The sequence below is a fragment of the Drosophila nasuta genome, chromosome 2R, assembly GCF_023558535.2.
Source record: "Drosophila nasuta strain 15112-1781.00 chromosome 2R, ASM2355853v1, whole genome shotgun sequence".
Classification (NCBI taxonomy): Eukaryota; Metazoa; Arthropoda; class Insecta; order Diptera; family Drosophilidae; genus Drosophila; species Drosophila nasuta.
In genome coordinates, this window is record NC_083456.1 from 20,786,607 (window position 1) to 20,848,373 (window position 61,767).

Below are 61,767 nucleotides of genomic sequence, written 5' to 3' on the forward strand. Positions count from 1 at the left end.
TCACATTTGAGTTAACAATTCTCGCCGCAGAAGTCAACCTTCAATGCTAATAATTTGGCTACGTTTCAGTTCGCGTCGGTCGTTGCTGGAGATCGCACCTATATCGTCTATCCACCCCAAACTTTATTCGCAACAATAAACCTTGTCGGGAATTCATGGATCTAGTCTCTCTATACGTACTTCCCTTTAAGTGTATATCTGGCTGCAAGATTATCACTTATCCGGTTGCAAAGTGTTTGGCTTTAATTAAATATATTTGCAAACTGATCGAAAGCAGCAGCAGCGCGTCCGATAAATCCTCTCTATACACAGATATAGCTACGATTTTCGTATTCGCTTATCGATTACAATGCATTTAAGTGATTCTCTTTTGTTGAAATATATTTTCATAGTGATTTCCTGTGCTCAAGGTTGGTATAAAGACAAATAACATTTAGTTTGCACGATCGTTTAGGTTATTGACAGTGCAGCACTTCAGACGTAAAGGATTAAACCATTTGATAACGCCAATTAAAGTGTATCAAACTGATTTAATGCCTTCGAGTGCTGATTTTGTTGATTTCATCACGATCAACTTAAATTTAGATTTAACTTTCTTTTGATTTCAACACAAGCAGCAGAAAATTTGATTTGACGTTCTTGTTGATTTCAACACGATCGTTAAAAAGTCGGTTTTATATCTTTAGAGTTTTATCACAATTGAATCCTTCCACTGAATTCATACATTACTATCAGCATTTTATACGATCGCCAAACAAATTTATTTCAACTTGTTGATTTTAATACGATCACTCAATTTCTTTGGAGGTTTATCGTAATTGAATCCTTTCATTCAATTCATATGCCATTTACTATCACCATTTCATTCACAAAACTGATAAGCGAACTCATAAACTGCGTCACTTGCTTTTACTAATAACATTTTTATCAGATCTTGCGCTTTATCTAATTTAATTGAATACAAACTGAACTTTCTTGAAGTTGCCAACAACTTCCAGCTTCGTTTCAACTGCAAATTCAACTTCACCTCAGCGAAAAATTCACCTCACTTAAGAGCTGTAGATAAAATCTGATCTGCAAAGAGCAAAATGCGGGCATCACTTAAGAGAGAGAGATGGCAGCGATAAATATCGATTGCTCTCTTTTTCCGTTAAGGTAGTTCGAAGTGGTTCCGCTAGATCGGTTCAATTGAGATTGGTTCAATTCTTGGGTTTTTTGATAAGACGATCAGCGAGCCGCCTTGAAGGTTGTGCAAAATGAAATACAAATTGAGCACTTTAAGCATGTGAGCAGCATGCGCAGCTCGCTCGCAGACGCAAAAACGAACGTGTTGATTGGTGGATGAGGAAGGTGTGTTGTGGGGTGGGGGGAGGGGTAAGACCGGCTATTGTTGGATGACAATTCGCTTAAATGTGCTGGCGAATTCTCAAGACGAATTCAGTTAAAAAACGCGCGTTGTACGAGGCGGCAGCGTTATTTCATTTTTGCTGAGAGAGCACACTAAATACGCAAAAAGCAATACAAACTATTTTCAAATACAACTGAAAAGTGTAAATATAGCAGAAACAACAACAACAACAACGTGTACAGCACGTGCCAAATGATATTTTCTCAGAGGCGCGCGCCTTGAAATCGCGTACAATTTTTGTGATAAGACAATCAAAGTGTTTGTTTTTTATTATTATGCCTCGTTGTGATTCCTTATTTCTTTTTATCACCAAGCAGAAAACGCGTGCCGAAAATAATATATAGTAATTTTAATTAATTGATATGCGATAAAAAATAAATAAAATAAAAAAAATAGTGAGGAAAGGGAAATAGCTGCGCGATCGTTGAAGACTTTTATCGCGATTCTTTTTGACGACAAATTTGAATAATTGCTACGTCAACAGAAATTTGGTGCGTTTGTTTTTGTTTTCGTTTTCGTTTTCGTGTGTGTGTTTTCACCTTATTTCTTTCTCTCTGTTGTCTCCAATCTTTAACGGCGAGTTTAAAACATAGTTGTTGTTATTGTGTGCGTGGATCGTATGATTTTTAACCAGTTTGCGTTTATTTTTGTTGCATTTTTCGGCCATTCGACGCGTTTTATTTTTCAATCTATCTGTGCTTTGCTCTTCTCTCTCGCGCGCGATTTTTGTCGCTCGCCTTGCTGAGTGCGTGTGTTAGTGTGTGTGTGTGAGTGTGAGTGTGCTTATTTTGGCAACAATTTTCAATGTTGTCGTCGCGATTTTTCTAGCGGTGTCATTTATTTTTAAAACTGCGGCGAACAGCAGACTGTCTGACTGATTAGATAATGCAAGCAGATCCAATGCTTCCTGCTTGATTATTGATCGAATGACTTTCTATTCCATAGTTTAGCCTCTAACCCCAAATATAAATGCATATATAGACATTTTTATATGCATATGCAAAGTCACATAGTGCAGTGAAAAACGAACTAAAAACGAAGCTAAGAAAGAGTGAGAGAGACGAGTGAGAAACCACATAGTAAACTGCAAAAACTAAACAAAGTTCATACCATGGCCATAGAGTTACGCTCTACGAGCACTGTAAGTGATAGCACAACAACAAATAATACCAAAACAACAACAACAACAACAATTGTAACAAACTGCAACATCAACAACAACAACAACAACAACAACAACATCGACAACTGTCAACGACGCGCCCAACAGCTGTTTAGTTGCGTCTGCGTCAATGTAAATCTGCTGCTGCTCACATTGATGCTAACGCTGAGCAAATGCTGCACTGCCACGCCCACAACATCACCGCTAACCGCAACGAATAATGAGCAAATGCTGCCACACATAGATGGCGCCACACTGACCAAACAATTCGATGGCAAAGGCATTCTCAACATGGGCTTCAAGTTCCTCAATGTATCCGGCAAGATCGGCACGCCACTGGACATAGGTGAGAAACAGGCCATGAAAGAAGAAAGAGTGCAGGAGGTGGGGGGGGTGGGAATGCAGTTTGTTTTTAGCCAGACTGTGCTAATTTTAGACTGCAAACCAGATGCAAACGGCAACAGGTGTTGCAAACACACATTGAAAGTCTTAACCCCAGCTGAACCAGCAAACATTTCAGCTTTAGTTACATAATCTAAACTTATTTGAAAAAGTCTATGAATATGTTTAAAGTGTATTTGAACTTTATTTAAATTGTCAATTTGACCTTGGTTTTGCCCTTTTCATTTCATTTCATTTTGGCAAACTTTTTTTCGTTCATATCCGGAGTTTGCATTTCATTGGGTTTGCTTACGTCTTCTTCTAGTCGAGTGTCTTTTGTCTGTCTTGCGATTTGATAAGAACTTTACGTGGCTAACGTCTTTTGTCTATTACCTTTGGGGGTATTTCCGAGTCGTAAATTTCTTTAAATCAGTCCACCTGCTTGTGTTCGTTCAGGATTTACTGTATTTAGATTATCTTATCGTTGCGCACTTTTATGATTTGTTTTTATTACATTTTCACTGGGATTTAGCAATTGAATAATATCATTCAATCACTTTGATTTTTCTGAAGGTTGCGTGCTCTCTTTCCTCAAAGAAAATTTAAACTTGATTTAAACTTGACAACGCAATTTCAATTACACACACTTATCTAGTTCAAAGATTGCGAAATTAAACTCAACTTAATCAATATTTCTTTGAATTTACATCAGCTTAATGAGCTCATTAAAAACGCTTAGTGACTCTTGAGACATCTTTAATTAATCAAGATTGAACTTTCAGCTTTGCTTTCTAATTGCTTAATTACATTTTTAATTGTAACGTTTCCATTCTTCAATTTCTCACTTATTTATTCTGTCAATTGTATATTTGCAAAAACAAAAACAATTATTTTTGCACCTATTTGAAATATATTTTTAGCGTAGAAAATGCTAAAAAACAAGAGATCAATTTTTGTACTTTGCTCCTTGAATTTTGGACTTTAGTCGAGCATTTAAAAGATCGTAAATAAAATTCTTTAGCGCCAGAGAAAATACGTAGGAAGATCGCATTGACGTAGTCCGTAGGACATAGCTTATAGATCAGCGAAATGAACTGCAAAGTTGAGTGCAATAAGCCAAAAAGCAAAAATACTTGATCTATTACCAAACCCAAATAAAAGATACAAAAAGAAAAAAAACTTGTCAGAGCGACGAGCCCCTTTTTTGTAGTTATTTTCAAAGCAGATTTTTTGTACCTAAAAATCAAGTTTTCGAACGCATTTTCATTTTTCATATAATATTTTCATTGCACGCTTTACATGCTGATTTATTAGCTGTTCCTTTTCAGTTCACATACTTGTTCAAACACACACACACACATACATTTATGTTCTATAGTATAGTAGACAAATTGTTAGCACTCGGCTAGATTCCCGTCAGATAAATTAACATATGCTTTGTGTATAGCACGATGCAAGGTCGGCAAGCAAAAATGTATTCGCTCTCTTGATTACATATATTAGCTGGCGATACCCTGTACTTAAAGCGAGCTAGAAAGGGGTATGCCAGATAAATGTTATACTCTGTTTTTTTTTTGTCTGCATCGGTATCTTATCTGGCTTAATTGAGAGAACAACTAAAACACAAACTTAAATGGGAACAGGTCTTATAACTACCTAAAAATTGTCATAATGAGATAAGATAACAAATACACGGAAGCCAACTTTTATGATCTGTCTACTGGGTATCTCTAAGTTGGGCGCGCTCTCTCTGTGTTTATTTATTTAATTTGTTGGCTCATTTAATTTTTATGCCGTTTCATTTCGGTTTTAATTTGTTTGCGCTGCCAACAGATTTTTCTAGCATATCAACTAGTTTTGTGCCAACATCAACATCAACAACAACAACAATCATATGAACAAGCTTAAATGGTGGGCGTGTTGACTGCCCTCTTGACGTTTGCATTTTATATAAAAAAAATTAAAAAGAAAAATGAACCTGATGCTGTCTCCTTAAATTGATTTGTTTTTGTGCAAAAACTAGAAAATCAACAACAATTATTCAGAAGTTGCATTGATTGTTTACTCGCAAAAAGAGGCGTGTTCATCTCTGCTATATAACAAATGCATGAATACGTAGTACGTAGAGTATCTTTCCAATTGAGCGTTTGATTCATTGGAAGCGATCACCCCACGCGAATTTATAATCGAAAAAATCGCAATTATTTAATTGAAACTGACATTGAACTTGACTTTCGATGCGATAAGCAGAGCAAACTTAATAACAATATTAATATTTGTGATTCATATTAATTAGCGCCTCAGGTGATGGTCCAAATTTTCACATCATTTTGTGTGTGTTAATCGCTGCTAGCATAAGTTGTATCATACTATATGCATTATCAGTCCACAATTATTTGGTATGTTTCTCAGCCTTGGATTATTACTCAAAACATTTGCTTATCATGCTTCGTCTAAGCTTTGAGGGCTTCTTATCAGCTAAAGGGAATTTAAATGTCTGAGAATCGCAAAAGTTTCGTAAATGGGAATTTGTTTTATTGAAATGGCACACACGTAATTATAATCATAACATTGATAACACTAATCATGATGCAAGTTGGCTTTTGTGTCATCAGTTTGACGCAGCAAACCGAATACTCGCTTTAGGCCAACCAGTTGTTGACTGTGTTAAACACGTTTTAACTTAGGCATTTATTTTTTTTTGTCCATACCATTCGATATGTTAAACAGTTTTTTTGTTTTTTGGCTTGGCGCAGTTTGCTTTTATTAACCGCAGACAAAGTGGAGGCATCGAGTAACCTGATTTAGCTCATATTGTTTGAAATTTATAATATAATGCAGGAAGAGTTGCCAAACTCTGCAAATGTTGCAACTTTACTAGAAATTTGATATGCAGGAAACTACAAAAAATAATCAATTAAACTATTTTAATGGTGTTTCAATTGTAATTGAATTTAAGGTATAATAATTTTTTATTGAAATTTATAATATCAAATTAATGCAGGAGGTGTTAACAAAGTCTGTAAACTTTACTTGAAATATGATATGAAGGAAACTAAAACTAAAATCAATAAACAATTTTTATGTTATTTCAAAAAAGCAACTCAATGCTTTAATGTATTTGGAATTATATTAATTTGAAGTATATTAAAATTTATAATATCAAATTAATGCAGAAAGAATACCAAAGTTTTTAAACCTTACTAAAAATAAGATATATTGGAAATTCCAAATAAATTAAGCGAATTAAATAGTGTTCTTAAGAATTAAATGTCATTGAATATGAAGAAGAATATTCATCACAAAAACTTTAGCACATTTTACAACTATCATTCATAACATGTAAGTGAAGTAACGTAAACATGCTATTTAAAATGAATATTGATTAAATTCTGCCATCATTCATAATTGAAAACAATTCTCAGGCAGCGTGGCGACATGAACAAATTGATTTGACCTTATTGATTGACAGCATTTGGTAAAAATTCTTTCTCAACACTCGACAACATTTTTCTGTGCTGTGCTCTGCTGTGTTTCAATTTCAATTACAACAATTACAATATGCAAAAATGGTTCTGTGCAAATTATTTATGCCAAAGTTTTGATTAAACGAGTCGTTTTTTTTTTTTTTCATTTGCTGCGAATATATTTTTTTCTCATATTCGGAGTGAAGTGAACCTAGAACCAGCTGTCAAGTGCAGCGACAACAACGTCCGTCGTTGACCAGGAAACCCTTCTCAAAATTGATCCCCACTCACTCTGTGTGTGGGTGTGTGTGAGTGTATGCTTGTTTACGCAGGACATTGGCAATCCATAACTTTTTCACTTGTCACATTTTCTATTATGTATCAAGAGCTGTTGACATTTTTCGGGTCCCTGTTTTATTTCTATTATAATTTCCCATACATCTTTATGAGGGCGAATGATGCATGTGACAAGGCGGCGCCTAGAAGTAACCGCAACTTGAAACGGAAGTTCTACCGAAAAATTGTCGAGTTCTTCTTTTCGAAGGGGAGCTCAAGAAGGGAAGGGGACACCGTCAAAGTTTTTGCCGCATTCAACGCCATTTTGTTTGTGTGCGTGCGTCTTATTTCAAGGCATTTTTGTTGATTAAAACTCCATGACGATAAAAGGGAGACGTCTCGCATTATGTTTGTATTGTATGCAAATGATTTGAGCACGCACACATATGAGTACTCAGTGTGTGTGTGTGCGTCTGCATGTGTCTGCTCTTGATTGTTTTGAAGTTTTAAGCCCTAATCAATTTGGGCTTTTGTGCCACCTACAAATGGCACTTTGTCTGCCTGTTTTTTCGGTTCTGTTCGCTTTTCGGTTTTCCGTTTCGTTTTTCGCTTTTTTAATGAGAAAACTTTTACCAGCTTAAGATGAGCAGCAGCAGCAGTTACAGCAGCAGTTACAGCAACATCAACATCAACAAAAAATATAATTAGCTTTAATCATTTGTTTACTCTCTCTCTGTCTGTTTACAGCTCAAGCTCTGTACACGAAATGCGATGAGAAGCAATTCCAATGTCGAAATGGCGATTGTATTCCCATACGCTTCGTTTGCGATGGCGATGCTGACTGCAAGGATCACAGCGATGAACAGGTCACTAGCTGCAAATTTCTCGGTGAGTTTTTTTTCATTTTCCATTGCATACTTTTAGGCTGCGATGCTAAATGCATACGTTACAGTGACGTCCATCACATTGAGTGATGCTTCGTTTGCTGTCGTTTTTAGGCGAATCAATCAAAATGCGAAACTAGTTTGCCACATTTACCCCGTTGCATGGGGGCAGACGGAGGGGGGTGTTGTCAGACTCTGTGTGTGTGTGTGTGCATTTGGACTGACTGCTGACCAAAACTGTGCCATGGCAGTGCGCTCATTAAGTCGCTAAACATCGGCGCAAACTGTAAATGCAACGCAATTTCGCTGCTGACTGTGGCATGCAACGTTGTTGCATCAGCAATTTATCATCAAGCGTCCGCGCGCGAATTCGTCGCACACTTTTGCGTCGCTATTCGACATAAAAGGAAACTATGTGAGGTCGTCTGCGCTATATTATCACAATATTTGTGCCAGACACCAAAAAACAGCAACAAAAAAATAGCGCAGTGAAAGAAAAAATGACAATAAAAGAGATAAAAAACAGAAGAAGAAGAAGATGAGAAGCGCACTAGTTGCAAAGTTGCTACTGTTTACTGTTGTTGCTGCATGCATAACGAAATTGTTATATAATTTTGCTGAAGGGCAAATTACAAGCAGTGAAATTGATAATGAGCCCTCAGAGGACACAAGAAACCAGCAGTTGAACCGTGGCATAAAGAGTTGCAGGTGAAATTTCTGCTAAATAATGAGCGAAATGGGATATTATGTTTGAGGGCACGCCAAAAAGAGATGCAAAATGGAATTGAAATGCATCAGAAAGGGACGAAATGTCGATGGGGAATTGTTAAAGGAGCTGTAAAATTAACATAAAGTGAAAACACAAATGCATGACCTTTTACCTTGGTTAAATGAACAACACAAATGCAGAAATGTTCGTTTCCAAAATTTATGAAATGCAGCAACAAATTCTTTAAATGTTTTCAATAAAATAATAGAGCTTGCCTTGGAATAAATAAATGCTTCACTTTCTTCTATGAAATTCCTGACTTTGCTATTTAGTATTAAATTTTCAATTGCATATATTAGCTAATATTTTGATTACATTTTTGGTTTATATTTTATAAATATTCAATGTAATGAAGCTATACATAAAGAGTTTAATATCAAACAAGTTTATTAAATTTTCTTTAATGAAAATCTTTCGTAAGTGCAAATTCCTTTACTTTACTAATTAATATTAAATATATAAAATATATTAAATGTTATATTTCATTTATTAACTAAATTTTTCACATTTTGAAGGATTTTTATAATACTTTAAATCCACTTAAATGTTTAATTTATTGAAATAAACAACATAAAGTAATGTTGCTTCTATCAAATTTATTTTTGAAGGGTAAATTATTTTACCTTATTACTATAACATTTTACTTTATTACTTTTACGTATTTATTTCATATATCATCTTAATTTGCGGCACATTTTTTCTTTATATTTTTCAAAGCGTAATTTTCTTACCTAACTGTGCCTTATTTACTATTAAACATAATCTTTTCCCCTTTTAAATATTTTCTTAAATGTCTGTCTCATATTTCAAGCTTAAAACTTAAATGCTGATGAAATGTTTAAGAATATTTCATGTGATTTAACAAACATGTTGCTGCCCATAACTGAATTGGTGAATGCCTTAACTTAACTATGCTCAAACTCAAACGATTTCATTTTCACTAGAATGTTGTCAATGCTGCTCAACCACCCTCCATTCTCTCCCCCCTTACCCAAAGTTTGTGAGTATCCAGCATCAACACTCACAACAAAGCTCAGTTCTGCACTCACAACTCGAGATAAGATTCACTCAATGTTTGCACTCGACACGCAGCTGGTTTTGGGTTGGATTGAGCGAAAGCTTCGACTGAGATGCGAGAGATGCTGCAAAAGCAAGTTTTTGGGCAGATGTTTTTAAGGATTGGCGCTCTGCAGCTGTAAACTCAGTTGTCGGCGAACTTTTCAAGCAAACGGACGGGACGAATCCGCAGAAAATTGAAAACGCGTTGAGTGAAAAAACAAAAGGCAAAACATTAAATGAGAAGCAACTACATATAGAAAAATCGAAGAATAAAAACAGAGAAAAACAGTGTGCGAAATGTAAGCAACGAATGAAAAAGGACGATGAAATGTGTGCCAAGTGAAAGAGTTTTTTTTTGTTCCATGAGGAATTAAATACATTAATTTGTCCTCGAAATGCCAGACTGCCAAGAGAGTTTTCCTGTTCACGCTACACACGTTTTGCTACCGAGTCCTTTGATGTTATGCAAAGTGCTTTGACAAAATGCCAGCGTCAGGCCAAGGAACCCAAAAAGAAAAAAAATGAAAGAAAAGCTTGTGCCGTGTGCCTTAAAGATATGAGTTTGCCAATGGAAATTTGGTTTGCTCTTTTTGCTCTTTTTCACATTTTTCTTTTTCTTGTGGTCCTTTTCCACTTCCTTGTGGAGGAAAGTCGCCGCTGCCGTTGCCGTTGTTGTTGTTGTTGTTGTCAGGCTAATCGGCAATGTCCATCTGTGGCATTTTGTGGGCCTAGGCGAATGGAGACTACTTATTTCGAATTCAGATACGACTCTCGTCTGATTTTTGTCGTCGTTACACTTATCATTTATCATTTAGATTTCGAGGGGGGGGAACCGCATTAAATGTGTGTTTCCTCAATTTCCCACAAAATTGCTCAATGTTGTCGTCCAAACAGTCCAGCAGTCAGTTATAAACAACTCTGGGCCATACAGATATATTCATTTCGTTGACTTTTGACAGTTGTCCTTATTGCTGTTTGACCATTATGAACTTGAAAACGGAAATTATGCAATCAATTTGTGCAACTTGGCTGACTCAAATATGCCACAAAGGCAGGCGTCACAATTGAGCTAACAACAAGGCAATTGGCCCCCAGGCAATTTGATTAGTCACAGCATTTCGAGAGCATATCAAGTGACAGTGTTATGTGTTATGTGCATAAATCATTAAACCCAAAATATATATCTATATATTAATAGATTTTAATAGCGATCAAGTTACTTAAAGACATCAATAAATAAGACAATATATATTACGTGTGTGTAGATTCAAGATGGGGCACATTTGGTGTTTGCTGTTTGTGACGAGTTTGCTGCACACACAAAGCCACAGTTTGGGCGCAATTGTGCCGGATAAAGGTATGAAATGAATGCTAAAACTAAACTATTATTTATTTTTATACGCCTATCAATGGAGCAATGAATAGATTATTCATTATGTGTGTGTGTTTACCTATTTTCCAATTTCACATTCACAACAAATCCCCTAAATTATGCATTGCATACTTTTTGGCTCGTTAGCAAATTAAATTTATGATTCAAAAAGCGGGCCAAACACATTAAATACCGAAAATGTTGGATATTAGTGGCGCAAAGTTTTGTATTCACACACAATCAATACAACAATTCATACACAAGTACTTCAACTTTTTGCTTGCTCTTCTCCATTCAATCAACTCAACTATTCAGGAACTACAATTCGCAAAAGTATGCCGGAAAATACCTTTAAAGTTGAATTAAACATGACAAAATCGCAAACATGCATTCACTTGCCTCCGAGCCAAGTTACGACTGTCGACGCCATGTGGCACATGCAACAGAATATTTTGCACACGCCACTTGGCATTTGCATACAAATTGCCAGACGCTACTGTCAAGGGCCAAAGTTTTTTAATCAACTGAAAAGCCGTTTAAAGTTAGTTAAAAAAAAAAAAAGTAGTGTGGCATATAACAAATTATGCTGCAACGCAGTTGGCAATTTGCCGCACACAGTTTTATCAATTGCAACATGCATAAATGCAATCAATTGCAACGGGTTTTTGTTTCCTCCTTTTGCGGCAAATAATAAATTGAATTTGATTTTTAATTGGCGCCTGAAGTGACATCAAAGGTACAAGAATACCCCAAAAAAAAAAAAAATAAAACTGAAAATGAAAATGAAAATAAAAATAACATTAAAAATATGTAAAATATGTATGTAAATACTACATGTTAAATGCGCAGCAAATTGCCCGGGGGACAGAGTTTACACACTCATTTCACATGCATACACATCAGCGTACATATTAGCAATAATAAAATATGTACTTACAAAACTACATAAAAAGAAATCGAATCACATCACATCGAATCGAACTGCGGGCAATTGAAAGAAGAACAACACCGAAATGTGTCCCACAAAAAGCCGAGAGACATTAATGCTCTTAATGCTGCTGCTGTTTAAATACCCTACAATTGTTGCCTACTTTTAGGCGCGACATTTAATGTGAAGGAATGAAAATGTGTAGGCATGTAATGTTTGGAGTTGAGGTCACAAATGTTATGTTGGTTATATAGATAACCTTTGATTATTGCATATATTGATAATTGATAATACAAATGTGTATAAGTATAGATCAATTAACTTAAATAAACTTGCTGATTTCGTTACGACTTACGACTGCTGCAGTTTCTGTTCTACTTTTGACGACTAATCATCTGCTTCACACTACTGATGATCTACTTCTTATGACTGCTAGCTTTCGATAGCTTCGTGCCTATCGACTTGCTACTGCCAACCGATACCGATAGGGACTATCGACTAGCCTCCACCTCTGTTACATACATAGTCCGATTGGCATGCCATAAAATTAATATTCTCCCCAGAGACGCTGCGCAATTTGTGTGAAGCTCTCAAGAGTCCCGAGTGTGTAGAGTATAAAATGAAACATTTGAAAATTTGGTTTGTTTGTTGGCATGCACATGTGACCATTTTTTATTGTTCAATGTTTTCGGGAAACTGGTATTTATATTTGTTTTTATTTTCGTTTTTGTTGTATTTTCGCTTTTCTTTTTCACAAATATTGGTTGCTGTTTTGCCGTCGTTTTCGTTTTTCCTCGGAATAGAACACAAGTTTCTCCAGTTTTTGTGTGCTCCTGCTTTTCCCCGTTTTTCATGCTACATTTCATCTGACTGAAGCGACAAAATGGGCACACTGAGCATTCGACCGGCGAGTTGTGCCCCATAAAAAGTTTAGAAAAGTAATCATATTAAATGTTATTGATATGGCAACTTGTGCGTTTGCCGCATAACACAGCAGCCAACGAAAAAAAACCTTCAGTTTCAGTTCTTCTATGCCGCATTAAAATTGATTAAAATTAATGCTTGCTTCATCCTCATCCGGATCCTCATCTTCTTTATTTTTTATTTTTATTTTTATGAATGGGTCGCAGATTTGCATTAGCGTAAGCCAAAAAGTTGAGACGCAATCGTAGCTTGAGCTTAATGGAGATTATCGACCTTTGAGGTGAACAGGTGTCGGCACTTGATGTGAAATTTTGCGTGCAATTTTCGGGATTATTTCTTAAAGTATGCCAAACAACAGTTGCCATAAGAAATATGCATTAATTTCTTTGCTTTCAGTTCATAATTAAAGTTTGCAACACTTTTGCAAAGAAAGTTCAATTTTTTTTGTTTAAAAACTTCGTCAGCTGACATTGAAAATTTGTATTCAAAATTCAGCGTGCAACAATTTTATTTGTACGTATATTCAGCTTTTTATTTGTATTCATTTATATTTTCTCGTTGAATTTTTCCTGCAATTTTTGTGGAGTATTTTCTTTGCACAGCACGTGCTCAAGTGCCTGTAAATAAACACACAACACACAGACATACACAGTTATTTGAACATATGAGTATAAGTACAAGCTGGTTGGCAGCTTTTGTTGGCTTTTGTTTTTGATACGGGTCCAGGGCAGCAAAGTTCAAAGGCAGCCACACACATACAATCTGACAAAAGTAAAATACGAAAAATAAAAAATAAGGACACTCGATTTAACATGTTTGGTTTGCATTGTTTTGTTTTGCTCTTTGCAGAGGCCACTTGCTCATCAGACCATTTCCGCTGCTCAAATGGCAATTGCATACCGAACAAATGGCGATGCGATCAGGAGAACGATTGTGCCGATGCCTCCGATGAATCAAAGGAATTGTGCAGTAAGTGTGTGTGTGTGATATGAATTTGCCCATTGCTGATTACATACTATGTATAAATATGTACAATATTTGGAATACTATCTACATATGTTATATAAATTGTATTGTCGATATACACAGTGAATGCCTGTCCCAACAATGAGTTCAAATGCAAGACCGTTGACCAGTGCATACCCCGTAATTGGCTCTGCGATGGCAGCAATGACTGTCGCGATAAATCCGATGAGGCGCATTGTAGTAAGCAAAGAAAATAAATAGCTAAAGCATATATACGCATATATGTATGTATGTGTATAACAAGCTTGCGCTCTCGCTCTTTCTCGCTCTAGCTATATATCTATCTCTATCACTAGCTCATAGCTCTTTGTCCTGTCTGTGCTCATAACTCACAACTCACTTGCATTTAATAAAGTGTTGCGCATAATTTGAAAACTACGCTCATATGTGTCCCATATCCCCATACAGTTTAATCAAGTCGTTGAAGAGCAACGTTGCATTCAAGTGTATATAAAGCTAACCAGAAACACATGTGAGTCTCCCTCTTCTCCTCCTCCTCACACACACATACACACATACTAACACACACAATGGGGACACACAGTCGCGTGACATAACACGCATACGCAGCGTTAGCTGCCCGACAACGCCTGGCAACAGCGCATAAAGTGCTTAGCCCATAATGCTCACTCACACACACTCACACACACACACAAGCATATGAGTATTACATGCCCCCTCGAGCACATACTAACAACACACACACACAGACACACACACTCTCATACTCACAACAACCCTTGGCCTTGGCTGTTGGCTGGATATTCGATAGGATTATATAATGGCTTTCTCGCCACAAACAAAAAAATAAAGAAGAGAATTAAACTAGAGAAAGGGGCAGATGGTTCCTTCAGCGGAAAATAAATGTATTTAATATCCCCAATGAAATTTATTAGCTGCAGTTTACTTCTCACTCAACTGAACTCAACTCGACTTGCGTCTTATTTCTTCTTCCTCATCTTCTTCCATCCAAATCGCAGAGGCACGCACCTGTTCGCCGGAAGAGTACAGCTGCAAAAGCGGCGAAGGTGAATGCGTTCCTTTGGCCTGGATGTGCGATCAGAGCAAGGATTGCAGCGATGGCTCCGATGAGCATGCCTGCAGTAAGCACATCCTCCTTCAAATGATTTTCAAATATCTTTTGATTTGTAGTGACAATTAATTTGAAATTCCTCTTGATTTTAATTAAAATCCCCTTTCGTGTCCGAATAGATATTTATAGGCCACTTTCTTCTTCCTCCGTTACATTCGTTCACTGTTCACCTGGCATCCAAAAACTTAGCTGCAACTTTTTGACATCAAGCATTGAGCGTTTATTTACTAGCATTTAGCAAAGTCAATTATGTTGTTTACCAAACTTTATACGCCAAAACAAACATCATAAATATATTTTGCCTCGCAGCGACATTTTATTTGCGCTTCAATTGAAATGAAAAAGGCAAAAATATCCTGTTTGTTTGACAATAAAATATTTAAGACTATTTAATGCTAGATTCACACTGTAGAGCATAATAAAATTGCATTTCATTTTGTACAACGAGTTTCAGTTAGATTTTTAATAGAATTAAGCATAGTTTGAAATTTATTTATTTAACTAAAAAAGCAAGTAAATATTTTTGCTAAGTTAATTAAAAATTCACAACTGACAAGTATTGTATATAATTCATTTCAATTGAATTTATTTAGCTACCTTTTTTGAATGTTCAACATATTAATTTATTTATTGCTAAAATACGTCACTGTGAAAACAAGTGAAGTCAAATAATTTATTGTGTTTTGTTAAGGCAGCATTTAACAAAATTAGTTTACTTAAGCTTAACACTTCAGTTCATTGCAAATTTTGTCGTAAATTATTTCAATTTAACTTATGAGAAATACCTTTTATAAATGTGTTTGATTTGTAAAGTAAACTATTCTATTTATTTATTGCCAAAAATACATAATTTCAAAATAAAGTAAATAAAACAAGTTTGAATATTGCTTATTTGTTAATGCAGCATTTATTGGAATTAGTCAGTTTAAGAAGCCTTGGTTTGGAATCAATTTATTTGAGCAAAATATATTCCCTCTTTAACTATTCAGTTGCCTTACTTAACTCGAAATTCTTTTGCATTTTTATCAGCCAATGCCAGAGTTATTCCGCCTACCATTTTCCTTTTGCTAACTCACTGGCCACATCCCCATTCATCAAGCGGTCCGCTTTGTGCTTAATTTTCTTTTTGGTTTATGTCGCACATTGTGCACAGAGATTTGTTTGTTATTGTGCTAATCCTTTGTCTGTTCGCATTCGTTCACATAGACCAAACGTGCCGCTCCGATGAGTTTACATGCGGCAACGGGCGTTGCATACAGAAGCGTTGGGTCTGCGATCACGACAACGACTGCGGCGATGGCAGCGATGAGCTCAACTGTCCCGTTGTTCCCTGCGATGCCATCGCGGAGCACACCTGCGCCAATGGCGCCTGCATTGCCAAGCGTTGGGTCTGTGACGGTGATCCGGATTGCCCAGATGCCTCCGATGAACGGGTAAGTGCACACTGAATGCCAGCCAGCCAGACTGCCTCATAAATTCCCATTTTTGTGTCGTTGGTAAAGTGGCAAAATGTTTGTAGTTGCCACGCCCTCGCCTCCGCCTCCGCCTGACACCAAGTTTTTGTCTCGGTGTGTGTGTGTGTTAGGCGAAAGGCGGCAAGCATATAAATTACAGACAAGTTGCGCATAACTCAACGCTGCCAGCTTTGGCAGCTTTTGTTGTCAACGCATAGTACGCATAAAATTGCATTTTGGGCTGCGAAGTGTGGGCGTTGCACTTGCAACATAATTTCGTATGTAAGCAACTAAAAGTATGCAATGAAAAGTTTTCGCCAAACTTCCAGCAAAGCAACATCGCATAACTTTTCTCAACTCCCTTCTCTCAATACCTCCTTTTGCTTCCCTCAATCTCAGGCCTGCACGAATGTCACCAAGCAAGTAACGCCCTGTCTGCCTCATGAATATCAATGCAAGGATCGCATCACCTGCCTGCATCACAGCTGGCTCTGCGATGGCGATCGCGATTGTCCCGATGGCGATGATGAGTTCACCAACTGCAAGAACATCACCTGCCGACCAGATCAATTCCAGTGCCACGATCGCAGCTGCATTGCCGGCCACCTGGCCTGCAATGGCGAATCCGACTGCAAAGATGGCAGCGATGAACGCGAATGCCGATTGGCGGCAGAGTCCAAGAGCTGCAACGCAACTAATCAATTCGATTGCGGTGGTGGTCAGTGCATTCCCTTGTCCAAGGTCTGTGATCAGCGCAAGGATTGCCCCGATGGCGAAGATGAGCCGGCGGGCAAGTGCAAAGTCAATGAATGCTCTATCAAAAATGGCAACTGCATGCATCGCTGTGTCGATCAGCCTGTGGGCTACGCCTGCGACTGTCATCAGGGCTATCAATTGTCCTCGGATGGTCATACTTGTGTGGACATCAATGAGTGCGAGGAGCCGGGTATCTGTTCACAGCTGTGCGTCAACGAGATTGGCGGCTTCAAGTGCGAATGCCAAACAGGTTACATGCGGGATCCGCGCAATCACACGCGTTGCAAGGCCACCGAAGGTCACGCTTCTCTGTTGCTGGCGCGTCGTCATGATATACGGAAGATAGCTTTAGATCACATGGAAATGACTTCGATTGTAAATAGCACCAAGTCAGCCACAGCTTTAGACTTTGTCTTCCGTACTGGCATGATCTTCTGGAGCGATGTGACCACACAGAGCATCTACAAGGCGCCCATCGATGAGGGCAACGAAAAGACAGTTGTGCTCAAGCAATCATCTGTGACTTCAGATGGTCTGGCTGTGGATTGGATCTACAATCATGTGTACTACACGGATACACAGAAGTGCACCATAGAGCTGACCAACTTTGATGGCAACATGGGCACAGTGTTGATCAAGGATTCGCTAGATATTCCACGCTCCATTGCACTCGATCCCATCGATGGCTGGATGTATTGGTCTGATTGGGGAGCATCACCTCGCATTGAACGAGCTGGCATGGATGGGTCGCATCGCACCACGATTATCAACTATGATGTGAAGTGGCCCAATGGCATCACTCTCGATATGGTGCGAAAGCGTATCTACTGGGTGGATGGCAAACTGAATGTCATCTCCTCAGCCAACTACGATGGCTCACAGCGCAGACAGATTCTCTACTCGACGGAGTATCTGCGACATCCGTTCTCCATCACCACCTTTGAGGATTACATCTACTGGACGGACTGGGACAAGCAGACCGTCTTCAAGGCCAACAAGTTCACCGGCGAAGGTGTCGAGCCCATTACAGCCGTGCACATGGTGAGCAGCCGGCATCCGGCATCCGCTGTCAGCCATCAGCTGGCATGTGCCCAACGGCTTGCTGACGTATACTTAATATTTGCATATCTTTATTTGCCTTTGCAGTTGCAGCATCCCATGGTTATTCATGTCTACCATCCTTATCGCCAGCCAGATGGCGTAAATCGCTGCGAATCGGTTAATGGCCACTGCTCACATCTCTGCCTCCCCGCGCCGCGTATCAACGAGAAGAGTCCGCCCATTTCGTGTGCGTGTCCCACGGGTCTTAAGCTCATGGCCGATGGCCTCATGTGTGTGGAAGATCGTAAGTAGCTTCAAGATATTAATAGTATTTTCTTTTATAATTTTCCTTTTGCATGCGATTCAATATTAACACGCTTCCCTTATTTTTTTTATTTAATTAACAATTATTTTTGAACCTGTGCATGATGATGCATGCAGCCCTTTATAGAGTTGTTACCAAACCCCCGCGTGTCCACAGATATAAGAGCAAAACGAAACCGAAGCCGCGAATTCCGCACACTAATGATGTGCCTGTCAAAATTGAAACGCATCAGGCAATCATCATACGCCCCTTTGGTATGCTTGGCAACTCTGTTTTCTTTATTTGTGCCGTCTATGTGTTTGTCTGTTGTTTAAAATTTAATTTAGTCTTTAGTAATATTTATATAGCAATGGTATATTTGTGTAACTTGTCAACCTTTTTTTTTGGGAGTTTAATTAATATTGACAGTGAAGAAGTTTTTATATTTTAAATCTACATATTTAATTTTATCGTTCAGCCACTCACTATTAAGTTTCTTTCTCGGTTGAGTTTTTTACGATTGTGTGGCAACCCTCTTAAATTGTATATTTCCCAGTTTCGACCTCGTCAACCGCAGCTTGATGTATGTTTAAGACCCTGTCAACCCTCTTTCGGGGACGTCCACTCTCTCCGAAAAGCTTGTCAACTCTGTTTTCTTTATTTGTGGCGTCTGTGTGTTTGTCTTTCCTTTAAAATATGATTTAATCTTAAATATTATTTACTGTGTTTTTGTAAAGTAATTGTATATTTGTGACTTGTTAACCCTTTCTATTGGGATTTTAATTAACACTTGCAAGTGAAGAACTTTTTATATTTTAAATCTACATATTTAATTTTATAACCCAGCCACTCACTATTAAGTTTCCTTCTCGGTTGAGTTTTTTACGATTGTGTGGCAACATTCTTAAATCGTATACTTCCCTGTTTTGACCTCGTCAACCGCAACTTGATGTATGTTTAAGAGTGTGTCAACCCTTTTTCGAGGCTGTCCACTCTCTCCGAAAAGCTTGTCAACTCTGTTTTCTTTATATGTGGCGTCTGTGTGTTTGTCTTTCCTTTAAAATATGATTTAATCTTAAATATTATTTACTGTATTTTTCTAAAGTAATTGTATATATTTGTGACTTGTTAACCCTTTCTATTGGGATTTTAATTAACACTTGCAAGTGAAGAACTTTTTATATTTTAAATCTACATATTTAATTTTATAACCCAGCCACTCACTATTAAGTTTCTTTCTCGGTTGAGTGAGTTTTTTACGATTGTGTGGCAACCCTCTTAAATTGTATATTTCCCAGTTTCGACCTCGTCAACCGCAGCTTGATGTATGTTTAAGACTGTGTCAACCCTCTTTCGGTGCTGTCCACTCTCTCCGAAGTGCCACTTAAGAGCTTGTCAACTCTGTGCTGTTGACGTAGTTTCGCAATTTCAGTCTGCCATTAGTTTGAGTTTAAAGTGTTGAAACTCGAACTTAAAGCAAGCAAATTAATCACGAAATTTTTCACTGAATGCACTGAACTGTTGCCACACTCGACAGCTCTCTCTCTCTCTCTCTCTCTCTGTCTCTTTCTCTGCTCCCTTTGGATATTTTTCTGTGTGTGTGTGGCTTATGTTGGTGAGTGGGGAGTGAGTGAATTTTCGAGGGAAAGCACTTCATTTTGCCACACTCGGGCATAACATTTGCTTTGTCATGGATCGCATTAATCATCATCAAAGCCAACCTCAGCCCATCCATCCTTGACAGTTTCATAAACGCCATCGAGAGCCACTTGCAGTGCAGTGGCAACCGCAAGTAGGCAGCAAAATGGGCGAACGTTGCAACTGATACCAGGGCAGGCGTGGACCTGGCCAGACAAGCCACCACCCACCAAGAAGCCACCCTGAATGGGCGCCAACCAGCTAACCGCTAAGTATGAGGTTAATATTGCGCTGCTTCTACGGTTTGTTTCATGGCTTGCTTCTTTGGCGCTTGCCACTTGCCGCCTGCTGATGTTGGCTGCTTCTTGGCTCTTTAAAGTGAAATTCAAGATAATGTTGATAGCTTTTGCCGTTTGATTTGATTTAAGCGTTGAACAAGATCCGCGACAACAGCACACTCGAATCAGCTGAGAGCGAGATTCCGAATCAGAATCCATTAAATGCGTTGCGTTAACGATGTCATTACGCATCCTACGCCATTTGAGTTTCCCTGCTGTTACATCACGACACAACAGTCTCCTACCCGCCCCCATCATACACACCATAGGGGGTGGCAGAGTCGCCGCCATCTTTAGATCTTCATCCCTTGGTGGTATAAAAGTTTAGCCCATCAAAGGCGCGAGCGCGTTTAAGTGTTTATTTGCGCCTAAATGCGCACTTTGAACGATTTGATTGAAAATTCTTTTGCCAGCTCAAGAAAAGTGGCGAAGCTTTCTGGTCGGGGAATGCAGATAGGAATGGAAGTTGGAGATTGGGATGCGGATGAGGATGGGGATGGTGGAGTAAAAGCAACATTCGAGTACATCCCAAATGGCCTGCACCATTTTTCCAGCGTGGGATTTGGCTCGTATATTAAACACAATTCTTTTTTGTTTTCTCTTCTCTTTTTTTCATTTTGCGCGTTTTATTGCTGTGATTTTTATGCCTGTCGCATTTTGTACTTGTTGTTTGTTTTTTTTGCTGTGGTGTTATTTTTTTTGTTTTTGTTGCTTTCTTTTCGTTGTCTCTGTGTTTTATGTTTTGTCTTTTGTTTGCGTTTCGGGTTGCTTATTCGATTTACATGAGAATGCATCTAACTTTCCAATCACTGTCAATCCATTCCACCAAACAGTCGCCGACCATCGACCAGTGAAGAACCAAACACACAACGATCAGACCAAAGCAAGCAGCCCGCAACCGGACTCGGGCTTCATAGCGCTCGTCGTGATTGCCAGTCTCAGTGGCTGTGCAGGTCTCCTCTCGGTGGTAAGTTCATCCAAAAACTATGTTTTTCATTTATTAATATTATTTGTTTTCCATTGTGTCAGCTTCTATTTGTGGGCTATCGCTACTGCAGCAAGCGACGCATCAATTCCATGAACTTTGAGAATCCCATTTACCGCAAAACAACCACAGAGGATCACTTTAGTCTGCGTAAGAATCTGCCAGCGCGTATCTATGATCACACCAGCGTTATGGATGAGGAGGTAACCCAATCAAAACTCTTAACCCTCAACAAAATGTATTAAATGAAATTCCCTTTGCAGTACTCACCTGTCATAGGCATATCGTCGTATTAGAGCTTTGGGGTTTTATTTTTTGGCAACTAAGCTAAATACTGAATGGCCTGGGCAGAACCAATGAGTAACCCACAGCAGACACGCCTAAAGACTGAGCAAATCGTATGTGTAAATTATTTTAAATACTTATTTTAAACAGCAGGTCATTTCGAAGAGAGCGAAGCAAGGGGAGAATCCTTAAAGGATTGCTGTACAAATATGTCGCAGAGTTCTAACCTAAACACTAAACTAAACGAAACTAAATTAATGCTAAACTAAACTAAACTAAACTAAAACGTAAACTAAACTCAACTGAACTAAACTGAATAAATGAAATAATGAAAACTCTAATGATAATTCAAATAGTTCCAAACTGTATATAGCTGTAAGTGTGCATTACGTAATTTTAAAGCAAAACAAATAATTATTATACTTATTATGCTCTTGATAATTAGAGAAAAGTTGACAAATTTATTTCTGTTTAATGTGCAAAAACGTTTATTATTATTATTACATTATTATTAATAATCTTACATGCTATTATTAAGTGTACATATGTTTACGAGCAAAGATGATTGAATAAATGCAGATATATGTGTAGTACTCAATTTGTTTAAATATATGAAAACTTTTAATGGGATTACAGCTCAAATAGATTTATTCCATATAATTATGGGTTAGTATGTTACACTTGAAAAGTAAGTATCTAGGTAAGTAGTACGCTATGCTTTGAAATGTTGTATACAGACTTCCCGGAGTCGGTCGTATTTCAAGAAACTGCCTTCTTTCAAAATACTCAAATTGATTTATTCAATATGTAAATTTATGCACCGATTCTTGGAAAAAACTGTTAGCCAACAGGTGAGGTGCTTTTAGTGGCATGCTAATTTTTTGTTTTATTTACTCTTGGAGAATTTTGTTTTAAAATGAGTAAAATTATCTGATGTATTGTATACGTAAAAACTTATTTAAATAGTGTGAATTCATGGAACATGGAACTTGTTCAATTGTCTATCAAAATCAAAGCTCAAACTGTTGTATCATTTGATTCCATAGCAATTAACAAGTGCATGTCATGGTCTCTGACCTAGGCCAAGAATAAATTTAGGGCAACAACTTTTCCAATTATTGAGTAAAATAATTGTTAGGCATTCAATTATTGAACACACCTCCCCATAGCAATTGATTGTTTGAAGTGGTGAATCGTACAATAATAATTTCAGTTGATACTCTCTTTTAAAAGAGCAACAAATGCCACCAATAATATGTTGAAGTTAAGATAAAATAACTTAAGAGAGTGCCGCGTATTACAACAACCTGTTGCTCTTGACGATCTCTCGCTCTCTCTCCCTTTTCCTCATGCGTCATCAGAGCTTTGGTCACACTCACTCGCTTGCGCTCTTTGTTATTCTCTCTCTACTCTCTCTTACTGGTCTTTAAACACTCACACAATTCGTTGCAAACACAGGTAGGTTGCTATACGTCACTATTGTGCTGTCGTGGCGATCATTCGTTCGCGCATACTTTGGAGACGAGCCGAACTCCAATCGGCCATCGTCTGGCATTGGCCGGTCAGTCGTTAATTGTCGTGCTTTGCGCGCAGTCGTGTTGTTGAGCATATTACGAGCCGTTACGCAGACGTCGTATTTTCACATCCGAAAACCAATAAGAAAAGTTTAAATTGCAAAGAGCCATAACACACACACAATAATACAACGGAATATACATGCGTCCATCATTAAGTGATAATTGAAAATGTATGAAAATATTTAGATAGTTGCGAAACTTTCATAATCGTACGGCATATATCGGATATATAATAGCTAACACGTGTGGTTCGAGGTCGCTTGCATTTTATGCTAACTTTGCCGAAAATGTTTTTAGTGTTTTCTGTCAACGTCGCAAGTTTCTTTTATCTGTTCTCTTCTCACTAAAATTAGAATTGTATGCGGCAAAGATTTTCGCTATAATGTACGAAAAAAAATCCATTGAGAAATACGAGCGGTGAAACTAAACAATCATATGACTCTTAAGTTCAAGTATTGGCAGCGCCAATAATCTGAAGAAGAAACATATTTGACAACCTCATGAAGATAACATAAATAAAAAAATTAAAAAAATTATCTATCACTCACTTTCCAGTGAAGACATGAATGCGATCTATTCATTTACAATTCAATCATCATGACATGTGTTTCTGTTAGGGTTTAACTTTGTACACGATACAAAAACCGTTCAAGTTGACCCCCGGTGGTGTCTTTCATGCAAATTTGTCTACACTACATATGTAAATATGTATAACATTTTTGCATACAATGCACTAAGAAGTCCAAAAGTATTGTTTTTACTGCACTTCCTTCTTTTTAATTAAAGAAAAAAATTCACTACTGTGAAACAAACATTCCCAATACGAAGCCAAAAAAACATCGCAGCGTATTTTGAAGTTCAGCATGCTGTAGCATATTTATATATCTTCGTTTTGTTCGTTTTTCTGCAAAATCGTACGATATTTTTTCATCTTTTTTTATCTCTGCTGTTTCGCTTGTTTCTCATGCTTTGTGACATTCTCTTCACATTTTGTTATGTGCTCACCCGAGTTTCGATACAATTGCCGAAATAAATATTCAAGAGTTTCTGTTTCTTTTCTGTTCTTTCTTTCACGCCAAATTGTTCTTTTTCTTTCTTTTGTTTCGCTCTCTTGTGTTAAATATTTTCTCATCAAGCTCTTAAGTTTTTTGAGTTCAAAACTCCAAAACTGACGCCATCTTAAGTTCAAGCACTTTGTGTTTTTACGAGTGAAGTAGCGAATATAAATGTATAAAAAGGGGCTCAAATATATTTTGAACTAGCTTCGGTCACAGGGCATCTCGCTGGCGAGCACTCTCTTCGTTTATATTTGTTCGTTGCCGCTAAAACAGCTGACACAGTCTTTGACATCGCTGCCCGGGGCAGACATCATGCTATTATTTAATATTGAATAATATGAAAAATACTATATAGTACATTTTTGTGCGTGTGAAAAATGAAGAAAAAAGTGTTTTGAAAAACGTGAAAATTAAAGTGAACATTTTTATTTCTTGCAGTTTATAAAAGCAAAATCCATAACCAAAATCCATACAAATTGATAAATTACACAACATAGTCGTAAAATGGATGCGTCGCTCGTAGTATTAGCTACAAACACAACAGCAGCAGCAGCAACAACATCGGAAGCAGCCGACAGCAACAGCAGCAGCAATAACAACAGCAGCAACAACACCAGCAGCAGCAACACCAGCAGCAGCAACAGTGTCATCCATCAAGAGGAACCACACAAAATTAGCGCCTTCTTCAGCAGCAGCTGCAACTATCAGAGTCGGATCCAGCAGCTGATCAGCTTCAGCTTCACCTCGTCGTTTCACCTCATCTTCATAACATGCATATTGAGCATCAGTAAATTCTGCAATGCTGCCGCCATGAATGCAGCACAGGTTACAGCCTCGGCTCCCAGTGCCAGCCTAATAATCTCAAATCTAAGTGGATCAGCATTGCTGGAGAAGATTCGAATGACAACGCTGGGTCCGCAGATAGATAAACTGAAGAGTTTCACACCTGCCGTGGCCAATAGTTTAAGCACGGGCAACAGCATAGGCAACTCAATTGGTGCATCGCTCTTCAACAGTAAACCGATCAACTTTAACATGGAATTCGAATTTCTAAATGTGTCCGGCAAGGTTGGCACAGCGCTGGATATATGTAAGTACCACCCGCAGTTTATGAATTTCATACTTTTGTTATCAAATAATATACAATGCATGCAATTTCTATTGAAACTCAGCATTCGCTGACTTAGCAACCAAAGGCAAACGTATGCGTGTCAAATTTCTCATTGCTGTGTTGATCATGCCACCTAGCTCGAGACGCGAAGCATCGACTCGTATTTTATTTATGCCAGTTTTTAGTTTTAGTTTTCGAAGTAACTGGCAATGCGGCTTGGCAACCGAATGCATTGGGCAAACGCATTCCACACTCCACACTCCACACAACATCACATTTCTTTGCCTTTTACTTTCCTCAGCCGCAGTCGCAGCCGCAGTCCAATGCTCTCCATCTCTTGCCTGTTCTGTTTCCATTGTGTGCTTCCTCTTCTACCGGCCGGCATCTGCTCTTTAAGAGCGAAAAACTCCACTTCGGAGAGCAACAGCAACAAGTGTTTCGGTTTCTTTTTGTGCTGAAGCTCCCGTTTTTTTCTGGTTTTCTTTTTTTTTTTGAAGTTTCAGTTGAGTTGTTGCTCTTTGCACGTTTTCAAGTCAGCACAGTGGTTTGAGTATGCAGTAAAATGCAATCAAATATAGTTTATGAGAATAAGCTAAATGTTCAACTAGATTCTGCGTAGATCGACACTTACTTTGAGTCACTGTGTGTAACGAGTTACAGCTTCCTCAGTTATTTAATACAATACAATAATAGTATACTATGCGATTGTTATGAAATTGTCAAGGTAGCAATATGATATGGCAAACGCCTACAATGCTAACAAGTGCATTTGATATTCTGTAAACTATTTTCAGTGATTCACTGGCCACCCAAATTTGGATTAAATTAGTCACTTGTCGATAGACATAATATATTATTTATTGGGCTAACAGAAAAAAAACAGTTTCAAATATGTCATTTGGCTAAACGTTTAAGTTAATTAATAACTTGGCCTTAATACATACTTTTTATAGCTTTTCACTTTGGTATTCACATTCGCTAAACTGAAAACAAAACCTCCAGCATGTCGAAACAGAAAAAGGGTTAAAGCAAAACACATCAAAATGTTGAAATTTATAGGCCAAAGGTTAAGGTAAAAGTTTATTAGTTATTTAAAGCTTATGTTCATAATAATCTCGAGCATAAGCTCAATAATTCCCAGAATGAAATTTGTAAAGAGAATGCATTTGCCATGTAACTGTGACAAATGGCTAATGAATGGAGCTTAAAAATAGTCGAGTTCAAAACAATCAAGGCGAAGTGTCATCAAAGGCAATGGGAATTGTCAGTTCATTCGACAGCATTAAAAATAGTTCACTGATAAGTCCAAATATTGTTGTTAATTGTATCAACTACATTTTGACTGACAATGGAAAAATTATTTGCAATTTCTTCAATTTTCCCACTAAGAGGGAGCAACATTTGAAGGTTTGCCGTAATGAGAAGAAGCAACTGGAAACGAACGAACAGCAGCTTTTGGCCCACTAATTGCCAAATGAAAATTGTCAACTGCTATTTTTGGGTAGCTCTCACGAATTTGGGCCGCAGTCGCAATCGAACTTCTCGGCACGTTCATGACAGCCTAATGAATGTCAGATTCAGATTCAAAAACAAAAATGAAGCTGCAACCAGGCAATGTTGCCAGTAAAAGCAGAAGAAGGACAAGAAGCTGCAGCCGAAGCTTGAAGCTCGAGGCAACGATGATTTATTTTAAAATCGAAATTAAACAAGTTTTGGCCGGAGCTGAGCGCCATAAAAACTGTCATGAGAGAGCATGAGAGGCAAAAGCAGGGCCCGCAACAACTCATCGCTCGTCCAGACTTTTGTAATTAACTTGGCTAATTATGCTAGAAATTTGCACGTGCGTCGGATTCTGATTGGAAACTTGTCCTGCGCCAGACTATACTCTCGTAATTGGCCGCATGTCATCGGCGGTTGCATTGTTTCCGTTTTGCGCCTTAATTACAAAGGCATTTTACCTTTTGTATAATTATGAGCACATAAACTGGTTACAACCTAAAACAACTTTCAGTGATGAAGCCAAAAAAGTGTAACAACAACAACAACAACAACATCAACAGCAGTAGCAGCAACATGCAATTGTTTGAGCATTTTGTTTAGGAGTTTCAGCCACAAGCATTCAGACGAACTCAAACTCAACCTCTTAGCATGTCTGTGACATATTTGGCAATTTTGTAACTAGCCGCAAAACAATCATTTGTATTTATGCTTTAAAAGATTTCAATGTTGAAGCACATACATTGTATCAGTAACCAAAATATGTTAATTCCATTTTAGTTAGTCACATCTTTATTACACAATTATATCACAACAGAACTAATACTTATCTCCAAAAAAAAAAAACAAGAAAGCTACAGTCGAATGTGGTCGACTGTGAGATACCCGATAACCATTTTAAATAAAAGCAGAACAGTGAGGTAATCGTTTTAAAATATACCGCAAATATACTGAAAATATACCAAGTAATAAGTTTGGTATATTGATATAGTACTATATTCCTGATATACCACCGAATACCAAATATAATATACCAGATTGTCAGCCAAAACCACTTAAACCCGTATTAAGTAGGTTTATCAAGAATATATATTCTTTATAGCGTTGTAAGTTTCTGCCTGTTACAATGCATGTTACAATGTTATAATACCCTTCTACCCTATGGGTAGCGGCTATATAAACGAATTATCTTATCTAATAGGAAAAACACCTGATAACACGCGTGTGACGAAACAAATTACTTTAATATGAAATCACGAAAATTCTAATTAAATTCAAATGAGAATGTTGCGACACAATAAATCGAACCCTTAAAAGAAGACAGTCTAGCATACCCAATTTATTTAAACAATATGTTGAGAAGATTTTCAAATGAGCATTTGTTACAAATTGGCACTTTCTCTTAATTAGGCGCCAATTTTTGTTGTGTGCTCATTTGCTACAAGCAGATGTCCGTAAATACATTTGTACTCACATCAATATTACGCATACGCCATGTTTTCGCGGCGATGGCCGCATTTCGCCAAAATGGGGGTAAAAAGGTGGCGTGATTTTGTTTTTTTGGCAAGCAGTTTAAGCATGCGCATGACTTAGCAACATTAGCTACTATATAGAAAGCAACAACGCATATTTCCCACACATGCAAATTGTATTTTTAAAAACACAGACTAATTGTATGCAAAGAGCGTGTCAGCGTTTAATTAGAATTCATTCAAATTGTTTCTAGTGACGTGGTGCAGCAAATTTTGACGATTGAATTGAATTCATGAATTACTCGCACATTATTTGATCATTCAAAAATGGGATAACTGATGAATACGCTTAATATTGTAGTAATGATTCATTCATTTCGTTCAGCCAAATCGGGCAAAAACATGTGAGCAACTGTTTATTTTTGTGTTTGTTATTACTGTGTTTATTGTTGGTTTGTATGACGACACCGATCATGCCACTTTTTCATACCCTATACCGGGGGTCTTTAAATACTTGCAAATCGGGTATAATGAATCTCTATTCATCTATTCACATGCTTGACACACTTCAAGCAAAGCAACCGCAAAGTGTTTAGAGGCAAGATAAATTACAACGTATCCGCGAGTCGAGCACTCTCTGCGCTCTTTCATAACGCTTTTTCAAACAAGCGCCAGCGGTAATTAAACATTTGCTTCACTCTCGCGAGAGACCCGATTTAAGAGCGGCTCAAATACTCACGCCTTCTCTTAAATTTATCTTTGACGTAATTAACCGCAAATTGTGAATAATTATAGAGACGCCAGTTTTCAATCTACGAATGCATTCAAAAAGTCTAGCAACTTGCCCAATCTCCATTATTCTCTATATACATTTCAGGTTTTTTTTTTATCATAATTGCAGAAAAAAGTTTTATCAGTTGCTGGAATTATCGCAAAAGTCACACACACAAAATTAACGTAATTAACTGATAAATGATAAAACGCAGAAAATCATTTGAAGAGTCTAGCGAAAAAAACGAAATGTATCCAACTAAAATGGGTTTGTGCAACTAATAAACATTGCCATTAGTCAAATGTTTTCATACATTAAATTGTCATTTCGCCATTAGCTAAACAAATAACATTAATTTATAATGACTTTATGAAAGTTTAAAAACAAAGGGAATCATATGAATCATTAATAAAAGAATATAAATTACCAGGAAATAACTGTAATTTGCACTAAGTTTAGAATAATTGCTAAATCACTATTCATAATGAAAAAATAGCGTACTAAAGTGAAGCACCCTATTCCTGAAATCATAACAGATTATATAGAAGTGTGTTTACAACAGATAAACGGAGCTTCTGGTTATACTTTGTGCTGATTCAACAAAACTAGTCGCAACTAAAATCGATAACAACTATCAAGTTTAACCTTCGTCGTAGTAATTATTAGATTCCATCGACCAACATGTAGTGCTGATAATTACAGCTATCTCTTAAAGTTGGCTTAACGAGCTATCAGTAATGTTTCCATAAAAATATAAAATATATATGTATATATAAAAATAAATTTATGATAAAGTCCTGTCCACACGCAAAATTATTGAATAATGCTCATAATAAGCAAAGCTTATCAATTTTTGTGTTTTGAACTGGTGATTGGAGCAAAGTTCGCATAATTGTTTTTTATCAAATTTCATGACTAATTCTATCAGGTAATTCTCAAAGTTCCTGAGGAAATGCTGAGCAATGTTGCACTAAAGAAATATGGGATAAAATCAAAAATCTAAAAGGAGCTCAGAGCTGTGTGAGCTGCCAACGACATCTATTAATAAAGCATTTATATTGATTTGACCATTGATTGACTTTTGCGCTGATTTCTGTTTATTATTTCGCCCTTTTTGCGTTAACCATTCCATGTTATTGCCCCCTGACCTGGACACCCTCGCTCTCTCCCTCTCTCTCTCTCTCTCTCTCTCTCTCTCTCTGTTGGTGCCATCACAATGCTGTCATTGAATTAATGGTGCGAATTTTCATGAGAGAATCATTGGAGCAACTCAGATCCGCCCTGAGGGGTCCGTCCAGTGATTGATTTCTGAGCTTTACGAGCCGGCAAAACTGTTCAATGAACCTAGCAACACGCATTTAATTGGCCAATACCGACACAACGCCTCTGATGCTGTTGCTGCTGCTGATCAGATATTCTGTCAATCAAATTGTCAGTTCTTGCTGCCATTTGCTGTGGTCTCGTCCTCCTGCTCGTCTCTGCTTTTATCTATTTCTTTGCATTGTGGTTTGTGTTAAGTTAAGTTAAATTATTGGTCCAGTAATTTAATTTATTCAACTGACACAAGTCGATAAGGGCGACATTGGCATGTTATCCAATGAATCGATAAATGAAAGTTTGAGTGATTTCAAGGCCATGAAACCTTGAATTCAATTCACAGACTTTTACTTACATATCTGCATATCAATCTTAATTTAAATCATTTCAATTGCCATCAAAATGTCATAAATCTTTCAGAGCATTACGAACAACATTTTTAAAATAGGGCGTAACTACTTTTATATTATTTAGAAACGTTCTTTTTTTTGTATTCACTCAGAATATTCTATCAAAAGTATTTGTAAAGCTTAATTTTTAATACAATTAGCAACTTTTTTAATATTCACAAATGTCCAAAATATTGTATTTTATTGAACTCACTTAAATATCTCGTTTTAATTCAACTAAATTAAATATGTATGACATTCAACATAAACCGAAAGAATGACAAACGTGTTAATAATTTGATTTCACATTCTTTGCTTTTAAAAGGCATAATTAAATTCTTGAGTAAGTAAAATTTCCCATTAGAGTTTTACTGCAAATATTTGTGGAATTGATTGTAGTTGAAAATTGAGAAATATTTTTTGTTTTAAATCAAATTTTATTCTTTTCATACCTACGTAGAAACGCAATAACCACAATATTTTGCATGGAAATTAATTTGAATTTCAGCTTTAAACTGCAAATTGAACGTTAAATGTGTGCCTTTCAATTGTATAACAACAATACACAACATTTACATAAGATAGGCAACGCCGGAATTAGTTGCAAGTATCTCGATTAACCCAATTTGGGATACTTTATTATAAATCTAATATCTTTCACACTACGTGACACACAATTTGAGTGTCTCTCTAAATATGCATCTCGATATTGTATAGGTCTTTCAATTAAGCGCTTAAACGACTCACTTAAAATGCAAATTGCGTAGCACTCACATCCAGATTCATGCATTGACAACAGTAAATGAAATATATTTGTATCGCACACAAACATTTTCACATAAATTGCAATATATACAAAACTCTTTTCATATCAAATTAAAACTGTAATTTTTTTTCACAAAGAAATCAAGACAAAATAAATGGGAAATTTTATTGCAATTTTAGATACTCTGTAAATCACATAACAAATATTTTGCTGACAAAAAAACAACCTTTTGTTGACAATTAAAGGGTATATAACAAATTTTCCATTTTCCAACATTCGCCCGCTTCTTTTAAATAATTGAAAAGCTCACGGTGGAGTTTGGCTCGTGAATATAGAATATACATACATCTAAATATTTCAAACTAACAAATGCAAGGCAACAATCACTTGATAACTGACAGAAGCTCTTAAAGCCAATACTTTGACAAAAACTAATATCTAATACCTGTAAGAATCAGCGAACATTATTAAATTATTAAAAATTAAAGTAATTAATTAGTTTACTGCAATTCCTTTGCAAAATGAATTCGCATTCGTATATAAATATTTCTGTTTAAATTTCAAAAGCAGTAATAATTATAAATCAAAATGAAAAGTTAAGCAAAGTTAATTTTGTAGCTGCATGCCAAGAATTTCCCACGATAATGAAGTGCTTACTTCTTCTCTCTGTGTGTGTGTGCAAGTACGAACATAGTAATGCTAGTCATGTCTGCGAATTGTAATTAAATGTTTATGTGTGCGTGTGCCCTATAACTGTCTGTCTGTCTGTCTGACTGTGTGATGAACTCGTGCGTATGTCTGCCATGCTGTCTAAGCAATTGTCAATTTGTGTTAAATGCGCACAATTAAACGACAAATGGGACACGGATTGACTCGATTCTCGGAACTCTCAGCCTAATCGTAGCATATTAGCAAAACTTTGAACTTCAAGAAGCATACGCTCACACACAGTCTGATACAGATGTTAATGCTAATTGAGAAGTCATATTATACACACACACACACACACTCACAGAGACACCTCTTAAACCTTTGCCAGATCCGCTGGAATCGTAAGCCATTTTATAGCTAAGCGGAAATGCGGCTGATGCCATTTTGTTTACAAGTGAGTTTGTCAGTAAGCCCTTAGCAAATGCCATAAACGATTGATGAGTCCCTTTTGCAAAACTTGACGGCCCCTCCTTTCCCCTTCCCCTCTCCCTTTGCCCATCCCCTTCCATTCATCCTGAACACAAACACAGTGAGCGCATACACACAGAAATACGCTAACAATTTTGCTTATTAATTTCAAAAATTTCACCCTTTTGTTTATAGCGCCGACCTTGTCGCATATTTCGTTTGTGGTTTACCCTTTCAAATACACACACACAGACACACACACACACACAAGCATTAAGAGACGCATACACCCTTCCACTTTATTATTTACAACTTTTTGTTTATTGTCAGTTTTGCCATGGCCTTAAAAAGGGCTTAAGGCTTGTCAACGCTGCCGCTGTCGCAGTTGCTTTCCCAAGAAGGAATCCCAACCTCAGACATTCCCCCTTTCCACATCCCTCCGCCCACGACTTTAATGCAGCATTGTGTGGCTCACTTTGTTAACGACCCAAAGTTTTCAACTTAAATGTTAGTTATGAATTTTATTAGGCCTGTTTGTTGTTTAATTACAGTCTTGGGGTACAAAATAACCGCAGAATTTCAACATAATTAATTAATATGTATTTGATTTTTGTATTCTCTTCTCTCTTGCAGCCAACTCAATGCCCAACTACTGTGAGGAGAAGCAATTTCGTTGCAACAGCGGCGAATGCATATCAGTGAAATTTGTCTGTGATGGCGCCGCTGATTGCAAGGATCAGAGTGATGAACAGCGAGAGCAATGCAAGTTTCCAGGTGAGTCAAAGCAACTTGAACAATGGTTTATCAAACTCTTAACTTACAATATGAGACTCTTCTTCTTTATTTGGGTGAGTTCTCGCCTCATTGTGGCACACAGCTCAAGGCTCAGCTCGAGTCGATTCGACTGGGCTTGACTGTTTGAGGTTTTTTATGCCAGCTGCCACTTCAACTGTTGCCTCTTTTTACACAAATGAGTTTTGTTCAAATCCCCAACTTCAAACACTTGAAGCAAAGGTTTTTTTTTTTGGGCTTTCCACAAAAAGAAATGTTGATTCTCTAGCATCGGCTCTTGAATGAAACTTTTGTTGATGTGCCTGTGTATAGTATCTCTCTCTTTTCGTTTTCCGTGTCTCTGGCATGCCGATGCCGATGCTGATGCCTGGTCAAAGTCAAGGAGTACTGGATTTGGAGTATTGGTCTCGGGATTCGGGTTGAATGAATGGACACAGCTGTGTGTGTGCTACGTGCGCTCACTCACTCACTCTAATCTGTTGTCATTCATTTGTAGTTTTTTCAATTTAGAAAATGTCACAGAACTAACCATTTACTTAGTTGCTTCATGTATTTCTTTCTTTCGCTCTGGATCTCTCTCTCTGTGTCGGTGTGTTAATGTGCCTGTGTGTGTGTGCGAGTGTGTTTGCTTTTGTATTGGTTTTGGTGTTTGGCTATTTGTTTGGCTTCGTTGTTGGGTAAGTAACAACTGGCTGTTTATTTAGTGTCATGTTAGGGCCTCTGCAAAATGCCAACTGCCCTGTCGAATTTATTTTCATTTAATTTTTAGTCGGTATAGGTGCGCGTGTATGTGTGTGTGAGTGTGTGTTGGTGTCTGTGAGTATATTTTATTAGCCCATGCATTTAATTTAAGTTTGTTGGTTCACACTGAATGAACGGACTGAGCCGCCATTTGACAACAGTTTGAAAATTTTGTTGCCTACTTTTAGGGTGGCCACTTAAACACTGCTATGCTACAGTGTGACTCGCAAATATTGAGCACACCTCAAATAAGCATTTTATTCTGCATTTTTCTGTGTATTCTGTTTGACAATTCGGAACGTTTGCTGGAGTTGAGATAAACTAAGCGACTAATTTGTAATTACAAGTGTTGGGCATAAACAACATTGAGCCGCAGCCGGAGTTGTCAGAAAAAACATGTGGCCAAGAGCACTTGCTGGAGCTAAGCACAAGCTGAGTCTTATTTAGCGAGTGTTTAAGGCAAGTCAAGCGCAATCTAACTAAGCCATTGCATCACGCTCGAAGCGCGCACTGCAAAAGAGCTTAACAACAAAAACTACGTAGATTAAGAAAGCAAGGGAAAGCTCAACTTGTTTGACTGTCGTTTAAGTACAGACTGACTGTTTGTTCTGCGAGCGCTTATGAAGTTGGGTTCAGTGAGGTTACAGACCATCCAAAAAGAGATTGAATTATGGAGAAATGAAATGGATTAACGGAGAAATTTGTGAGTCATATATCACGCGAATATTAAATAATGATAATGAACCAAAGAAGAATTTATTATTGTTATTTTAAAACTCAGTACAGATTAAGATTGTCACATTAATTTCATTACAACGAATAACAACACACAAAGACATTAAACTATTCCGCGGATTCCGGTCACAACAAATAAACATTTAGTGCGTAGTAAATCTGATAACAATTTGCTGACAAATTATTGTCTATAGCAAACTAATTGAAGGGAAGTCGCGAGGTCAACTATTGTTTTGCTGATAAAACACTTTAGCCAGCCAGTTATTCTATATGTTTTACAACTTATCTCTTACTGCGACTTAAGGGGTTTTATTAAATTTTAGGAACTACACTGCGACGTAAAATAAAGCGGTTCAAACTTGACATAAATACTCTTCTTAGAGTACATATAATCTAATAGTCTATATACTAATTGCCATGGATTTCCTAGTACTGAGCGACTTATCAACAACTAGCACTATCTGCTGGGGAATTCTTTTTAATGCGACTTACGCTAATAATACAGTGAAAAACGTCAACAATTAACATTTTTTTATTGTGCTTGTTATGAAGTGTTCGAGATCACAAAGCTCAAATATATAATACATATTCTAGATGTTTGTTGTTGACTTAGTGATGACTAGACTGCGGCTGATAAGGTACACTAAATAATAAATACCTCTTCCTACACAACATTACGTATGAGCAATTTCGCCTATACAAACTAAACTCACTCAAAAACGTATAATACACTCACCAAATTGAGCAGTGAGTGTAACCCAAAGCAAACGAGAGTATGAGTGAGAGTGTAGCATTCGTGAGTAGAAACTCTTATCAGTTTGAGTGCAAGCTGTTTGCGAATGCTTTCGGATGCTGGCTGCGTTTTGTATTTTTAAGATTCGCAGCGTCGCACTCAAAACTCAGTTAGCATCGAACTTTTAATTTAAACGGACGTGTGTGTGCAACAGGACGATTATCAAATAAACATTCAAACAGGAGCATAGCCCGAGGCGGCAAAAAACAGTCGAGTGTAAAATATCAAATTTGAAAAATAAACGCATTTCAAAGTAAGAGGAAAAGTAAAAATAAAAAATTAAAGGATTCTTATTTTGTGTCGTGTAAATAATAAAATTTCAAATATTCAAATAATAATAATAAATTCAAATATATATAAATCGAAGGTGTAAAGTGACTGTGTGTATTTTCTGTGTTGCTCTGTGTGTTCTCGTTGTCGCATTGGCGCCAACTTCAACCAAAATCAGCAGCAAACTCACAAACGGAAGCTTTTACAGCGTCTGTTTTTCCTTTTTCCTTTGGCTTTTCCGATTGCCTTTCACGCTTCTGCGCGTCGCCTGGCGCGTTTTTGTGACTTTTGCCTCTCTTATGAGCTGCTCTTACGTTTCGTCGTCGCTCGTCGCTTTAGCTACAGTAAAAACAAAAAACCAAAAACGAAAACACAACGCATCAATTTTTCATTTGATTTGATTTTGCCTTGCAGCTGCATTTGACTTTGTGTTTTGGTATTTGGTGTTGGATTACATGAACTTGACACAATACTCGCCCCTCGCATGTGTCCACGTCAATTGTCAGTGACATTTACGGCTTCTGAGATTTCAGTCGAAGCTCTTAATCTTTGCGCATCCTGCAAATTGCGATAAGGCGTATTAACTTCTCATAATTAACAATTAAATTTCATAATCCACAACAAACAGTTCAACTATTTAAATGAGTGTGTGCGAGTGCGCGTGCAAAAGTTGAATATCTTTTATTTGACTTAAAATAATTGAAATGAAATGCAAACAAACACAGAATTTTCATATGCCGATTAAAACCAAAGCGTATAAATGATAAATAATAATTATAAATAAGGCGCTTAATTAAAACGTTTAATATATGCGAAGCAAACAAAAGAGTAAAAACAATTAAATTTACGATGCCATTGAAAATGTGAAATTAATAAAAAGTATTTCAATAAAAACAATGGCAAAATGTACTTTAATCAACAACAAGAATGCGGCAATTTATTTGCTTAAATTAACTTCAACGCAAACAGAAAATCCCGAAATATTATTTATAATATTAGCCATCCTATTATGCGATATTAATAAAAATAAAAACACGTGCTATGTTTTGCCTGAAATTAATAACAATAAAAAATAATTTTACACATCTGCCGTATAAATAAAATAAATAATAATACTTGTATTTACAAAAGTAAATAGCCTACAAAATAATGAACAAAAAGTGTTGCCTACTTTTCAGCAGCAATTTGCAGTAATTTTACAATTTGAAAAAGAAACGCCATTTAAAATAATTACAAAAATATATTATAACAACGAGAGCAACAACAACAACAACAGCGACAGCAACAAACAACAGTGACAATATAATTGAATAATTCAAACACGCACTTAGGCCACATTATAATATAATATAATTTAACGTTGTGCCCTGTGTAAATTCACAGGCAAGTTACCAACATGGGATTAATACGCAGCTTCCTGGTTTGCCAGCTGCTGCTCATCAGCGGATTATTACAGCACGTCCAACGACACCAGGCCTTAAAGACATATGCGACGTCCATTGATACGGGTATGAGAATATATAGTATAATACTGTCCCATTAGCCAAACCATAATCGTGTATGCTAAACACCTTCAAACTCTGGGGAACACTTGCCAAATTAAAGCAGGAGAATAGAGAAGAGGGCGGATGGTGTCAAAAAGCTTTGTCGTGTTTTCAACCGAAAGTTTAATGTTAGTTTTAAGTTTTGTTGAATATTAAAATAACATGCGTTGCTTAATGTTAGTTTGAAGAGAACTTCGGGGTAATTAAGTCAATGATCATCAGGTTGTTTACTTGCCTTCTTGCAGATGTTTACATTCTTGGCAAAGTTTAGCTTACATCAATACGGACTTGGCTCCATTTTCGATTCATCTTGAAGTCCATTTGAGGCTATTAAGATTAGAGACACGAGAATGACAAAGCCATTTGAAGTCATATTGGTAACGAGAGACATCGCATGAACTGCTTTAAGTGTAGTTCAATTTACTGTTATTGACTGCTCAATGCCGTTTGTTGTGCCTTTTATCTTTTATGCTTGGGCGTGGAACGACAGCAACAACAACAACAACCACAACAAAACAAAAAATAAGAAGAAGACGCAAAATAAAAATAAAGTAGAAATAATGTCAACTGCCAAAGCAAGAAGAGTCTGTGGGTATAGGAATAAATATCTTATAGACAACTAAACGGGGGCGACCATTAAGAGCAGCAGAAGCAGCAGCAGTAAGTTTCAAGCTGCGTTAAGTGGCTGCCGCGTTGCGCATACGCCGCGTAAATAGCCAAATACAACGACAACCACAGCGACAGCACCGACAGCGACAAAAGGCGACGCAATACGCTTCTCGACTTTTAAACAGCTTTTACACATGTGCTCAATATATATTTCTATATGTATATAGTGTGAGTATAGCTCCCCGTTCAATATCAAGCGCATAAATATTCATGCAACACATTTGCAAAATATATGTATGTAAAAAAAACACGCCAAGCAAAAAGAAAAGACAGCTGATAAGCTTCACCAGACTTCAGGAGCTACTTGCAGGATGTAATGTAAAAAAAAAGAAAAGAAATCTAAAAAAATAAGAGAAAAAATCATGTATGTCTGTGCGTTGACTGCAAACCTTAGATAAATTTAGTCACATATCCTTGGCCCGACGCTGCCTTATAAGCCATAAATTATGCATGGCTCACTTTTGAACAGCCGCTGCCGTTGCCATTGACTCAGTTGAACGTTTGAGCGTCAGTGAATGTGGTAAGCTCTGGCTTCTAGTTATTTTTCCGTCTCAAATCTTCCTTTTGCTCTGACTCTCGCTTAAATAGAGCAATATCATCGCAATTCCAATACAGTTTACAGTGCCTTTTTTGCCTTGTCAAGCTTGTACTCTGTTTACAGATTCACTTCAAGATCAGCATTATTGCAAAAGCCTATAAATAATTTACCATCAAGACTGGCGCACGACTTTAAAATAAACAACGTTTGCGTTCAGCTTTCAACTCAATTCAATTTACCTCACACTCTCTACAGAGTTCTTGCGTAGCTTTATTTAACATATAAATTGCCTGGCATTTAAAATGCAATTTTAACGGACTTTGCGTTTGCCAATGGCTGACCATTTGTTTTGTCCATTCAACAGTTGAGCTTCCTCCCCGTCCTCGACCCGATACCAGCATTCTCTTCCAAATTTTCGTTGAGCCAAAAAAAGGAAACCAGCATATGTAAAAAGTTTGTCTCATTAGGCGGCAGCTCTCGAAAGCAAACGCCATGCAGCTCTTCAAATGATTTATGACGCGCCTTTTGTATATAGTCCCTTAACCCGAATTCTCCACACTGCCATTTCCACATCCTGTGCTTCCGTTTTTTTTTTTTTTTTTTTTTTTTTTATTATTGAAATACTTGAAGCAAAAGACAAAGCACAGCCCACAACTCCAATAAAGTGAAAAAGGTGCCATAAACAACAAGCGGGGGCGATGTTTGTCAGTGCCTTTCTCCCTTTCCTTTCCTTCACCTCTCTTCCATTCTCTTTTTTTTATGTATTTGCCGAGGGGACAGCCTGCTGTGCAAAAGATGTTACCTACCAGGAGCAGAAGAGCACGAGAAGGAAAATGAGATAGAAAGTGACAAAAACACAATTGTAAACAATGAAAAGGAAAATCTTCCTAAATGCGGCACAAATTTTTCATTTATTTATTGAGACGAACGAGAAGGCGAGCCGAAAGCAAAAGTGGATAAAGTGCGAGACGAAAAAAAAATTGAAATTTGTGCACGTTTGCTTCCTTTTTCCGCTTTTTAAATGAAACGGACAATTCAATTTATGTTTGCCCCAACAGCAACAGCAACAACAACAACAGCAAATAGCAATAACGGCAGACAAACTTCATTAGAAGAATGATAGAATGGGGAAGGCTGGCGAATTCATTGGATGAACATTTCTCATTTTAATACCCTAAAATAAAAAAAGAGATTCGAAACCAAACCCAAAATCCCAGGCATGCAACTGATGAAACCCCTTTAGAATTTCACAGTCTGTCAAAAATTAAAGCATGAAATTCGAGTCAAGAGATGCATAAAGAATTTCAAATTATTTTAGGAATTTATTAAATTCAAAAATTCAAGGGTATTTAAATTTCATACATATTCATTTAGGATTTCTTCGTTACAATTTTCGTTTCGTATCCATTTTTTTAAGTATTTCTTTAAATGCAATTGTTGTCAGCTTTTTGGGGAAAAAAGCCGGCCACAAAACGTTACAAATGGCAAATGGTAAATGGCAAACGGCAAATAGAAAATGGAAAATGTGGAAACTGGCAAATATCAGAAAAGTTTTAATGCGCTAAATCGATGGATGACCGCAAAAAGTTGGTCCAATGCCTGTGGACACTTGAGCAGCCCCACAGATAACTTTTTGTGCTTTAAGCTGGCGCTGTAAATGAGCTTAGGGAGACGATTACGAAAGAGACAGACCGGATGCAGCAGCGTCTTCGAAGGAGGAGGGGAGGAGGCAGTTGAGTTGCATTGTGACAAACTTTTGGCATGTGTGGGTGTAAAACTTTTCATGTTATACTTATTTTTTGTTTGGCTTTGGCTTTCCTTTCCGTCTGCTGACTTTGTCGATAAGTTTTGAGGCTGTTGGCAACCTTGAGCTCAAGCTAAAGCACAGCTGCAGTGATAACCCGCCGTGCAATGCACTTGTGGCAAATCAAAGCCAAAAAACGATAAGCGACCCAGTTCAACACCTTGAACACCTTTTGGGAGGTGTAAAGTGCAATTCATTATCACACAAAGGTGGCAGCCAAATGCGCCAACGAAATGAATTGCATAAAATGCATGAGAATGCATGTTAGTTACTTTTCTGCTTGTTGTTGCTGTGGGAATTAAAAGGTTGCTGCCCCCTAATGTCAGCCCTCCTCTGCTTTACGTTCAACGTTCAAGTGCCACATAATCCTTGTACTTGCTGTTGTTGTTGCTGATGCTGTTGTTGTTGGTGTCCTCGTCGCGACGCGTCAGACTGTAAATAATGAAGTTTGCACCTGGGAGCCGCAGTAGCAGTGATTTGCGTTGGGCGTTGGTGGGCGTGGCAAATGCCAAGCAGCAGGGGAGAGTAGAGGAGCAGCAGGAATAGCAAAATGTGTGGCATGCTTTTAGCAAACGGTCGCAAAACCGCAAAAAAAAAAGAGACATACAATAAATATGCGTAACAAAAATGTTGCACAAACAACAAGCACAAATTTATGAGCTTTGTTGGAGTATAAGAAACGCCACAAATGTAAACAAAATGAAAGCGAGCGAGACACGACAACAAGGACACAAGCAAAACGACACACACAGAGAGAGGGAAAGAGCGCGAGAGAGAGTGCGAGTGAGAGCAAAGACTGTTTGTTTATGCATTGAACGACACACCGAATGTCATTTGGCTATGTGACATTTTGAGGCCTCAGCTGTCAGCCTATTAAGTCATAAATAAATAATTATGCAAAAAAAGATAGATGAGAATATTCCGATGCTCTAGAGAAACAAAGCTTTAACACACAGCTCTGAATACCCGTTGTTATGTCTATGTTTTGTGCAGGGTATAAAATCTCAGAAATTGAGCAACGGCGACTTTGGCATATGTAAACAGAATTTATTACACAGCAGACAGCATACACAGAAAGAGAGAGAGAGAGTGTGTATGTTTGTACAAAGCGAGAGCGAGGCAGAGAGATGACAAACAGTCTAGCCTGTTGTGTCGTCCTTAATCTGCAATTTTATTTTTCATCCACAGGGCAAGCTGTACATCAATTTACATTGCTGTTTGTTTACATACTCTGGCTATCGAAAATATGAGCAATGCAGTTTATTGGAGATTTACAAATATTGTGAATTTATATTTTTATAGCTTCAGTTAAAGCTGCACTAAATTTAGATGAATTTCATGACTGTAACTCATCGTGTAATGTTGATTCATTAAAGCTAGACAAGTTCTGGGTATGACTCCTGGCACTGGCTCCTTTCTTGTTTAATGTCGGCGCTAAATGCCGCTGCTAGGTAAACACGGAACATTCTGGTACGTTTCTAGTCCCCAAACGCAAAACGTGATGCGCATTTTTCGCAGTGCGCTAGAAGCACATACAAAAACTTGCTTCAAACTTTATGGCTGGCCCCATGTCTGTGCATAGAGGCCAGAGGGTATCCCCTCAAAACACGCAGCAACTTGCCGCAGCAGTCGTGTCGGGGCCGTGGCAAGAGTTGTGGCAGCTGCAAGTTGACTGACTCGCTCTCTTCCTCTGACGCATCTTCCAAGTCTGTTTGATGAAACCCGCGTTGCGACTTAAAGCACCAAGCGCCAAGCAAAAATTTCAGATGTCAGTCAGCGATGCATTCATTTGCGAGTTACGCGTTAAATTGAGTGCAGCTTCAGCTAAAAAGGTGCAACATTTCTGAGGTGCAGCAAATGCAAATGTGCAAATGAAAGAGATGTGCATTAAGTTGTCGAAATTGTAACGACCTGCTGCTGGGGAGCTTCGGGGGAGCAAGAAAAACTTGTGCAAAACGACTCAACAGAAATTGTGAGCTCAAGTTGTTTTCTAGCAAATGTCTCTCTAACCGGAAAGTTGACTAAATTACGAGTATCTGCGCAAAAGCTTTTAACAAATTTCCACAATGGCAACGCAACTTTGTTGCACTTTTCGCCAAGTTCTTTGCACCATTATCACTTATGCTAATGGATATTATGTGCTTAGAGAGCACACGATGGTCTACAATTAATTATGCCAGATCCTAATCCAGAGAGCTTTCACATTAATGATGCACAAAACAAAGCCAAGAACAAACTGACTTTAAATGAAATTTTTATTAAAACGGAATTTATCAATTCTCTAGCATTTTGATGGTTTCTTTTTGTCATGTTAAGATTTTTGTCACTTAAGATTTTCTTATAACTTACCACAACTTTGACACACCTAATGCTTGTCAGCAATTACAAAAGCTTGTACAACCATTTACTGTCATATTTTAATTGCATTTCTATCATTTACATCGCAGACCAGAGCCAACAACTCTAATTGATAGTTGGTCGGAGGGGAGAGAGAGACAAAAATGCAAATTCTGTTTGAACTCTGGGATAATTCAAAAGCTTTAAGCTTCAGCAAAAGTAAATTTCGTTTTGGGAAACGAGCAAAGTCATAAAATAAAATGACCATAAAATGCCAGAAACTAAACTATTTTTCCAATGATGGCATGTAAAACAAAAGCCATTGCCACAGAGAGCGAGAGAGAGCGAGAGAGAAGAGGAAAAGCAACACAGCAGCGAACCCAACTGAAAGTGGCAAGTTTTTGTAGCCGGAAGCTTCGACGCTCACACAGCCCACAACATAAAAATCACATTTATTTTTGACACAGAAAACTATTGAAGCATAAAAAGTGGATTTTTCTGTGGCCTCATATTCTCTCATATTTTTTACTATCAACTATTATTAGTATAACTCTGGCCTGTAAATAAGTAAAATGAGAAGAGTTTTTGCAAGTCAGCAAACAGATTCCTTTGTAATACTTGCAGGGTATTTTCTATTCTATTCTTCATCCACTTTAACACATCCCCACCGAACTATGCTAAATTGAATTCCAAAGATTTCAAATATTTACTTTAACTTTGAATTTTATTTTATTTTCTTTTATTTAACACAGAGGCAACATGCCCGGCCGACCAATTCCGCTGCGGCAATGGCAATTGCATACCGAAGTTATGGCGCTGTGATAATGAGAATGACTGTGCGGATGGTTCCGATGAAGCCCCTGGCACATGCAGTAAGTATTCCCCCAGCTACGCACAGATGCACAATTTGTTGCTCACTTTATAGCCCTTTCGAAATCGCAATAGTAATGTCATGCCTGCTCGGCTTCGAGTTCAAGTGCCGAAATGGCGAACAGTGTTTGCCAGCCCAGTGGATGTGTGATGGCGCTCCCGATTGTCGCGATGGTTCCGATGAACTTGATTGTCGTAAGCAAACCAGATTAAAGCTCAAAAACAAACATTTCGACTACTACTAACCCGGAGGATTCACACAACCACTAAAACTGAAATGAAGGGGGAAATCATAAGTTAAAGAGTCGCATTTAAGCATGATATTTATTTCAATGCATGCTGGGCAAAAACTAAGCTCCATCTTCCATCTATCTTTGACTTTATTACTTGGGCGCGCCTAAAAGTTGGCCTCGGTTCTCCATAAATTAACGTCACCAGGCTCGAGCACAATATCGCGACGAGAGCATCAAAAATGCCGCCACCAGCGGAACTAATTTGTATTTATGCATTAGTCCTAGACCCTCCCGCCAGATGTTACTTGTCTCCCCCCGATCCATAAGCTTACTTTGCATAATACGCTGTAAGCATAAAGCAGTGCCATTCGCATATGCAAATTTATGTAGTAGATGATTTACAGGGTGTTCGCTAGTCTAGTATTCGTTCTCCATGAGAAGCTGTCGCACAATTTTCGGGCAACTTATTTGGCAGTTTATAGTCTGTTTCACATTTGGCTAACTATATGCCACAACAACAAATTTTCCTTTTGCTTTTCTTTTCTGTTTTTATTTTATTCCTTCACGCTGTAATTGAAAAAAGCAAAAGCTGTAGCAAGAAGCAGAAATGATGAGATTTTTATGATGTTATCCACTCGTAACTCATCAGCAGGACGACGGCGAAATAAAAACTGGGTAATCAAAAACGAAAAGAGAGAGCGCGCGCCCAATTTGAGCCTGTGGTTTATTTTCTTCTTCTGCCAAACGACTGGCGGCAGGACACGGCTCAGCAAATTTTACACCATTTACAGCTTGCACAGGATTCGCATTCAGTTCTCTCTCTCTCTTCACATCGAACACGTGTGACACTTTATGGCTTTTATGCACAGCAGTCGAATAAATAAAAACAAACAAGTTGAATGTTAATTGAAGTTTAACGTGCGACAAAGAGTATGCAAAACATTTTTTAATAAATTTCATTAAATTTAACAACATTTGCAATTAAATGCTAAAATAGAATATAAAAAGAAAAATGAGACATTTCGAAATGAAATCTGTTATGAACAAGTGAGGAAGATACAGTCGAGTGTGCTCGACTGTGAGATAGCCATCATGCCATTTTGAATAGAAGCTAAACTATGCAGTATTATTCTTAAAATATGCCAGATAATATACCCAATAAATACTGAAATATGCCGAATGACATATTTGATATACATTTGAATTATACCTTTTCTTAAATCCGTAATTTTTACGCCATCTCTATCAAGTTCTCACTATATTTAATATTGTCCATTCTAAGTCGCGCTTGTTATTTGATTTTTGTCCATTTTCGGGACCGGAAGTAAACGTCCCAAAAATATGAAACAAATCTGCGGGCAAACATAAAAAGTGCTGCCGACAAAAAAATTATATTTTTATCTTTTATAGTCTCTGAGGTCTAGATGTTCGTACATAGAAATACAGACAGACTTGGCTATATCATGTATTAGGTCGGAGATACTTCCTTCTGCCTCTTACATACATTACTCGCATTCACAAAGTTCTAATACCCTTCTATCCTATGGATAGCGGGTATACAAACAACAGTGTTGCAAACATGTTGTTGTTTACGACAAAAAAAAAACTTGACTGCAAGGCAGAGAAATTGCAGAAGTAAAACTATTTCACAATGGCATCAATCTTCATTGGCTTTGATGCCTTTCAAGTGTGTTTGTGTCAGCTCCTTTTTATCCTTCCCCTTGACAAGATGCACGTTTGACACGTATACTAAAAGCATTTTAAATAAAATTAAAATCAAATTGTTACCGCCCCTTGGCAGATAACAGGAGAATGCTATTGAATACAGCACAAAACTTACATATGTGCGATTCAGCCTGTGTGTGTTTGTGTATGTGTGTGTGACTGTGCGTGTGCCATTCTTTGTAGCCAGCAAATTGATTTTGCTATGGCTTATACGTTGAAGCTCAACAAAGGCTGGCCTGCCACAGGACATGTCGCTGCTTGTCCACTTTTACGAGACTAGCAACGACAACGACAGCAAAAGAGTAGTGGAAGCTGCTCCTAATAAATTTTACTAAAGTCATAAAAACGATGGTGCGTATACGCAATATTGCAAATAGGCGCATAATAAACTTTTTAAATCTGCCATCAATTATGGTTATCGAAATGTTCAGCTGCAATAAAATGCTGCTAAATTTCTCTAAATTGTAGCTCTAATAATATTAAAATATTAATAACTGTGAGTGCAATTAAATTGAGTTGCATTTAAATACATTTAATTGCTGTCAGTCAAGTTGTCGTTTAAGATGCGTAATTATGCATAATAATAAGCTTATACATTTCTTAATTAGTTGGACAATGATTGGATTTTCGGTCTCGACAAATATTTTGATTATTAAATATTCGGCTTTATCGCTTCTTTGTTAACAAGACACACACGCGCACACACTGCAATAAATTCCAATTTAAGTCACATCACGCATACGACGCGCTGTACATGCAAAATATCAAGCAGCAAAGCGTAAAATAATAATAAATTAATTTATTTGCAACGATGCTTAAGCTGCTCACGGCAAATAGGAATGAAATGCCAAACATTGCTGCGCATAGGTGCACGCAAATAATGGTAAACAAAAGCGGGGAGAAGGGATGGGGAAAAGAGACGAAAGCGAGCGGCATGTCAAAAGGCATATTTAAATATGTGTGCCTGGCGTTATGTGCCTTTATTGCCTGTAGCACACACACACACACACACTTACTCCCACACACAGCAAAAAAACACGAATTACATAATCTTATCTGGCAAAATCAAGCATGGCCAGGACTCAAACAAAGGCCAGCATTCATTTTGCGCGTAACAACAAAAGCACAGAAAAAAATATACATGGAAAATAACACGCATTAAGGGTTAAACACAAGCGTTTTTATGCCACACACACACATCCGCATGTGTGTGGGCGTATCAAATGTGTGTGTGTGTGGTGTGTGTTGCCAGCTTTGTTTAACGTCCGTCGCTCGCTCTCTAAATAGGCAACTGGCGAAACTTCAATGAAAGTTTCAGGCAACAAGACTGCGTCCCATTAGTGTTAGCCTGAAAGTGTGTGTGTGTGTGTGATAATTGCTTTAATGCGTACGCATGTGTGCGTTTTAACTTTATGGAGTGTTGGCTGATAATGTCTTAATTACTGCCTAGATAAAATGCTGCCTGCTTAGCCCCAAGCAGCATTTGCAGTTTCACTGTTGCCCTATATATTTATAGCCGCCTTCGCTTCTCTCCCTCTCCTTCTCTCACTCACTCTCTCTCTCTCTCTCTCTCTCTCTCTCTTCTTACTCCATTGCGTGTGTTTGTGCTTAGTGTTGGCACGACAACTATGTTTATTACTTGCCAGGCATGTGCGCCACAATTGGACTTCGACTTCAATTCCAAGGCAGCTGCTTATAAACTTAATTACAATGCGAGCAACACACACAAGACTATAGAAAAGTCTGTTGCATGCTTCAAGGCGTCAAGACGAAACGCCTTCAATGGAAACCAAAATGCTGCAGCAGCAGCAGTATAATCAAAGATTTAACTAAGCATCACCATTAGCCAGACAGTTAGTAGCTACTCGACACACATACTGTACTCAGGCATCAGCATCAGTATCAGCAGTAAAAGTTTTACGCATCGAGATAAACATCTGAAGGCAGCTTTGATTTGCTGCGATATGCGCTGTTTGGCAATATGCTGAATTAGATACTCAAATCTAAGCTTAATCTCAAAAGTCATTGTGGCAAGACTGTGCTGTATTTTATATAGATTGTATTTTCTTTTTCAGAAATCAACTTATTTATTTTTAGGCAAATATATTCATTCTCTTTGACGAACACCAAAGACTATAGAATACAAATGTGCTATGTGTCCATAGAAATGCTATTAAAAAAACATAAAAATAAAGTAAACGTAATAATTCTCAATGAGTCTAGACTGTCGAATGAGTTTATCTTCTCATTTAACTTAAAAAGTGCGAAGAACCCGCCATGGAACGATATAATCTAAATTATTTTTCTCACACTCATTGCAATGAAAATTCTTGTGTATTACAGAGATAAAGGCGTGTTCATCAGAAGAGTTCACCTGTAAGAATGGCATCGGCGAGTGCATCCCACTCACCTGGATGTGTGATGGCAACAAGGATTGCAGAGATGGTAGCGATGAGGCGTCGTGCAGTAAGAGACATCTAAAATCAAATCTAACTTTGTGCTACTCGCATTCTACTTCGTACTAGCTTTGTAGCTGTAGCTTTCTAGTTATTTATACTTGCACACACATACTATAACAACTACTGTGTGTGGATGTGTGTGTTGTGTTGTGTTTCAACTTGTATCCCATAAGTATGCTACACATAGCTGCTGGAATTGTGTAATACTTATCTAAACATTACATATACAATAAAGCACAAATATTTACGCACACACACACACATCCATACACAGTGAACACTTTAGTGTGCAATGCTCTTATTACATATTTGTTGTAGTTACAGTAGTTATTGTTGTTCTCATTGTTGTTGTAACTACAAATCTCTTTTGGCTTTCATCCCCCTTAGCGTGGTGGCGGTGGCGGTGGCGTTGCTTTTCTTCTTTGCTTTCACTATTTTGCTTTGTTTGCAGCAAATTTTTATAATGGTGTTGGTTTTTTGTTGAGTTATGTCTCGCATATTTCAGCTTCTTATGTTGTTACTCTCTCTCTCTCTCTTTGTGTTGTTTACCTAACTCTATGTTACACTATACTTAACCACAGCTTCTCATACTTAAGTAAACACAACATTCTCACAACAAATCCTCCGCCTGCACACACAAACACACTCAATCAACATTGTCTTCTAACATGGAATCTCACTTTTAACGCACATATTTAGATACCACCTGCCGCACGGATGAGTTCACCTGCGGCAACGGTCGCTGCATACAGAAGCGTTGGGTCTGCGATCACGACAACGATTGCGGCGATGGCACCGATGAGCACGATTGCCATAATATCGGCTGCCCAGCCGATGCCTTCACCTGCGGCGATGGCATGTGTATACGCAAGAGTTGGATGTGCGATGGCGATCAGGATTGCTACGATGGCAGCGATGAGAAAGTAAGTAGATAGTAGATATAGCGATAGCTATGACAACCAATTATGAGTGTCTGGCAAATGCTCAACTGCAAAGTTTAAGTGAAATCTTCGATAAACTTGTGCGAAATTAAATGAAAGTTTGCACAAGTCATTTGGCCAAGTTTTTCATACCAACCTCGTGCATATATACGTATATATAGTATATATGTTTTTATGGTGCATGCTAGAAAAGCATAAATTATGCAACACGCGCGCATTATTCAAAACTGACGACGACGACGGCGTCGACGTCAACGATGGCGTCGTTGGCAACTGCTGCCATAAACATTTATGTGTATGACGTTCAGCTTTTGTTGTCAGACAAGGGAGCAGTAAGGAGCAACAACAACAGCAACAGCACCAGCAGCGTCTGAAACTGCTTCAAGTTCCCCCCAAAAAAAAAGAATAAAAGAAAATAAACTATAAAAAATGTGAAGAATTTTCGCTAGCAGCCCCCAAAAAAAAAAGAAAAAAGTATGCTACAAAACAGATATGCAAGCAATGGCCAGCGACAAGCGTCTGTCTATACACATACATATAAAATGTGTCTGTGAGTGTGTGCATGTCTTAGCTGCCAGCACAGTGGCTGCCACTTAGCAGCACGGCACGTTGTGGATGCTGCTTTATGGCATTTTTGAAGCAAACTTCCTTGCCAGCATCCTTTTGACAGGCGCTGCAAAAATGCATTTCAAATAAAGTATACGCACAGTAGACAGGCAATTTCATTGACTCTCCTTCTCCGCTTTCACTCACTCACTCACTCACTTATTCTCCTTCTCTCTCTCCTTCTTATGTCGCTCTACAGGATTGCGCCGCATCTGTTAGACCACTTTCCTGCAGCACAAACGAGTTTCTCTGCAAGGATCGCATTACCTGCATCTCAAAGTCGTGGCTCTGCGATGGCGATCGCGATTGCCCCAATGGCGAGGATGAGGATATGTCAAACTGTCCGAATATCACCTGCCGAGCAGATCAATTCCAGTGCCACGATCGCAGCTGCATTGCCGGCCATCTGGCCTGCAATGGTGAATCCGACTGCAAGGATGGAAGCGATGAACGCGACTGCAGATTGGCTGCAAAGCGACAGAGCTGCAATGCAACGATTGAATTCGACTGCGGCGGTGGACAATGCATTCCCTTGTCCAAGGTCTGTGACCAGCGCAAGGATTGCCCCGATGGCGAGGATGAGCCGGCGGGCAAGTGCAAAATCAACGAATGCGCCACCAAGAATGGCAACTGCATGCATCGCTGTGTCGATCAACAGATTGGCTACCACTGCGAGTGTCGATCGGGTTACAAACTATCTTTAGATGGCCACACGTGTGTGGATATCAATGAGTGCGAAGAGCCGGGCGCCTGCTCACAGATCTGCATCAATGAGATGGGAGGCTACAAGTGCAAGTGCCACGAGGGATACATGAAAGATCCCAGCAATCACACGCGTTGCAAAGCCACTGAGGGTCATGCTTCACTGCTGTTGGCACGTCGTCATGATATTCGAAAGATTGCGCTGGATCACATGGAGATCACATCGATTGTGAACAACACAAAGTCAGCCACAGCTCTGGATTTTGTCTTCCGTACTGGCATGATATTCTGGAGCGATGTGACCACACAAAGCATCTACAAGGCTCCCATCGATGAGGGCAACGAAAAAACAGTTGTGCTCAAGCAATCTTCAGTCACTTCAGATGGTCTGGCTGTGGATTGGGTTTACAATCATGTGTACTACACGGACACGAGCAAATGCACGATAGAAATGACCAACTTTGACGGCAACATGGGCGCGGTCTTGATCAAGGATTCGCTTGATATTCCACGTTCCATTGCACTCGATCCCATTGATGGCTGGATGTATTGGTCCGACTGGGGAGCATCGCCTAGGATTGAACGAGCTGGCATGGATGGCTCGCATCGCACCACGATTATCAACTATGATGTGAAGTGGCCCAATGGCATCACTCTCGATATGGTGCGAAAGCGTATCTACTGGGTGGATGGCAAACTGAATGTCATCTCCTCAGCCAACTACGATGGCTCACAGCGCAGACAGATTCTCTACTCGACGGAGTATCTGCGACATCCGTTCTCCATCACCACCTTTGAGGATTACATCTACTGGACGGACTGGGACAAGCAGACCGTCTTCAAGGCCAACAAGTTCACCGGCGAAGGTGTCGAGCCCATTACAGCTGTACACATGGTAAGCATACTCTTTGCATACTACTATCGAAACACTTCCCTTATACTCTTATACCCTTTTTGCAGTTGCAGCATCCAATGGTTATTCATGTGTATCATGCATACCGCCAGCCAGATGGCGTTAATCACTGCCAATCGGTCAATGGCCATTGCTCACATCTCTGCCTGCCCGCGCCGCGCATCAATGAGAAGAGTCCGCGCATTTCGTGTGCGTGTCCCGCGGGTCTGAAACTGATGGCCGATGGCCTTATGTGCGTCGAAGATCGTAAGTAGCTTTTGTCAACTGCTCGATTTAAAAATGCCATTCAATGCAGTTTGCTGTTGCACGAGTTCTTGTTGCGGTTGCGGCATTTAACGCTGCAATCGACTGCGATTAACCGTCTGCTTTATGGTTATTTTGTTTGGCTTACATTTTGATTTAATTTTCTGTTGTTTGCCGCTTGATTAAAACATTATTTTTATCCAATTGACTGCGCTACACACACGCAGATATCACAGCGCGAAACACAACTCGTGTTAAGCCAAGCAGTCGGCCTTCAGTAAACAGTTCAGTGTCGTTGCCAACGCCGTCAAGCACAGCAACAACATCACCCCCGAAACTACCTCAAGATGCACCAACGAGTGCAATGCCTGGTATGAGATTGATACGATACAATACAATAGTATACATATGTATATGGGTGGAAGGCTTTTCGTAGTTGGTGCTTGGCTGTCACGAAACTCTTCGTGTCTTCTAATTACTTGTGTCTAACCATAACTTTAATGCTTAGTCTGTCTAACAGTTTTTGCTATTTATAGCTTACACATTTGTATGTAAATGCTTTTCCACCTGAGAGCTGAGAGCTGTTCGCTACTCGCTTTTAATTTCGTCTGCCATTTGTCACGCCAATTTCTTACACATGCATACAACATACAACGCGCACATGTCATCATCATAAATCAACATCAATGATATCGACATAATCACTCAAAAAACACACACACGTGCACACACACACACACACATATGCACACACAGCTATACATGACAATTTTGCGGGCTGCCATGCGAAAGCAGACAGCAGAGCAAAGAGACAGCACGAAAAACCGCCAAAAGGAAGCGCTACTGACATGTTTAATGGCAACAATGGTAACAGCGTCGCGACAATCTCCCACTCATCCCCCACCTCCCCCCACCACACAAGTGTGTGCTGGGCTTAAGCGACAACCCTATGACACTTACTCCATCGAATTTGGCTGCATGCAATTTGTGCCCAACTCTGTCAGAAGCGATGACAATGCGGATACGGATGTGGATGTGGATGCGGATGCGAGTGCGGATGATGAACGGCTGACAGCCGCAGAGGCAGCTGCCGAGCGCTGTTCTCGAGAACGAGAACGAGAAGAACGAAAGACGGACAGACAGACAGACGGACGGACAGACAGACAGGCAGTCAAACTGATATATCAGCAACAAGCAGAAAGTGAGAAGCGCTGCTCTGTCGACAACAAATCGCCATGAAATTAAATTGTACACAAAACGACATGGCCAAGAGACAGAGAGAGCATACACACACACACATATGTGGGCGCTCAAGAGGAGGGCGTGGTGTGTCAGTGTCGGGGCAGGGCAAATAGCAAATAGTTTAACCACAAATTCATCATCCACATGAGCCGCACACACATTCAGCCACATCCATCAGCAGCAAAATTGGCGCTGTCAACACCTCATGGCTGCAGCACAATTATTGCCATGGATGCTGGCATTTTGGCATTTTGTCGCGCTTTGACACAGTCTCCCCCGGAAAATATGTGACACACTCTCGCAAATGTGGCAAATATTTCGGCAAACGCTATACTGATTGTTTGTTGCAAAGTCAGCCAAATGATTGCAATTCCCCCTTTCGCGATGCCATTGTGTGATGCGCCTAAAAGCACGCTTTGATGATCTTTGATCTATTGAAAGCAAGAAAATAAATTAGCACGTTTTCAGCATAGCCCACAACAACAAAGTCTAAGCACACATAGAAAGCTGAGGAGACGACTGTGTAGCCATCTAAGTTGAAGGACATTTCAAAAGAGCACATAAGGTTCTTAAGTTTTCCATAGAAACGCCCACGCAATTTGCTGCGGCTTCAGCTGCTGCTGCTTCTTGTTATCATTTCTGGGAAGAGACATAGAATGGAACATGACAAACACGCTCGCATCATTATTATTATTTATAGCAGCTGGAGCGAACACGCGCTAGTTTTTGGCCCAGCTAATTCCGTCAAAGAAAAAAAATTAGCCACGCACTAAAATTAGTTTCATCATCAAAATATTTTCGTATTTCACGTGCTTTATCTAATTATGATATTTGTAATATTTCATCGCATTTCACATTAAGAAATTTCAATTCATTCACTTAATTTCAAGATATTTCTACACTTCTTTGAAACATTTAAATTACATACATTGTATGTCCACTTCAAGAAGCTCTTTAATCACTTTGTTAAACTGTAAAGTCCTCTTTAAATTGTTATTTTTTTTTTATTGCCCATTTGTGCTGTCGGTGAAACCTAGAGCGAGTGTTGCTATGCCTACCCAAATCAAGAGCTTGGGGAGAGAGGAGCAGCTTAGCTGTGTGAGGCCACACAAATGCGCCTAATTACGTCAATTTAAAAAGTAAAAGAATAAAAGGAATGAATATAAAATAAGAAAACGTTAAGCGGCTCAAGCAAATACCGTTACATTGCCACAACCTGACTGACCGACAAAATAAATGGACAAACGGACAGACGTAGAGACTGACCCAAGCAAACTCAAATGCTGCACTATATTTCTAAGAAAACGACAAACTCGCTAAGGACTACACAGCAACGATAATGATGATGTTTGCTAATGATGATGATGATCCCGACTTGGACCAAGTGGGTACTTGAAAGAGAGAGAGAGAGAGATAGAAATTGTGAGCTTAGGCAAAAGTTTGCACAGTTCGCGCGACCAGATGAGCAGATGATGGTCTGACCCCCAAAAACCAGAGACGGGGGGGTGAGTGGATGATGGGCCAAGTAAATAACTATAAACTAGTTAAGGACTATTTCAATTAGATGACCAAGCCGGCAAACGGGAATACGCCATAACTGCAATTTCAATTAGCGGTTTGTGCTACTTTTTCTATGGCCTTGCTTGCCACCCTTGATTGCCACCCACGCGGCAGCAGCCGCACTTCAAATTGCTTAATTAAGCGCAGGCAAAGTTTCGCAAATACGCCAGAGACAAACAGGCAAAAAATGACAGAGCGACAGACGGCGACTGCGATTCCGACTGCGATTGCGATTGCGACTGCGGCTGTGAGCTTGGAAGCGTCATAAACTTTGAGCCTTCGAAGTAACGATTGCATTTTTAATAGCCAAACACATAAAGTAGCATAGAGGATGGGAGTCGAGAGGGGAGAGAGGGGGCACGGGTGGTTATGGGTCAACAGCTGCTCCAGTGTTGTTTGCAAATTTTATGACTTTCAGTTGGGCTGCAGTTGTTGGTCAGCTCAGCGCCAGTTTACCATTGTCTCGCACTTTACTGCATATTGTGTGGCATTAAATAGCAACATGCTGTCAGCCGCTGCCGCATGCCACACGCCACATGCCACACACACACACAAACTCACACACGCACAAACATTTTATTTTTCTATACATTGAGATACGGTATATATCCCGGAAAAGTTTTCAACTTTGTTTATCTAATCTGGTCACAAAAAAAAAAGGTGACATCGCCGTCGGCAACGTAAAGCATTTTATGCGTTTTTATTTCATTTGCGATTTCCCCCGCTTTCCGCTTGCTCCGCTCTTGCTAGCCACAGGAGCCCACAGGAACAGGAGCAGGAGCATGTCGCGAAATTTTTATGGCATATTCGTTAGGGGTGCTACGAGAAATACACCTGGTCTGGTCTGGTCTGGTCGGGAATGGTCTGGAGTATGGTAGCAGAGCCATTCGCTGTCTTTAAAAAAACATATAAAACACATGTGCAGGATTATAAACAGAACAGAATGCGAACAAAAAAATTGGGGAACATTACATTGTTTGTTGTGCTGTGCCTGGGAGCTGGCAAATTGCATTTGCTATAGATTAGGGACCCGCAATAATATATGACATTTATGGCAGTACATAAAATATGGCACAACAAGAGGGGAAGACAAACAGCCAGCAAGTTGGAGTATGTTCCAAAATACTTCAAACTCAGTGGGAAACTTAAAGTTGCAAAAGTTGAAAACAAGCAAAGAAAACTGCACTACAAATAAACTAAGAAATAGAAGTATCATTAGTTAGTTCCACCTTTCTACTTCATTTCTGTTGAATTTAATAAAAACCCTTTTTAGTAATCTAATATATAAGCAAACCCCTCTCTAAATTAAGCTTACTCTATCCATCCTATCTCTCTTTCAATGTGTAATTAATTTCGCATTAGGCAACCTTAAAATACTGAAAGTAAATTGATTTAAAATGCAGCGATAACCATTTGAGGAACACCCTCAACGCACAACAACCTTTTTTAACTGCTATGTGGGGAAGAACCTTTAAATGATAGCAAAGGAGTCTGCGCCCTGCCCCTAAAAATACATTTTGAAAGAAGCTTATTTTGTATCACACACACACACACACACACACACACACACACTAATATACACGAACACAGCTTGCAATTAATGTGGCAAGTATGCGTAGAGCTTTTCAACTGCTTTTCTTTTGCCACTTGACTGTCTGTTAATGCCGCAAATAAATTGCTAAGAACCTGCTCCCCGGTTGGCGCTGACAATCGATGCTGTGCAGCTGTTGCCGCTGCCAACTTTTAATGATAATTCCGGTTGCTGCCGCCGCCATATGCGGCACATTCTCATGCTGATCCGTCCAGTTCATGGAAATTACGACAAGCCGTAGACCAAAAATTAATACTAACAACACAAAAAGAATAAGAATAATGACAAAGAAGCAGACAGGCTTGTATAAGATGAAGAAGATGGAGAAAATAACAAGAAGAACAATAAGTAGAACAAGAGGCGACAGTTCGTGCAATGCTGTTAAATGCGGCACATCCTTTGCCAGACGAACGCGTCCTGTGCTTAACTTTTGAACAAATTCTAAACGGAAAATATGAAAACGAATTATGTTGACAGCGGAAAAATCCTACAACTTCCTGCCGCACAGACAACAACGTCACCAGCAACAAAAAAAAACAAAAAAAACCAAAAAGCGTGACATAAAAAGTTGACAGCGTAACGGCACAGAGGAGCATGGAAGATGAGAGACACTAGGAAGAGAGAGGGGATAGGGGGCAGGAATTGGGGACGGAAACATTCGCCACTGGATGCCGTTGACTTTTGGCAGTTCCCAAAAATAATGAAATATTTTAATTATGCTTCAACCTGACCAGAACACAAGAATCCTCATAAACTCGACGGAATTTTTGATTAAAACAATATATTTATAGAACTATTATCAAATAATGCACATGCAGCATTGACTTTGATGCCCAAAATACTCTTGTAGTTGAGTAAACATTCTTTGAATAACTAATTTGCCCATTTCCTTGCTTTACGTTGATAAATTGCCTTGCGGCAGCTTTTAATAAAAAATAATTAGACTCGCTTGCTTTACTCTTTGAATTTCCTTATTTTTTATAATAATGGTGAAGGATTTCTTTGTGCTTTACTTTCTTCTACTCGTAAATATTGAATTTCAATTTTGGTTTTGGTTTTCAATATCCATCTTAATCACAGCTAACTAAGAGAGTATTATATGTTGTATGTATTCACTTCTTAGCAGACAAAGTGCCCGCCGGAAATGCGACACACAAGGATGACAAACTCTTGGACTCGTCGCAGACTGAAGAGCAGAGCTCAACATGGGCAACAGCAGTGCTCGTTGTCGGCTCCATTGTCGGAGTAATAGTTCTTGTGGGCGTAAGTACTGCAAAATTATTTGTATGCCAATGAATTTTGGGCCGGTAACTAAGCAATCAATTTATTTTCGGCTACTATGTATTATATATTTTACAGACATGCTATTTGTTCATAAAGCGTTATCCGAAAAGAGGAAATTCCATGAATTTTGTGAATCCCACGTACAATAAGACCACAGAGGATACGTTCAGTTTGGAGAAGAATGCGCCCATCGATGCAAGCAGTAAATATGCCCCAGCATTGGAGGAAGAGGTAAGCGGGTCGATGGTGACGTCAGCGGCAAATCCAAATGATTTTAGCTATGTGAGATTTTAAATTTGCCAAGCTAAACCTAAGCTAGAACTAATCTTAAATTAAATGTTGTACATAGATGGATACATATGTATTTAGTCAGATTATATATCGTAAGTCCTAAGCTATATCAGTTGGTAACCTACAAAATAAGTCGAGTACAAGTTGGGAGAGCCCCGTGCTGAAAGAGTAACATAACATATAAATGTAAAAATAAGTATGTACTCTATTGTATATCCGAGTGTTTATTCTCACTAACTAACAGAACCACGCGAACAACAATTTATCATATTTCCAAATGCATTCTTAAGTGTTAAAATAGCATATAGAACAAGCAACTTTTAAGTGTTTTACCAGATAATTGATAACGTATTTATATGTGTACTTATGTGTTTTCGGAACCAAGAGGTTTTATTTTTTAAATCCTCAACAAGTTGTGACAATTTTTACATATACAAAATAATTGAAAAACCGTTAACTAGCCACAAATGTCAAATAACTAAGCACATTTTATTTTGAACAATCAATTTATATATTTAATGAAATAATATGTGTTCACTTTCGAAGCCTAATCACAGTAAATAATTTCTTTAAGGAAAAATGAATATACATATTTAAAAATAATAGAATTTCATAGCTGATTGAGTACTTGACATTTGCTGCTAGTTTTCATAGTTAAATTGAAAAGAGTTTGGTGCTCAATACATTACAAACTTTACAGATTAATATTCTATGAAGTTAAAACTTGCCTTTCTCAAAGAAACAGAAAAAATAGATTTACTTTCAATGTCTTTCTTCTTCTTTCCCTTTTCTTGAAAACGCGAATTTGTATATTTATAAAATTCACATCACTTAATTTAAAAATCTAATTCTGAAAGAGTATTTAAGCCTCGGCCTGCCAACTTTTAAGTTAGCTTTTCCTTTCTGTATCCGAAAATCAGCACAAGCAACACAGTTTCAAGTTTAGCAAATATTTAGTTAAGACCAATGTGTATGCAAACATTAAACAGTTGCACACACACACATATACACATATGACTTGGCAGGATTTTAACGAAATTTGTTTATCAACTTTGCACGCTGCGAGCGAAAACGCAAAAACCAAAGCTAGATATCCATTAGCAAATAGAAGGTAAGTCGTGGTCATGCATAATAAATTGTTGCATTCGAAATTGTCATTATTATAATTATTATGATTATTATTACACTGAGTACACATAATTTAATTGGCATTTTATTGTTATATGATTTAATTTATTAGCCATTTATAAATCGATCTAAATGCCGCCGCAATGCCACCAGAATGCCATCGATTCTATTGTGTGAGAACATTGTGAAAATTGTTGAAAACTCTCGTTGACACGACACGGCATTAGAGCAGCCCTCAGGGCCGCACCTTTCGTAATTTCGTAATTGTGATGCAATGCAATGCAATCAAAACGTGCATATCCATTGGCCAATTAAACATAAAGGCCAATTAAAAAGCGTCAATGGAGCGTCAAAATGTCCTTTTTTCTGTCTGTCGCAGGCCAACAGCAGCTGCTGCATTTTCATATAATTTACTAAAATATTTAAATTAAATTGAATTTTGCATTTCGGCAAATGCCTGCTGCTATTTTTAATTAGCACGCTAAATTTTCAACTGCACCAACAAAAAAAAAAACAAATGAAAAACACAGCGAAAGAACAACAACTACATAGATAATTATGCCAATTTAAGCAAAATATCATTAAGCCTGATTTTCAGTGCGGTCAGCTGGCATAGAAATTTGCATTTGCATTTCACGAATAGACAAGGACGACGATTTACGCATTGTTATCATTGGAAAATTTTACGATGTTTGTATTTATAATATTTCGAATTATGCAATCAATAGGGGTTCCGGTAATATTGCCATCAACATTCCCGCCAGATTATGGAAAATATTCCATTATATTTTCATTCAATTTATAGTTGTTTAAAGCTTCATTTACATTTAATGGGGCAGAGTTTTATTTTTACATTAAACATAACAGTTGATTACGTACCCACTTTTATCATTTTTACACTTTGCCTTAATGTGTTAAGCGTACATATTTTAAAGCAGCTTTTAATATTTGATTACATTTTTTCCAGGAACCCTTACGCGCTGAGGTCATAGAATGTGTTTGAAATGAGAGCATAGGAAAGCCATACACAACAAAAACAAACAAAACAAAAGACATATCCAAACAGACTGCGGTTTATCGGCAGAAGCTAAGGCAACAACAAGAAGAAAGAGCAAAACAAGAAAAAAAAACTCCTATTATGAAGTCCTTTAAGTTTAAGGCACCTAACTCAAAGAAACAAAAAGTAAAACTTTTGTTTAGCAAGTATAAAGAAGCATGCCAAAAAAGACAACAACAACAACTACAACAACAAGAACATTAACAAGATGGTAACCACAAGAAAGAGAATTCAATCACAACAATAAGAAGAGAACCACAACAATTAAATATTATCATGGGGAAAACAAAATACTCAACAAATTTAATTTGTTGCCTAGTTTACAATTTAATTTAAATTCAACATCAAAACTCATGAAACACGCCTCCATTCAAATACGCCCACAAACTAATACGCAACTTTTGCGACGGCAGGGCGAAACCTTTTGAGATCAACCAACAGCATCAACACACACACACACTCATACACACGCACATTTGTATGTACACTCACACAATCGCACACACGCATATCCATACTCATAAGAACACACACACACACACATACACGCAGGGAGCGAGCCACAAGGACACAATTCAGAGCCGAAATTCAACCTTTCGTTTTAAGTGAATGAAATAAATTGTAAAAAAGTTGAAAATGTGCAAAATAATTTGTTGGAATTTAAACAAAAAACTAAGAAATTCCTCTGTTGATTTGCTCAATTGTGATAGAATTTATTACTTAAATGTAAATTAAATATCAAATTGCATTTGATTTCTAGCTGCCACTAAACATGTAATTTAAAAAAAAAATAAATAAGTTCAGCTTATATCACAATCGACCAAATCGACGGAGCAATGAAATTGCAAATCGTTCAAATATGAAACAATAATAATGAATATTATTACGAATCATAGTGATTTAGATATTTTTTGTTATGAATAAAAAATTGAAAATGAAATTAATGAAAAATGGATAAAAATAATGTATTTAGCACAAATATTTAGATCAAATTTAGTGAATACTTCATGTACATTTTGCAATGTAAATACATTTTTGGAAAAAGGGGATATCAATGAGAATACAAAACACGAAAAAGATGGTCGAATATATTAAACGAAAGCTAAACATCATTATACAACAATATTTTTAATTCACATTATTTCTTTGTATACATTTTTCGCTCGTTCTCTTTGGGTATTCAGAACAATATGCTGTGATCAGTTTAAAGAAAATATATATGTATATGTATCATACATTTATTTTAAATTATTATAATTCCTTTACAAATTTCTCATTTATTTAGTTTTTATTCATTTAGCATATGTAGAACTTGCACTTTTAATTTATTTCAAAAGTAAAATGAAATATGTTCTGGGAAATTCGAAATGTGTTTGAATTTTATATTTTAATGCAATTCTGTTTGAAACTAATTAGCTAACAGAGAAATGGTACATGTCAACAACTAATTAATATTATTAATATTAATGCAAATAATGTAAAATAAGGTTTATTCAAAAATAAAGTACATTTAAAAACATATACACATTTTAAATTTGTATATTCTAGCAGTTGGATTATCTCTCTCTCTCTCTAGCTAGCAGTGTTCCTTTGGCATATTAAAGCGCTGAGTCATACACTGAGATTTGGCCGTGAATCTGCCTCGAAGCAAAGCATCAGCAACAGACTCTGCCATGTTAATCTGGGCTCGCAATTGAGTCCACAACTTAATAGCCTTGACGTGGATAGCAGTAGCAACACCAACACACACACACACACACAGACACAGACACAGACACATGAATTATTAAACGCCATTGGACAACTGCGCCAATTATTTCACATGAGGGCACATCAATTCGTAAAGAAGACAACGTTGGCCAGAGCAGCGCGGGCGGCTATCAATAACCATGGCAAAGTTCGCACATCGGAGGCCAAAATTAACAGATTGCATAGTTGAGGCAAAAGCAAAAGCAAAAGCAAAAGCGGGAGCTGAAACTGAACTGAAACTCAACCCGCACTCACTAATGGCCATAACACACAAAGCAATTTTGGAATGGACTGCACACACACACACACACACTCGCACATA

General features: G+C 38.1%; 2 protein-coding genes across 17 annotated transcripts; both read left to right on the forward strand.

Annotated features, from left to right (window-relative positions):
- Positions 1-1,446: 1,446 nt before the first annotated feature.
- On the forward strand, positions 1,447-22,129 carry LOC132786892 (very low-density lipoprotein receptor). Of its 9 annotated transcripts, XM_060793614.1 has the most exons (13): positions 1,447-1,550; positions 2,354-2,916; positions 7,442-7,582; positions 13,480-13,599; positions 13,720-13,836; positions 14,637-14,759; positions 15,956-16,182; positions 16,603-18,000; positions 18,106-18,304; positions 18,442-18,579; positions 21,114-21,247; positions 21,310-21,468; positions 21,529-22,129. In XM_060793614.1, exons 2-13 carry the CDS (start codon positions 2,520-2,522, stop codon positions 21,559-21,561), a joined length of 3,186 nt encoding a protein of 1,061 aa, XP_060649597.1. In that variant the 5' UTR covers positions 1,447-1,550; positions 2,354-2,519; the 3' UTR covers positions 21,562-22,129. The 9 variants fall into 9 exon arrangements, with proteins under 9 accessions (XP_060649597.1, XP_060649592.1, XP_060649595.1 ...); XM_060793609.1 differs by lacking the exon at positions 13,720-13,836; XM_060793610.1 differs by lacking the exon at positions 14,637-14,759 and having other exon boundaries at positions 1,448-1,550; positions 21,529-22,128.
- Positions 22,130-23,118: 989 nt separating this feature from the next.
- Positions 23,119-59,676, forward strand: LOC132786891 (low-density lipoprotein receptor-like). Of its 8 annotated transcripts, XM_060793608.1 has the most exons (13): positions 23,119-23,297; positions 24,624-25,275; positions 33,262-33,402; positions 43,604-43,723; positions 43,797-43,916; positions 48,023-48,145; positions 48,838-49,061; positions 49,885-51,282; positions 51,348-51,546; positions 51,771-51,914; positions 57,060-57,199; positions 57,296-57,451; positions 59,607-59,676. In XM_060793608.1, the coding sequence occupies exons 2-13, from the start codon at positions 24,690-24,692 to the stop codon at positions 59,640-59,642; spliced, it is 3,387 nt and encodes a 1,128-aa protein (XP_060649591.1). In that variant the 5' UTR covers positions 23,119-23,297; positions 24,624-24,689; the 3' UTR covers positions 59,643-59,676. The 8 variants fall into 8 exon arrangements, with proteins under 8 accessions (XP_060649591.1, XP_060649584.1, XP_060649585.1 ...); XM_060793601.1 differs by lacking the exon at positions 48,023-48,145; XM_060793602.1 differs by lacking the exon at positions 43,797-43,916 and having other exon boundaries at positions 57,063-57,199.
- The last annotated feature ends 2,091 nt before the right edge of the window (positions 59,677-61,767 follow it).

Coding starts and splice junctions, on each gene's coding strand:
- LOC132786892 (XM_060793614.1), top strand. CDS start 2,520: ATGGCCATAGAGTTACGCTCTACGAGCACTGTAAGTGATAGCACAACA. Junction 14,760..15,955: donor CTCCGATGAGCATGCCTGCA/GTAAGCACATCC, acceptor TCGTTCACATAG/ACCAAACGTGCCGCTCCGAT. Junction 18,305..18,441: donor CCTCATGTGTGTGGAAGATC/GTAAGTAGCTTC, acceptor TGATGCATGCAG/CCCTTTATAGAGTTGTTACC.
- LOC132786891 (XM_060793608.1), top strand. CDS start 24,690: ATGGATGCGTCGCTCGTAGTATTAGCTACAAACACAACAGCAGCAGCA. Junction 25,276..33,261: donor TGGCACAGCGCTGGATATAT/GTAAGTACCACC, acceptor TCTCTCTTGCAG/CCAACTCAATGCCCAACTAC. Junction 33,403..43,603: donor AGAGCAATGCAAGTTTCCAG/GTGAGTCAAAGC, acceptor TATTTAACACAG/AGGCAACATGCCCGGCCGAC.